Below are 72,089 nucleotides of genomic sequence, written 5' to 3'. Positions count from 1 at the left end.
TTGCATATTCATAGCTGCGGGATTAAAAAAAACCGCGAGAAATACCGTATACGTGTGCAATGTTTAAAAAATTGGTTGAAATTAATTTATTCAACAAATTTATAGATATCAAAGCCCGACATCGATTCGCTCTAGAGCGAATATAAAAATTATATATAGGCGCAATAGTGTGCGAAGTGCTAGAGTACCTATCTGTCGGCATACGACCCGGAAGGGTTGACTGCGCGCTGTTCAGCGGGCAGCCGACAGCGGAAATATCAGCGCTATCTCTTCCAATGCGCAATATTCTCGACGGTATATCGAGTGTAATTGACGTCGCCGTTTGCGATACGTCAGCACGCGAATATAGCTATTATAGGCGTAAAGTGCATGTATAATGCACCGGGAAGTTCTGATGCACGTCGCCTGATGCTCTAACATCGTGATTCGAGTCTTAATGGATCCCAAGCCATTCTCGTAGTGCTATCTGCGCGTAACAGTATCTGCATTGTTAGATCCGCTCAGCCGCGAGTGACTCGATTACCCGGATTGTCGCGAGCCAGGGCGAGACGAGAGGGGCCGGGAAGGGTTCGGGATCCTTGAATTAATCAAGGATGTGCAACCCCTCCCGGCGTAGTTTGCCGCCTTTTGGGGCAGAAACACGATCTCCTTGCAGACAGAAATCCGCATGACGATACTTTCTCGAGTGCGTGGGGAATTGATACAACTGTCGCGACCTCGTAAGAGCTCTCTTCGCGCCTCGGTGATTCGAGATGTTGCATGACAATGGAGATGGAGAACATGTCGGAATAAGCTAAACAGCGACTCATAAAATTTAAGTTTAATGTAGGTAATAACTAAGACATGAACGAATATTACAGGAAGTACCGAAAAGGTTGATTATTACGGAGGTAGATAGGTATCTTATTTAAAAAGCTGTTGTTTCTTTCCTCTTTTGGATGTAAAGAAACTTGTGGCTACAAAGACACATCTAAAATAAATCGATGTGATTGACGCGCCATAAGTTTAACGTGATGCAAATTGTACGTTAACTAATGTACAATTTGTATCACGTTTAACTATAATCCAATACCATGAACGTACTACTCCATTACGTACACTGGGTTTTGTAAGTTGTCAATAACTAACAGACTGACATCGACGGTCTGTCCCATACGTGCAAATAATTAGTTGCACAAAATCCGCGAGCATGATTGACTAATTAATTGGTGAAATCACATGGCCGATTACAGGACTCGCGAAACGTGATTCGACGATGCTCATTTCGATGGCTGTTTGGTAAAATTAAATTTGTCAAACAGAACGGTAAAACGTGTCGAGTTATACAAGAAAGATATTTTTGACTGAGCAGTAGAAAGGTAAAGAGAATAATGGAATCGATTTTCTTTTTGTTACGCTTGATAAAATAAGTTCGAACGAAGCAACGTCGCTAGTACATTGCATTTATTTTACAAATCATTTTTAATTCAAGAATTCAATAAAATATGGCAATAATGTTTTAAAGTGGTCATGTAAATATGAAAATGTGTTATTTTTTATTATAGTCAATAATAATAAATAAAATAATAAGAAATAAAAAGTATATAATCAGTTCAACTGTAATGTAATTTCGAGAAACCAAAATTCAGTTAATAATCAAATTTTTAAATTTTATGTAAAAGTGTCAGGCTGAATTTTTAGAAAGATTTTGCTGGGATATAAAATATAAGTGTAATGTAATAAATACAGTAAAAGTTATTAATATAAAATGTTTATATTAATAATATAATCGTTCTTAATATTATACTTCTTATTAAAATCCACCACGATCTAGTGGTAGATTTTAAATCACAATAATAAACAGGGCATTTCTGATTATTTTAAATACAATTTACGAACAAAAAATTATTATTTTACATTTTTTAGGAATTATCATACTTATGTTTTTAATTAATAACATATTTATTAATTCAGATATTGTACGTTGCAGATAAAGCTGTTATATACGCGGTCATGTATTATATCGTTATATTTAATAATACGATTAATGTTATAGTACACATTGTAAACGTGATGATGATTCTGTAATAATTATATTATATATGACAGAGGGAAGTATGCCGCAATGTATTACATACTAGTCTAGATAACTGATCTCCATGATAAATAATTGCGGGAATCCTATAAACTCGTAACTGGTTGCAATTACCGGTAAATGCTGGCATTATTGAGTTCGATCCCTATTCAATATGCATTGGAGATTCATGCTATTGAACGGATTTTAACATTGTTAGTTATTTATGTTTGTTATTTCCATTGATCATTCATGTAACAAGTAACGCGAGATAATGTCATTCCTATTATTTTATTTTTTATTATTCTCATACAGCTTCTATATCACCACTTAATACGCACAATTACATAATGAAATAATAATAAGAGAATACAGATCGATATGTGAAAACAACTAATTAAATATGAGCCTTATTCGGTCAGAGCTTTATGCTGATATTTCTTGTGTAGTTTAAATTATTTTACATATTTTTTTAAACTTATCAAACTGAATGCCAAATAAATTTTCAGTTTTGAAATAGTTGAACAAGAATCGTAATATCATGATATTAAATTGATAATCGATTTAATAATATTGATGCTAACATCTATTACTTTCTCTTCAAATACTGGGAGTAAAGAATTTGTTATGAAAAATAACACCTCAGTCAGAGATCTCAAACTAGTTAATTTCTCGATTTTCTAGAGCGGGATGTGTGTGTGTTTTAAATACTTAAATAATAAAAATTTATAAAATTTAGTAGCATTAGAAAGTTGATAAATTTAATTAGATTATTTAATCCAATCTTAATTACGTTGCTAATTTATTTCAAAACGATCTACTTTGTTCCATCATGTTTTCTAAGAACAGTTTGTTTAATTTATGTAATTGTGTAAGTATTATATTTAAAATCCATATTAGTTATAACGTTATTAATAATGTCTTATTTGCAATTACTACGAATTAAATTAACAGACTAAATTTATTTTACCCTAGATTTACTTTTAAAAGCTCAGCAATCTGTTGTACTTTTTATGTAACTTCTTTTATATAGCCCGGTCTCAATCATTACTAACTTTTTAATTCTCTGACGTAAAAGAAACTTTATTTGCAATAATTTTGAAAAAGTGAGAACATTTATGAAATTTCTTGATAGCATAAAAATTTTCTGGAAGACATTTTAAAGTTAATATAATATGAACAATTATTTTATACATACAGTTTATCACGCTAATATTTTTACGAGTTGTGTTATATCTGATCAATATTTATATAGTACAATTTATACAATTGTCGATGGAGCTAGATTTATTAGAAAAATACGACACAATATTTATCAGGGTTGGAAAGTAGCATTAATTGTAACATTTTATTAGCTGTTATCGTTACCTTTGTCAATAATGATCGTTTTTCGTCTGTAATAATAAGGATAACGTCATTACATTTTTACAATAACGGTAATGAAAATTTAGTAGTTATTTCTGTTATCTATTATTTTTATATCTATTCAATGGATTAATTATGCAATGTGCAAAAAATGTAAAAAGATACTTAAATTTAATATTACACATCCACGATATATATGGAGGTACTTTGAAAATTTGTCAGTAAGTATTCATTTGAAAAATATTGATAAGCATATAACAGGTGCAATAATGAAATAATATATAAATTGAAAATAAGTTTTCATTATCATATTCGTTATTACAATAGTTTATCATTTAACAAATATAATTATTGATAAATATGCGCTTTTAAATGGAAAAAACTTTATTCTACGCCAATTATTTAGTGAGATATTGGAATTTAAAGTAATCTCTGACTGTGCTGAAATCTTAAAATATTTTTTATGATTTCAGCACGATATTGCTAGCATTTGCGTAACCCGATGTGCACCGCAAAGAGGTTGCTTGCTCGAATTTTAAATATCAATTATAATTTTAAATGTGTTTGTATATGTGGGTGGAGTGTACATATAGAGAATTTCTTTTAATAAAAAGTGTTGCTACGCACCTTTTGCTGTATCATTTTGCGCAATTTTGATTTCATATTGATGTATTAGATTGAGAAATTTTATTCCAATTTTGACGTAATTTTTCTTTCTCTGCTATAGTATGCACCATACAAATGTTCTACTGGATTTGTGTTCATCTTCATTGAATGATGTGGAAATAACGATCAATATGAAAAAAATTGATGTTCATGTACATAGAACATCTTTTGACAAATCGTCGAACGATGTCGACAACTATGGTAGATTTTGATGAGACGTTACATCAAATTTAGAATAAAATTTCTCAATTTGATGTAAAAAAATGCATCAATATGATATCAATGCGCGAGGTGATACAGCAAAGACGTGGCAACACTTTTTATTAAAAGAAACCTTTACATATATACACGTACACATGTAGTACATTCCACGCACATAACCACATGATGTGCAAAATTCGAGCGAGCAAGTTCTCCGTGGTGCATATCGGGTTACGAAAATACCGGCAGTATTGTGCTGAAATCACAAAAAAATAGAAGTTACTTGAAATTGCGATATCTCGCTGAGTAATAGGTGTAGAACATATTTTTTATTCGAAAGAGCAGAGACTGTACTTTGAGATAGTATCAACAATTATACTTGTTAATGTTTTTTATTAGGCGGTGGAAGATTGCAAATTTCATGATTTAGAATATTTCAAATTATGAAAGATGTATTTAATATTTTGCACTTTTTTTTTAAATTTATTTTTCATCAATGTGTTTAATTTCTTGCAAATTAAAATATTGCTTATTATTTTAATTTAACTCAAAAAAATATGTATATGATGATGACATCGTTAGCAATATCGCGATGTATTATTTTTTGCGGACGCAAAAAATCTTCCCGTCATGCGGCGATTCAATAAGTCGTCTCTTGCCATCCGTTATCGTAAATGCAATTTTCCGATGTGGAGGATTTTCCACGGGAAAGTTATGAGCGTCGCAATTGGATATCCTGTCCTCTTAGGGTATTTTTTCTGCGAGAGCTAAGAGGATACGACGGGTCGGTACTGCGATCGAGCTGGATAATCGGAAAGGCAACGATTCTATTTCACATGACCAACACATGACGCACAGTCCAATGTGTACGTACATCCTGATCGAAACGTACATAGAGTGTATCCTCTCAGAGCCAATTTCGTTACGATAATCTGCGAGTGGCCGACTTAATAAGAAAAAAAAAAAAAAAAAAATGAGGTGGGTGTGCAGTGAGAACAGTGAAAGCATTAAGTAGTGAAAACATTTCTTAATTTGAAAATATGAAAAATTATAATTAAAATTCAATTAAAATACTGTGTGCGATGATGACATTATCTATATAATTATACAGTGTCTTCTTTTAATTTAATAAAATTTTTTGTATGTAATTACTTAATTTGGGTTATCTCTTATTATTTTAATGTCATCGTTTCTTGTTTATTTTGGTGCTAGATTTTGCTATTTTAGACTAATTTATTGTCGGAGAGCACTGCGTGTTACTTTTACGGTAGAATTATTTTGTTTGTTTTGACATCTTTACTCTATTCTTAACTTAATTAAATTTGATAAGCCAGCAAAAATGTCTAACATTGTTTGCAGACATGTTGTAAGAAGGTAGTCATATATATATATATATATATATATATATATATATAATGAGTAACTTGACTTTAAAAAATTAAACAATATATTTCAAGACGGTGTGTTATATTTATAAAATTAAATTCTTCATATTTAATAATATATACAAACGAAATGTTAGAAAACGTTTGTTCCTTTGTGTAGCAACCTTTGTAATTTGCACAGCAATTAATTTAATCTTTGTTCAATTATAAGCGAACTGCCGCGATAAGCTTCATATCGCTTTTTATTAACTTCCATGCAGTTGCATTTAATCTCTCTATCCCGTCGGCGACCGAGGAAGGAATGTTCAGCGGATCGATTGGCGGAATTAATGCGTTTTCGAGAGCCCGTCAGCGCGTATTTACATTTTATTAAAACTACCAGCCGTCGATGGCCAGATATAAATCTCAATCCAAAGCGGTATTGCGAATTCTGCGGTCTGCGCTTCTCGGGCTTGGGTGAGCGCGATGATGCAGATGCAGATGCACCGGCGGTGGCGGCTGATCCACAGCTATCTGCAGGCGCCGGTCATAAAGACGAAACTGCATTCCGCTATCTCGCCGCAGCCACCACCGTTCTTCCTTGCGAGATCACCTTTTCTTCCGGCGGATGCTTCCGACACGGCGTATCCGCGCGCGAACCGAGTTGTTTACATCTATGTATACGAGTACAAGTGTTGACCTTAACTACGGCACATCGTCTGGGAAATTGATGATCTTGACTCACCTCGTTGCTTTGTTCGGAAGATTAGGAATGTTTAATCTTAACAGCTTTGATATTGTTGCTCACTCGGCGGTTCTATCGATCACCATGCCATAGACATCCACTATCATTCCACAATTTCATTAGTAATACGAATGAAAACAGTAATATGCATTACATCAATACACAGAGTAACTAGAGACGATCAAATTTAACGGGATATTGATATTAATTACTCAATACTGAACACCGTATATTTTACTATTTGTTAAAATATAAAACGATGCTTGATGCGAATAATTGAGGTGTTCTATTATAAAGCGATCTCACCAGAGGAGCCAGATTTACGTTTACACAATTCTATTATATTAATACAATACAATTTTTAAAAAAATTGAACTTTTATAGAACGTTATTGTATATAATAATATAATACAGCTTTTTAAAAGTTTGTTTTCTTTGGAAACGTTTCAAATTCTTTCTTCAAACATATGAGAATTTTTTTTTTTTTTTTTTTTTTTTTTTTTTTTAATATTTACATCTACTACAGTCAATGCAGATTTTTGATAAAATTTATTGAAAGAAATATTATTTCACAGAAAATATGAATGTTTGCAAGATTTCGAATTTTGGAAGCAATTACATGAAGCTTCTTGTAGAGCCAGGGGGCTAGATTTTGTATCGTGCTACAACTCTTTTCACACCACCTCTGTGTTGCATTACGATAAGTGTAGTGTTGACGATCCGTCTTTTCACCGTCGAATTGTGTGTCAGATTGAAAGTATCCTTCAGTGTGAATTGCATTTTCTTGACTTTCGAGTGGACTTGCGTCAAGATTCTTCTTCAGATCGCGAAGAGATTCTTTTAAGTTCGGAAGTTCGTCGCAGTAATTCGCGAAATAAAATCACAGCAAATGAAAATAAATTCAAATAAATTGAAAATTGCAATTTCTTTTAATTTATTTGAGTTCCCACTAGAATTTCGGAGTATTTTTGGATTCAAATGGACTCAAATGGATTGAAATACGGAATGAGATCTTTATCATATTAAGTTCGAATATAGTTATATCCATATTGAATTATTTTGGAATTCAAATGGATTCGAAAAATTTGAAACGCGAATTCGAAAATGTCGAAATGAATTTACTTCTATCAGTTTCAATTTATTTTTGTTTGCTGGGATGCTATGTTACATGTAAGAATACAGCGTAATGGTACGTTATGTCGACATTAAAAATACAGAACATTTTATAAAAATACTGTATTTAATAACGAAAATATCAGACGTTAAGGAAAATTTTCGTGCATTTACACGGCGCACCGTAGCGATCCGTTAAATGGGAGAAATCGATTCGAACACGTTCGTGCAAGCATCTACCGCCTAGCGTCTAATATTTCCGTTAAAATATAATAATGTTATAAGATATTCTGTGTTTTTAATATCAAAATGTGTATTATTTTATATCGTGTGCCCTCACGTGCAGCATATCCTTCTCGCGAGTAACTGTGATGCCACGCGTTCTCCCGACTTAAACGCGCGCGTATTTTCTGTATGCTCTCCTCGTGTATAACTTTGTTCCTCAATTTAAAAGTCATAGAAATAATATTTGTTTTTTTTTGTCGAGCAGAGCAAAAATTTATCTTTTCGCAATATCCTTCTTTAAATGAATATTTTTTAATTAAGTTTTTACATTAGAGTATTATAAATTAACTTGCATTTGACTCTATTTACTTATCGTTTTGCTGACTAAACTTTGTTTAGCCAGTTGTACTAAAAATATACATATATGTACATATAATTTTGAATATTTTATATAATTTCTTTTTAGTGAGATAAAATAATTTTGTATGCGTGTGGCATCGGTATGATAAGTTTTATAATTCTGAAAATATTACTATTTGTGTAGACTACAATTTTTCTACTATTTTGCATTTACAGAAATCATTTAACATTTTAAATAAATATTAATTTTAAAAAAGAAAGAAAAAAAAACAAAGAAATTAAGATGTAACTTTTTCGTTCATTAGCCTATTACCTTTTTATATTATTTGTCAATACGAACGAAGAATTTGATTTAATCTTATATCTTTTTGTATGACATTATTTTGTATGACCCTACACTAATATCTAATAATAATATCAATACTTAAAAATATATATTACTAATGAGTTACTTTTAATAATTTGCATTAAAAATAAATAACAGTAAGTGTACTTACCTTATACAAAGTTAAACAGGCGAAACAGCAATCGTACTCATCAGGGAATTTATTGACTTCAAAGATAACCCCAATCAAATTTAAATGCTCGGAGAGCAGGCTAGTTCAACGACATATCTAAACCAAACTTTCTGTCTACAAAGTAAAGCCGGAAGTTGGCAGTTTAAGCAGAGATAGTTTTGCGAGCTCTGTATTTCATACCCTCTTCCATAGCCAATATCTTACCATGAATGAGATAATGAAATAGAGATCGAGCCCCGCAAAACAATTATCTCACTCTGTAAACTACCAACTTCCAAATTCATTTCGTAGAGGGGAGAGTGATCCAATCGAAATTTAGATATATGTCATTTGACTAACTACTTTGTCTGCTTGAATTTGTATAACGTTTTAATTTAATCCAGTTTTAATCCATTACGTTCTGAAATGGACGTTTTTGAGAAGTCTAACAGAGTAACAGATATTTTTAAAACTTTTTTAAAATATCCGGGACATCTGAATGTTTTTAATATGTCCGGAACGTTTAAAATACGTTTTTTACGTATGTTTTTAAAAACATTAAAAAAAAACGTTTTAAAAACATTTTTAAAAAAATGTTTTAAAAACACTACCTGTTTGTTAATAAAAAGTTGTGTCACTAATTCTTTTTAATACAAATTTTCTCTTTATTGAAATAAAATCGTACAATTCTTGCATAATCAGCAATGTAAATATTATATTATTTTTTTAATAATATGTCCCAGTATAAGATATCTCAATTGCTCCTACAAGTGATGTTAAGCCATGTGTCTATGACACTATAAATCAATACGAGATCTCGATTAGAGAGAGAATGGATCAATTGCGTTACTGAATTGGCGGAATTGTACTAATGCGATAAACCAATTCTCTCTCTGTACGAGATCTCGGACTGATTTCCAGCATCGTGGGTACAAAGCTTTAGAGGAGGAAATTTACTTCTTACTTTGTTACGAAGCACATTAAATTAAGCACAGCAAAATGGTGGCACGAAACTTCGGTTAAAACATCCTAGACAATTAGCTGACTGAATGAGTTACTTTAATTTTAACCCGAATTTACACTATGTACAGTTCTTTATTATTATCTTATAACAGTTTATTACAGTAAATTATCATGGGTGAGCGGAAAGTTCTTTGCGAAATTAAGCGAAGCTCGGTTTGACGATCGTTACATCGACTGCAAAAAGATTGCTTCATCGGCACTGTTTTATACACTATCGCTCTTCTAGAATCCTCGAAATTTTTATATTAATAAACTAGTAATTAGAAGTTTCTAGAAGAGTAATAATTGTTTATTAAATCATTTTTTTCCTTTAAACGACTATGAAAAAATGTCCGTGAAATTGTAAGTGTTTATTGTGTGAAATATTCAAATGTGCGATCGGTAAAATTATGACCGAAATATTGCAATCTCGGTTGGGACGCATGAGTCAAGCTAATTTTAAATTGCGTAAACACATTAAATAACGAGAAGGCTATATACGGTCTAAAGCAGATCTTTGTGCTAAATAATTTTCTAGGTAAATTTACAAATAATTTACAAGATTCTCAAAACTGCGCATGCTTTGTCGGAATAAAAACACAATTATACTTATTTTAGAAAAAATCAAGAAAAGTAATATTACGAAAATTAAAAGTGCTCATGAATTTTAATAATTTTTTATGCTTATAAGCATCTCTGCTATCTCCCCTTTTCTCGAAAAAGTGTAAAGAAATTATTGCTAGAAATATTATCTTGATCAAGGTTTTAACTTGGATTCTCCAGTTATCCGGGAAGGGTGTCTTATCAGTTTCACCACCGAGGCACTTATGATTATGACTTATAACCTTTAAATTACGTATAACAAGTTCTTATTAACACAATAAGTACTGTATTTCTCAGATATCATTATCTTGTATGTATATTCATACATGCATTTTAAATAAAATAAGAATTACACACTTCTGTAATAAAAAAAGTTTGTCATGATCTTAATATTTTTTTACGATACTGAATATGGAACGCGAGAAGTTACTATGTTAAAAGCTTGTATTCTCATAGTAAAGCGGAAAACGCGAAAAGAATATAAATCGCCGCATTAGAATTCTTTTTGACTTTATCGTCGATACCTTTTCTCACTCGTATAAGAAACTATCCGTTCTCGATCAGTCGCCACAAGCTCGCTCGCTTTATTTAAAAGCAGCTAACACGAAAGGAACGGGAAACCGCAGTTTTAGGGAGAGGATATTTGCACAGGACATTAGCCTTAAATCCTTAATCGACAGCTCCATTAAGGCTTGGAAGTTTAAGGCACGGAATGTGCATGTCGGTGCATTAATCCCGCAGAAACGCATTTTTCAATGTTCGGCCATTAATTTATTTAGCCGTAAAGTGCTGGCGCATGACTATGCTAATGCTCATTAATATGCATTAACAGTTGATCCCGCCTTCCTCTTTCAATAATTCCTGGTTAGGACTCTGTATTTGACCTGACATTAATTTGATTACTTTATGCACGTAAGTGATACTGGACGGCATACAATCACATTAAGAAAAATGTTTTGATTATCCCAACTAGATGTATTGGTAAAATGTATTTCGGTAAGACCAAACAGAATTTCTGATAATTATGATCGAACTCGATATTTTATAGTTAGAATGTTTGATAGATTTAACTATAAGAATTTGATTTTGAATTTTCCGATTAGATCTACAAAACTTATAGTTATATTCACTAGACATTTTTTTCGCTAAAAAATTATGCTGATTTAATTAAACATAAAGTTAGTGTAGTATTATTAAAAGTTCTGTTATCTATATTTAATAAGAATTAATTATTATCTATAATTTCTAGGAGAATTTTGATTTGTTCATTGAATCTAGTAGATTTGCAATTTATACAACTAGAATTTTTTCCACTACATTTGTTACGTTACAAATTACAATACTTATAATCTTATCGGTATGTAGCGTTGCACTTAGACAGTTTAAAATTTATCTAGATAAAGATAATTATCTAGATGATAATTTTATATATAAAACGGCAAACACTGAATATGTATAAAAACATCACAAACTTAATGCATAAAGATGCATTTCAGGTTGCAAAGTACTCGTTGCTTATTGAACAACGTAGCTTTATAGCTAAAAGTTAATACTGTAGCAAATTGCCCAAATTAAAACTATTATTATTTCAATTTTATCTTTCCCTATTTCGCGTAATTGTAAATCTTATAAAAGGGAATATAGAAAAAAATGTAATGTTAATTCGTGCGCACATTTTCTAGAGTCGAGGATACATCTCGATGGCAAAGTAAATTTTAAGCTTTTCACGCCGATGTGATATTCACCATTAAATTTCTTGACATTATGTAAATTTTTTCTGCCTTCCGAGTGTCGCGTCTTTTATAAACGTTATAATTAAATCAGTGTCCACTCTCACGCGCGCGCGCCCCTGCACGAAATAAGTTTTCACGCCTTCTGCAGCGGCTGTTAACGCTTTTACTCTCCCTATGAAATACGGGGGATACGCCGGTAGATGACGGCTAATAGCCGTATATTGTTTTCCGGAAGCATGCAATTTTTCAGCACGCCTCGTGAACTGTTCTTGATGTTCCGAGTTAAATTGAAAAATTAATTTATAATTTGAACGTTTGAATACAGATTGTTTAATAGCAGGCGCATTTCCATTTTTCAAGACTTTTTACTAGTTTTGCTACTGCAATTGGTATAATTACAGAAATAGGTAGCCGATCAATTTTAAGTGATTGATTATTATTGGCAATTAAACTTTCGATGTGCATCACGGAACATTAAACACATTATCCAAGACCGCCGTCTACATATAACAGCCATTAAAATGTGACTATTGATGAAACATTAGCAAGAGACGCTTCGTTGAATTCGTGGTGCTCCGGTGAACAAAATAATTGGTTTGATCGCGTTTCGAATGGCGAAGCCATTAACGTGTTATTTATGCCCTTCCGCGAGGCACATCGGAAAATACACCGTCTTCGAAAGGTAATGGCCTTGTCAGGTCAAACCTTGCACGAGGAGTGTGGAGGAACGCAATTTTCCAATAGGCCGTTCAAAACGACGAACGCGTTTCAGAGGTATCTTTAGTGCGCCATATGTCAGTCCGTTAGACGGCGCGAGGCGTCATGAAATCGTGATCTTCCAATGAGCGTAAATTCGTCTCCGAGCAATGAAGATATCCGGTACGAGCGACAAATGCACTTTCAATGAAGTTTTACGTTCTCTCGACGAAACGAATTTACTATCCTTTCCGTCGCAGATAGAGTCATGCTGAGAAAGCGGAGAGAAGAATTCGGCGGAGAAGTCGTCGTTATTCTACTCTATTCTCTCATGCAGTTTCATACATTACACAAATTAAAATAAAATGCATGTACGGAGTGAAAGGCAGAAACAGACTAATTTTTTTCAGGTGGATTGAAATGTGAATTTTTCAAATTTACATTTTTACAAATTTTGAGTACTCTTATTTCCTTTAATGAAGAGGATGTAAAAGAACCCAATTTCAGAAAAATGTACTTACAATTAGATTACAATTGAAACATCTAGATTGTAAAAAGGAGGTTTGTAACGTAAAACTTTTTATCCTGCCGACATGGTTGAAAAGTTCGTGGCAACTTATAATGAGATCTCTCCGCACATGTATCAAATAGCACTTAAATGTATTTAAGACTTTTAATGCCCCTTAAGGGCCACGGAGAGAAATTTATCTCGTAGTCCCTGGAAAAAAAAGAAGAAAGTAAACTTTAACTCTCGAACATTTTAGCATTCGAAGTTACTAATGCAATTTAGAACATGATGATTTTGGATTTAAGGCTATTGAATGGAATCGTACAATCAACTGCGTTTCTCTTATAAATTTTGCTATTCACGTCAATACATAAAATTATAACGAATAACGTCGTCATGAGTTTCACGTCTAAATATTGAAATATTCGCGGAAGAGAGTAGTCTCTCGTTTCTACGTGCAGGTACGAAAGAAAGCAAAATTTATTTTACGACCGTGCGACCAGACAGAGATTCATTTGCTGGTACAAATGAGAGTAGAAGATTCATATATACACATTTTAGACATGAAATAAGAAAGACAAGTTTCTTTAATTAGTCTCTTTGTTTCTCTCTCTCTCTCTCTCTCTCTCTCTTTCTCTATGGATAATTTGTCTATTATTGACGTCCGCGCAGATTAAGATTTAATTTTCTTCTTATCAGTAAAGAATAGTCGCATACCACTTTGTTTTAGGATAATATTTTTTTAAATAAAAGCTAAAAATAAAACTTTATTAACAAATTAGAAAATGGTTTCTCTTAAAAGGTATAACAGTTTTCACAATACTGCTTCGTATTTTATGATAATTAATGTTTTCGTATCTAACATAATCTAAAAAAAGTTTGAGAAATCGGATTTCAAAACTGGTACAGTAGGCAATAATAGCAAAAATCAAAGACGTCTAGAGACAAAGTTAACTATAAAATAAATTATTAAACTAAGTAATAAAATATTTTTTTTTGTATGAAACAACAAAGTTTATAAAATTAAAAAAACTAGAATTGAATTCTTTTATTTTATATGTTCTTTTTGGCATCTTATTAGTCTATAATTGGATCTGTTAAATCCAGAAGTCTTGAAACCGTAAATTTTGAAACCAGAAGTCTTGAAACTGGAAGTCTTGAAATTGGAAGTCTTGAAATTGGAAGTCTTGAAACTGGAAATTTCGAAATCGGAAGTTTTAAAATCAGAAATCTTGGTACCGGAAGTCCTATAATCAGAAATCTTGAATCCTGAACAAAATACCTATGGCTGCTACCGGCGTGGTTTGCATTGCACCCAGGGCCCCTCTTAAGATCAGAGCTCTGACATGCTCCAGCGTCATCACGGCCGTTTTCTTTCGCGTCCTAGGCCACCATACAACCTCTGCATAAGTAAGCCTGGGTCGAAGTATTGCTATGTAGATCCAATAGACCATCTTGGGCTTCAACCCCCACGTTTGGCCAAAGATTCTTCTACACATCTAGAACTAATAGCATAGGCTCTTATAGCGATTATCGAGGTATTTCCTTTAAGACGGCTTCTTATCCAGCCTAGCTTACTCCTAGATATTTCACTGACTCAGCTGGAACTAATCTTGTCCCCTCAAAAGTGAACCTTTCTATAGTGTCCACTTTGCGTGTGAAGACAACGAGCTCTGTTTTCAGTGGATTTATTGACAAACCGATCCTTCTGCACTATCGCTTGTTTCTAGTGCACTCTCCAGAATTGGCCCAAGAAAAGGTCTTTGTACCAGCAGATCCACGTTGTCAGTGTAGCCATATAGGACGAAGCTCCTCTCGCTCAGCTGTTTAAGTAGCCCATCTATCCATTAATGCTCTCTACGAAAGCCCGGAAAGCTGATCTCTAGCAGATGCACCAGACGTTTTCCAGACACCATTGTCCCGTCAAGGAGACTGATCGAGTCTATGACGGCGTTTGGGTTTCTAGCTAGAATTCTGCATAGGCTTACAGTTTTGGGCATGCCGTTTACTGACTCGCAGAATTTCCCTCAGCTTCTTTTTTTTGCCCTCACTACAAAATTCTTATAGTCTTTCTGAGCTCTTCTACGAAGTTCTCAGTCCGACTGGCGGCCAGTGTTTCTGGCTCTATTCCAGGCTCTTCAAGCCGCACTTGCTCCTGCAGTTTGGGGTTCCACCAGGAGTTACTTCTAGAGTTTCTAATCGCCCTCTCCGGGCAGTTCCTCTTGTAGCTTTCGATCAGAGTCTTTTGCAGATAATCCAAATAGAACTCCAGTTCTTCTTCAATCCCGTGCCTTCTTGGGAAACTCTTGAGACTGCATTCCAGGTTGTTCCGATATGAGTTCTAGTCGGTTCTCTTGGTCCCCAAACTTTACCACCTCTCCTCTAGCCCATGCTAGCTTGAAGATGATATGTCTATGGTCAGATAATGAGGGTTTGTTTGAGATCCTCCACTTGACCACATGCTTCAATATCCACCTAGAACAGATATTAAGATCGAGAACTTCTTTCTTTACCGCCGTGCAAAAGGTGAGCTTGTTACCTCTATTGAGAATCTCTAGGTTTGTTGATGCCAGAAATTCTACAGTTTCTTACTTTTATCATTGGTATCCGTGCTTCGCCAGACTGTATGGTGCGAATTAGCATCACACCTCACTATCAGGGGAAGTCGAATTTCCTGGCAGTGCTCTACCGGTTTGATCATCGGTTTTGGCGGGCCATCATCATGAGGAAAGTATGCAGAGCACATCGCCAGCTTTCTCTTGCCTTTAGAAGCGGTGACATTTAGCTCAACCGCCACTACACCGAAACATAAATGCATTATTAGTCGAGCGTCCATGCTCTTCACCGCCATGCAGGCTCTGGGTTTTTCGGGTGTCGGAGACTTAAACAATTTCCCGCATGCTGCCAAGCTACTGATACGTCCGAGCCAAGGCTCTTGTATCAGTGAAGTGGTTGTGTGCACCCCAGATTATTTTCTCGACAGAATCGCCGAGGCCCCTTTGTTGTGGTGCAAGTTGATTTAGGTAAAAACCACTTCGAGTCAACTTACTTTTACGATGCGACCTTAAAAGGTCCTTTCTTACTCCTCTTCTTCTTATCCTGGCCCCCTACTCACCAGATGACCTGATCAAGTCTGAACTAAGGTTTCAAATCCAACATTCTTAATTTAAGAATGCTGGATTCTGGAATCTTGTGAGAGCATAAGTGAATTTCTGATCGGTATTTTCTGATACACTGTATAATCATATATGATTATATATGGCTTTATGTGGCCAAAATGCATATATGAGTACAATGAGGTGCATTAATGAGGTCCTTTTTTTATGTAGCTAGTGCAAAAATTACAGCAATCTTAGCCAATCAGACGAATCTACTAAGACAATCCACTAAGGCAACACATGATTGGTTAAATTGCTGGAGTTTTTACATTAGAAAAGAATCTCATTAATGCACCTAAACGTACATAGGATTACTTCTAATATGAACATACAAGAGGTTTTTTTCCGGGTATAATATATATGTATAACATTTCTATGATTTTATAATAGTTTTAATATTAAAACTATTATAAAACAAAGTAAAAGATTCTTAAAAATATCATTATAAAACTATTATAAAACTAAAATTATATTAACGTACATGAACCTAGATAAATGTGAACAAATTTAGAGGTGAATAAATTTAGATTGCTCAGGCCAACTATGAGTAACAAACATTTATTGAGACTCATGTGTAAAGAATTGGTACAAATCATTTCTTCACAATCATATGTATGCGTTTGACAACGGAGAGAGTAGATCACTCATTTTCTTTTTTTAATTCATTATTTGCACATTTTATAATTTTGTTTTCTTTCAACTATTATCTCAAATTTTAGCATAAATTGTTTAATTTAACGTAATGTAAAATGTAACGAAATATTACACTGTGAGAGCGAAACATGCGCAATTTAACAATTTTACCTGTGTTAGTTCGATTGAATGATATAAGCTAATTGAACGAATACTTATTTTTCATAAAAAAAGCCATGTAAATTATTTGTCAAAAATCATGCAGCCGAATTTGAGAATTTCTAGTAACGCATTTATTTATTCGTTTCGTACCTCGTGAACTCGTAAGTTTTATTTTGATTCTTTACAGCAGTGACAAACAGTTTGTTTTTTTTTACATTTTGATATGTCAACTATTGACTAATTTATAATAAATATTATTAATAATCTGTTACTGGTGAAATATATTTTTCTATATATTATTATAAACTATAGTTATACATGTTGTAATTTTTCTACTTTTGCAATCTTTACTATCCCGTCTAATCTATTGAACTCTGCTTTTTTTAAGATAATAGACAAAACTGTCTTAATTATTATTATAATATCCTTGTACATTAATTTGGTTTATTTTTAATAAATGTATTTTGCATAACTACTTTACAGAGTAAAGAACAGTGAAATATGATACTACAGTACTTAACATCTGCAATAATATAAGGCTCTTTTTTTTTGTTCAAAATATATACTATTTAATATACAAGTTAATACATATACTTTCTTACCGTAGCTGCACCTTCTCGTGACGCTACAAATATTCCACCAACTTGTACTTGGAATACTTTAGTACTTCTTTGCAATAAGAATAATATTATTTTCTGTATTTTTATTGGAGCCATGTACCATTGAATACTGTACCTGCACCATAATGCAAATTAATAATTAAAGAAAGACGAAAAATTAAGAATAATTTTCATTGCATTCATATTTTAATTAAATAACAGTGTTTATTATTGTAATATTCTGTAAGACGAATATGCACAATATTATTGTATGAATATTTGTCGTACACGGCATCATATATATCATTACTATAATCTGTCATTTCTTGCGCACAATAATTGCATATTATCATGTACAAAAGTGGTACGAGAAGAAATCCTACGTTCAAGGTCAGTTTTACAGTATCATATTCGAATGATACTATTTGACAAATCTGAAATACAAAGGCATTCTCAGTAAAAATGAAATCGATAGTATACAACAAATTAATAATTAATCATAATTGTTTATGAAAATTTAGTATTGCTATTATTATGCGTAAATATATTTAAAAACGTAAGACCGTACTTACTAGAAAAAGATTAAGACTTTCGCAAGTTATTCCAACTACTATCATAATGCAGAACGTTACATGAAATGTAGATGTAAACGTGTTGCAAAATCTTTAATAGAAAAAGAATATTATATGTGCATACATTTATGTGCGTTATAACAATTAACGTTATTACAAATACATATATTACTATTATATAAATACCAACTGCATAGCTTTGCGCTGCATATCCACGGCACGAATTATTTTCTTACAAATCAAATTCTCGTTTTGCAGGTTTTTATTTTCTTGATTTTCAAATGTCATTACTCGTGTTATTCGATAACTACAAGCAATTTATTCTTTATTCTAATTAAGGCTGCGTTCCGAAATTAATTGCAAATACTGAAATTTGCATATAATTTGTGTTGCATATCTTATAATAATTGTTACAAAAAACTTTCAGAAAGATTTCAATCTCTCACATTTCATAAGCAGCATTTCTGAAAAAATTCTGCAATTTCTTATATAAAATGTTTCAATGGAACTATTTTTAAAATCTACCATATGTAAATTTTTCAATTGGGCTTTATAAAATTAGGGAATTTTCTACTTGTTAGATCATATAGCCAGGCAGAAAATTTGTTTTGTTGCTTTGGCCGACTAGACGAGAAAAAATTTTTAAGTCCATTCGTGCTACGTATGTGAAATTTATATGATAGGAGTTATTCTTATACATTTATGTACCATATGTATATGTATATATTTTTATATGTATATAATTCTTATATACAGTGTTATAAAAGTTCCGGGACGAAAAATATCTCGAAAACTTATTTTTTATTAAGTACTTTCAGAGTTAATGGGCTTGAAAGTTATAATAAACCGTAGCTTTTAAACATCATAACACGGAAAGTACTTAACAACAAGAAACTTATTTATAGTGTTTTGGAAAGCTCTTGACACCAGCTATGAGATTCTGGAATCAAAAATAGGCTGTCCCATTTAAAGAAGTTAATGTGATTTTGATCTGACCTAGGCGATGGCATCCAAGATCAAACTGATAACATCAGTAAATAGATCCTTTTAAATCTTACAATTTTTATCTGAAACACTTTTTCCTAAAATACTTAATTTTTGAGATATTCCGCCGTCCCAAAACTTTTACAACACCCTGTATATGCGTTCTTTTCATTAAATATTTTAGAAATTATATTTATATTTTTTATATTAATTGATTTCAAATAATAAATTAAACATAAAATAAACCCAATTGTATTTTATATATAATTTTTATTGTAATTTTTATTACTTATAATCTTTTGAATATAATATTATACATTAAAATATTATTATATTCCAAAAATAATGATCAAAAATATTTTTGCAAAGTTTCAAATGCAAGAATCGCAGATATTTTGCTATCTCACAAGGGGAGGACGCGGTGACTCACCCTAGGATTTCGATCCTAATTTTTTAAATTATTCTAGATAAAAAAAAGTTACGTTTTCCATGGATTGAATAGGCTTTAGTTTTGGAGTAATAAATTTGTGAAAATTGGCCATACCGCGGCGCGTCGTATAAGCCTTTTCGGTAACTCTCCTTCCAATTAGTGCAGTTGGCTCTGTGAGTTAGGTGCTTGCTTCAAAATCATAAGATCCGCTCCCAGAGGTGGGCAATAATTTTTTTTTTTTTTAATGAGTGTTTTTAGTTATGTTTATTTTGATGATATTGATATAGTATGCAAATTTTTGTTGTAGAAAATTTAATTTAATATCACATTCTATATATTAATTTAAATTTAATTTTAAGGGAATTTTAATTCAATTAATATTTGAAATAATAAGTAAGTAATAATAATAATAAGTTATTTGTAATGGATAACATATAAAGGTAACGTAACTATATTATTAATATTATTTATTATTTCAAATATTACTTGAATTAAAATTCTCTAATTAAAAAAATTGGGGTCGAAATCCCAGGGTGAGTCACCGCGTCCTCCCCTTGTCAGTGACATCTCTGAAACATGGCAAAGATATTTTAAAACCTTTCTGAAATGTTTTATTTTTTCAATAGAAAAATTTCTGAGACACCTATGAAAAATTTCGGATAAATTTCAGTACTTTAAATAAATAATAAAATTTAACGCAGTTTATATAGCCTCCCTAATTTTTTGATTTCCCAGATTTTCATTATTTGGCTTTGTATGCATTCTCTTACCTGGCTATTTGAAACATTCCGCAAATATACTTTACATAAATTATTAACATTGCTCCTGTCGCTATTATTGCAGTACATCCTATGATAAAGGCCGCGGAGAAGTGGAATAATTTCACATAGAAGTATTTTTCTTGATCGATGAAATATATAATCGGCAATGGACGTAATTGAGACACATTTGTAGAGAACAGAATATTAGAAATAAGCGGCCAAAAATAGCATAAACTTAAAGTGAATGCGATTAATATGAATAACACTGCATATTTAAAAATTATTTTATTTAAAAAGTGAATAACATTACTAGCTTAATTACTTGGAAAGTAAATTTAATTAGCTTAGAAATACGAGATATATGTCAAAAGTAGATTTATTGGACATAAAAGAATAAAATAAAATAAGAAAACTTTTATTAATGACAGAATATTTAACTTTTATTACCGATACGAACCTACTTTTTATTTTTTTTACATAGACGTCATTTTTCCTATGCATTTTTTCTATCAGGACACAAACTTTTTTATGCCTTCTGCATAAAAATTCACTGCTGACTAATTCAATTACTGTTCAGTTCCTTATTTTCCTTAAATTATTGAAAATTTAGTCACGTTTTAAAAATCACTTGGTGCGAGTAGGCTATAAAAGGGTTGCTTAAGAACGTGAAATTGCTGAAACCTTTAGATGTCTTTTAATTCGCAGCATTTCAACGACATGCAGTTTACACTTCTTTGCTCTCTGTCTGCTTCTCTTCTATTTTTCTTCGTTCAATCTTTTCTCATTGATTTATAATTATTGCGAGAATAAATCCGCGAGTTACGAAGTCTAGCGGCGGATTTTTATGTAGAAAATATAAAACGAAGTTTGTTTTTGGTATCAAAAGTACTTAGAAAATAATTGTGATTTTAATACAATTTCAAGAAATTAAGTAAGCGTGTACAAATGTTGTATTAGTAATAAACAATTTTTTTTCTTACGTTATTTCTTTTTGGTACTTAACCGACCCTAACTTTTGACATATGTTTCGTGTAATATAAGTTGCATGCAATAAAAGCCATTGCCTTACATAAGAACGCAATCGCATAACGTTTTGCAAAGCTAGCATGTTTTTTTATAATATCAATTTCGTTCTTGTCAATTAGCTCATTATACATATGTTGCAATTGTTCCAACAAACATTTTATCTATATTTAACAAAATTTTGTCATTTTTTTAATTACACTCAAGAAAAAACATATCATATTTATATATATTAAAATCTACATTTTGAAAAAGGCTTGTCAGTTTATAACCATAATATATGTACAATATCATTCACTTACGATTTCGATTTTAAAATTAAATGAAAGGTATTTAATTGCCAAAACAGCGAAAAATAACGTAGAGGAAAGGATCTCGATGAGTAAATTCAGAGTATATTTAAAAGTAAATAATACTGTAAACTGCAAAAAATATTTTTTACAATAAATTTCATAATATTCCTATTTTTTTGTCGGGTGAAAAAATTGTTAATCATGAATCACCGACTGCATTTTTTAAAGCATAATATAAGAAATCCATATAAAAATTAACGTATTTAGAAATTAATAATCTTTATTTTTATTATAATGTATATGAATTTAATTGTAAAATAAATTGTAAACAAAAAGATTTCAATGATAATATTATAAATAAACTCTAATCTTTCTATCAATGTATATTTATCAATGTGCATTTATTTGCAGTTAGAAAGACACATACTTATTAAAATTTAATATTGTATTTATTACATAATGATATAATTAAAAATATAAATGTACCTGAAACAGAATAAAAGTCGTTAAAATTCCAAAAAATAAAAAGAAATGAAGTCGAACAAGTATAGATTGCTGATAAGGCCATAGACCAATTGTGAGCAATAGTAACCGATTAAGGCTAATATGCAAACAGTCTATAGAGATCATTTCTTCATGAACGTTAAAATGAAACTGATACAGAAAAGATAAATTTGCTTATTTTTTTTTGTCAGATGAATATTCAATAAATTTGTTTTTTTATTTGAATTTTTTTTTTAACAAATTGACCAATTTAACTTAAATGCAATGTAGACTGAATGAAAAAAAGTTGTAAGAGAGAAAAACATTTATACCTTTATTTCGCAAGAGTTGTGTAAACGATCGATTCTGTATATGGAAATAATATAGCAGATGTTAATTTCTCATAATGCAATACTTTGTTAAGGGACTTGTATGACAATGGAGTGGTGCGCAGGTGCGAGAATACAACAGGTTGTAATGTTCCTCAGTCTGGTGCGTGCTGTCTCAAGTGACGTTTCATTCCTTAGAAAAGTTGCTAACTTGAAAATTCAATGTAATAGTTATCATACACATTGTTGGTAAATATTACGCAATTACTTGTTGAAAACATCTTTGATTTATATATACTTACATTTTCTAAATATTTTTTTTTAATTTCACATATAAATAATAAAAAAGTTATAATATTTATGTATATAAACTTTCTGTTTTTTCAAAGGACAAATTAGTTATAAAAATTTTTTTAATTGGTATATGTTTTATATATAATAACATACAAAATTATGATAATAAAAGTATACATACCGTTTGTTTTCTGTTCCTGCACTAGACTTCACTGAAACGTTCCTTCATGCGTTTACTAACTTTCAAATATATATCTATTTCATTTTAAGTGCACATTAGTTCAAGGAGTTCAGGAACAGACAACAAACGGTTATATTGCGTGCAGTGCTGCTTTTTATTTCAAGTATTTTGTACTTATCAATTTTATTTAAATTACACATTATTACATGGAACATTATAGATAAAAATTTTTTTTACAAATTTTATAATTCTATTAAATATCTGAAAGGTGAATTTTATTGTAAATCGAGTTAATTGCTTTAAATAAGTTTATTAATAATTCGCTGTACTTATATACGAGCATTATTGTTAGAATTTTTGGACACCTGTGTAAGCTATTAATTAATTAATTATTTATTAATATTTTTTTTAAATTAACGTTTTTTTCAATTGAAATGATTAATTCAGTATTTTTTTTTTGTTCAGATTAACATAAATTGTGTTAAACGAATTTAACGATTTTGTTTATTATTTCACTCTATTAATTGACTTGATATTAAACTGCTTTAAAAATTAAATAAAGTTGATCGAAAATATGTGACACATCACATAATGTATAACGTTTGATATAGTAATAAAGCTACCCGTACAGCACGTAATATTGCAATATAACAACAATATTGTTGCACTGTTGCTGTAATATTACAATATTGCTATAATATTACTGCGATGTTGTAATATTGTTACACTATTGTTGCAATATTACGTGCTGTACGGAAAATTAAAAAATAATTTTTTGCACGATATTTAATAATGTAATTATACAAAATTTTATTACATTTACAAAAAGAAGACTTTTTTGTAAAATCAATTAAATAAAATTTATAGGGATGGCGAATATATATTGTACATTATATTATCATTTTATAATTATGTAGCTTTTACAATTTTGAATGCCTTAGTATTCATTTAATTTATTGTAACATCTCGTAAAAATGTTATTATCAAAATATTAAAAAAAATCTGTTATTTTAACACATTTAATTTACGCAAGCTTAAATCAGATTTTATTTATTTAATTATGAAAATGACTTCATAGTCTTGTGTTTTTTTGTGGATAATATACTTTAGTGTCATTGCGGTACAAAACATATGAAAGTGAAATAAGACATTGATGTTTTTAATAACTGCAATAAATATGTTTTCTCTTGCATTATCAATAGAAGAATGATGCGAGTTTAAGATAGTGTATGATTATTACCGTGGTAAAACACTTTCAGGACGCCACAAATATATCAGCGATTGATAAATTAAATGATTTGCTATTTGTTACTTCTTCGTAATAGAAAGAGTATCAGTTTCTGTGTATGCACAGGGGCTACGTACTATCGAGCATTGTACTTATTAAATTATGACAATGAAGAAAATTCCATTTATTAATAAAAATGCAAACTGTGTAATACACATTTGCTAACATTTCAATTATAATACGAACAAAGTAATACTTTAAATGTGTACATCCAAATTTTTGAAAGTTATATTTTTATTATTGCATATGTATAAACACACGTTAAATTAGGATTGAGGTAGCGGTAAATATAACTATTTTAGTAAATTAGCCAATAAAAATTTGGCATAAATGAAGATTTTCTTTCCCTTTCCATCGAAATAATGGGCTATAAATAGCAGACTATCATTTGACATTATATTTTTAAATAATTATTAATTGTTAATAATAAAATATTAAATAGAATATTAAATAATAAAAAAGCACTTGAGTGTTCATATCCTTGTGTGATAATGCGTTCAAGATCACAAAAAAATCAGGAAGTATGTGTAATTAAATTTTAAATTATCTCTTGAGAAAATTTTGAAATATTTGAAAATAAAAATGATTTATAATAAATGTCGGTTTTTGCATATTTTTATATTACTGTTAATTAGTAGACTACTAAACAAATGATTCCATAAGTAATTACTAAAATTCATCATCTAATAATGAAGATAATACGAGTAACCATAATACCTACACGGCCTAAATATTACCTTCTCCTCTATACAGATAAGTAATCCAGATTTTTCTACTTAAATTCAAAGTTTATTTTACAAAAAAAGTAGCATACATTTTTTAATTAAAGAACAATATTTGCCACTTTATCTATAATTTTAAGCAATCTTTAGGGCAACTTATAAATTTGATATCGGAAAAATTGAATATGATGAAGTCATCAAGCCATTTTGTTCGATTTTCTTGTAAAATATATCATTGTTAATGTTTCTTGTACGCATATTTTAATTCTGAAAAAAGTTTCTGTTATTCTGCCAATTAAAGCCAATTTGAAGATTTTCAATTGCTGTAAATGTCACAATTCTTGTTACTTTAGCATCCCTTTAAAGGCTTCAGCACTGCTGTTCTTTTTGGTTTCAGAAATTTGTAACTTTTCTTTATTATGGGGAAATCCTGTATCTCTCTTTCGTGGAGGAGGGGTAAGTTATACTGGATTCTTAACGGCCAAAACTCCATGATGAACTATCTTCATAGTCGAGGGGGGAGGGGTCGTCCCGAGATCACTAGGCATTTCAATCAACGGGCGCCCCTCGAGAGAAATTTGCAACTGGATTAATAAATAAATAAGGTATGTACATTTTGAATCTTGTTTATTAAAGTTAATAAAGTAAGTGTAACTTACATCTATATGAACAGATTGATATTTATATATAGATATATAGATTTATAATTATATATAGATATCATTATATATACATATAGGGTGTTTGATAAATATTACTTATGTTCTCGTGGGTTAATAGAGCAGGTAAAACTGAAAAGAAAAGTCTTTTACCATTTTTCAAAAATCACAATAGTTACTGAGATAAAAATTAATGAAATCGGCAAATGAACATGTACTTTCTCTACCTACCGCACATGGGGACTGCCTGTCGGTCGCCAAACCATTGGCAGCCGCGGTAGATAGCGCGGTGAGGCGGGTAAAACCATTGCTGCTTCTCTTTTCTCACCATGCCGCTTGTTACATCAGCCTATAATTTTGCGACGGGCAGGCGGTCCTCGCGTGCGGTAGGTAGGGAAAGTACATGTTCATTTGCCGACTTTATTTATTTTTATCTGGGTAACCAGTGTGAATTTTGAAAAATGGTAAAGGTCACTTCTTCTCAGTTTTACTTGCTGTATCAACCCACGAGTGCATAAGTGAATATTTTCTGATACACTGTATAATAATATATGATCATGTATGCCTTTTTATGGCCAAAATGCATATATGAGTACAATGAGGTGCATTAATGAGGTCCTTTATTGATGTAGTTAGTGCAAAAATCACAGTAATTTTTGCCAATTAGTCGAATCAACTAAGCCAATGGCAACACATGATTGGTTAAATTGCTTTTACATAAAAAAAATGACCTTTATTAATGCGCCTAAACGTACATAGGATTACTTCTAATATGAACATACAAGAGTTTTTTTCTTGGGTATAATATATATGTATGACATTTCCATGCTTTTATAATAGGTAGTTTTAATATATTAAAACTATTATAAAACAAAGTAAAAGATTCTTAAACATATAAAACTATTATAAAATTAAAATTATATCGACGTACGTAAACCTAGATAAATGTCATCAAAATACTAATCAACAAAATTAATTAGAGGTGAATAAATTTAGACTACTCAGGCCAACTATGAATAACAAACATTTATTGAGACCAATGTGTAAAAAATTGTGTAAAGAATTGGTACAAACCATTTCTTCACAATCATGTGTATGCGTTTGACAACAGAGAGAGTAGATCAAAATAAAACATTTATTTTTATTTTTTACAGCAGTGACAGACAGTTCGTTTTATTTTTACAAATTTGATATATCAACTATTGACTCATTTATAATAAATATTATTAATATTGTGTTACTGGTGAAATATATTTTTTATATGTTAATATAAACTATAGTTATATATGTCATAATTTTTCTACTTTTGCAATCTTTACAATCCCGTCTAATCTATTGAACTCTGCTTCTTTTAAGATAATAGACAAAACTGTCTTAATTATTATCATAATATTCTTATACATTAATTTTGTTTATTGTTAATAAATGTATTTTGCATCACTACTTTACAGAATAAAGAACAGTGAAATATGATACTACAGTACTTAACATCTGCAATAATATAAGGTTCTTTTTTTTTGTTCAAAATATATCATACTATTTAATATATAAGTTAATACATATACTTTCTTACCGTAGCTGCACCTTCTCGTGACGCTACAAATATTCCACCAACTTGTATATGGAATACTTTAGTACTTCTTTGCAATAAGAATAATATTATTTTCTGTATTTTTATTGGAGCCATGTACCATTGAATACTGTACCTGCACCATAATGCGAATTAATAATTAAAGAAAGACGAAAAATTGAGAATAATTTTCATTGCATTCATATTTGAATTAAATAACAGTGTTTATTATTGTAATATTCTGTAAGACGAATATGTACAATATTATTGTATGAATATTTCTCGTACACGGCATCATATATATCATTACTATAATCTGTCATTTCTTGCGCACAATAATTGCATATTATCATGTAGATAAGTGATAGGAGAAGAAATCCTACGTTCAAGGTCAGTTTTAGAGTATCATATTCGAATGATATTATTTGACAAATCTAAAATACAAAAGCATTCTCAGTAAAAATGGAATCGATAGTATACAACAAATTAATAATTAATCATAATTGTCTATGAAAATTTGGTATTGCTACTATTATGCGTAAATATATTTAAAAACGTAAGACAGTACCAGAAAAAGATTAAGACTTTCGCAAGTTATTCCAACTACTATCATAATGCAGAACGTTACATGAAATGTAGATGTAAACGTGTCGCAAAATCTTTAATAGAAAAAGAATATTATATGTGCATACATTTATGTGCGTTATAACAATTAACGTTATTACAAATACATATATTACTATTATATAAATACCAACTGCATAGCTTTGCGCTGCATATTCACGGCACGAATTATTTTCTTACAAATCAAATTCTCGTTTTGCAGGTTTTCATTTTCTTGATTTTTGAATGTCATTACTCGTGTTATTCGATAACTACAAGCAATTTATTCTTTATTATAATTAAGGCTGCGTTCCGAAAGTAATTGCAAATACTGATATTTGCATATAGTTTGTGTTGCATATCTCATAATAATTGTTGCAAAAAACTTTCAGAAAGATTTCAATCTCTCACATTTCATAAGCAGCATTTCTGAAAAAATTCTGCAATTTGTTATATAAAACGTTTTAATGGAACTGTTTTTAAAATCTACCATATGTAAATTTTTCAATTGGGCTTTATAAAATTAGGGAAATTTTCTACTTGTTAGATCATATAGCCAAGCAGAAAATTTGTTTTGTTGCTCTGGCTGACTAGACGAGAAAAAATTTTTAAGTCCATTCGTGCTACATATGTGAAATTTATATGATAGGAGTTATTCTTATACATTTATGTACCATATATATATGTATATATATTTATATGTATATATTCTTATATACAGTGTTATAAAAGTTCCGGGACGAAAAATATCTCGAAAACTTATTTTTTATTAAGTACTTTCAGAGTTAATGGGCTTGTAAGTTACAATAAACTGTAGCTTTCAAACATCATAACACGGAAAGTTTTAGGAGTATAAATAAGTTTCCGCCATTTCACAAAAAATGGCACCACTAGTGTTATGGTTGAAATTGTCTGTTGTAAAACGTTATATCGTAAGGTTGGACATCTGGCAACAACATAACCTTAAAATTTAGCGATTTTGTATCAGCATCATATATCTTCTTTCATGCGAAAATGTCGAGTTTTGAGCCGAATAAGCGTCATTTGCGGGAGCTTTTGATTTACTTCTTTAATTTGAAGAAATTTGCAGCCGAGGCGCATCGATTGCTTGTAGAAGCACATGGTGAGGCTGCCTTAAGTGAGAGAAGTTGCCGTGAGTGGTTTCACAAGTTTAAGAACGGTGAATTTGACGTCGAAGACAAAGAACGTAGCGGAAGGCCGAAAGTGTACGAAGACGCGGAATTGGAAACATTATTAGATGAAGATTCGTGCCAAATGCAAGAAGCACTTGCACTTACATTAGGAGTGACTCAACCAGCAATTTCACATTGCTTAAAATTATTGGGAATGATTCAAAAACAAGGAAATTGGGTTCCGTATGAACTGAAGCCGAGAAACGTTGAACGCCGATTTTTCACATGTGAAATGCTGCTTGCCAGGCATAAACGAAAGGGTTTTTTGCATCGTATAGTCACTGGTGAAAAATGGATCTACTACGATAACCCAAAGAAGAAGAAATCATGGGGACCACCTGGCCATGCTTCAACATCGACAGCCAAGCAGAACATTCATGGAAAAAAGCTCATGTTGTGTATTTGGTGGGATCAGCTTGGTGTCGTGTATTATGAGTTGCTCAAACCGAATGAAATCCTTACTGGGGCTCTCTACCGAACACAATTGATGAGATTGAGCCGAGTACTCAAGGAAAAACGTGCCCACTACTACTTCAGACACGACAAAGTTATTCTTCTGCATGGTAATGCTTGACCACATGTTGCGGCGCCGGTCAAAACCTACCTGGAAACACTCAATTAGGAAGTTTTACCCTAACCGCCGTATTCACCATTGCTCCTTCTGATTACTACCTGTTTCGATGGCGCATGGCCTGTCTGAGCAACATTTCACATCATATGAAGATACAAAAAATTGGGTCGATTTGTGGATAGCTTCAAAAGATGAAGCATTTTTCCGATGCGGTATGCTGCCAGAAAGATGGGAAAAAGTAGTGGCTAGCGATGGACAATACATCGAATAAAACATTAGGTACCGTTCTTTCACAATAAATGCCCAATTTTTGATAAAAAATGGCGGAAACTTATTTATACTCCTAATACTTAACAACAAGAAACTTATTTATAATGTTTTGGAAAGCTCTTGACACCAGCTATGAGATTCTGGAATCAAAAATAGGCTGTCCCATTTAAAGAAGTTAATGTGATTTTGATCTGACCTTGGCGATGGCGATGGCGATCCAAGATCAAACTGATAACATCAGTAAATAGATCCTTTTAAATCTTACAATTTTTATCTGAAACACTTTTTCCTAAAATACTTAATTTTTGAGATATTCCGCCGTCCCAAAACTTTTACAACACCCTGTATATGCATTCTTTTCATTAAATATTTTAGAAATTATATTTATATTTTTTATATTAATTGATTTCAAATAATAAATTAAACATAAAATAAACCCAATTGTATTTTATATATAATTTTTATTGTAATTTTTATTACTTATAATCTTTTGAATATAATATTATACATTAAAATATTATTATATTCCAAAAATAATGATCAAAAATATTTTTACAAAGTTTCAAATGCAAGAATCGCAGATATTTTGCTATCTCACAAGGGGAGGACGCGGTGACTCACCCTGGGATTTCGATCCTAATTTTTTTAATTATTCTAGAGATGAAAAAAAGTTACGTTTTCCATGGTTTGATTGAATAGGCTTTAGTTTTGGAGTAATAAATTTGTGAAAATTGGCCATACCGCGGCGCGTTGTATAAGCCTTTTCGGTAACTCTCCTTCCAATTAGCGCAGTTGGCTCTGTGAGTTAGGTGCTTGCTTCAAAATCATAAGATCCGCTCCCAGAGGTGGGCAATAATTTTTTTTTTTTTAATGAGTGTTTTTAGTTATGTTTATTTTGATGATATTGATATAGTATGCAAATTTCTGTTGTAGAAAATTTAATTTAATATCACATTCTATATATTAATTTAAATTTAATTTTAAGGGAATTTTAATTCAATTAATATTTGAAATAATAAGTAAGTAATAATAATAATAAGTTATTTGATAATTATAATAAGTTAATGGATAACATATAAAGGTAACGTAACTATATTATTAATATTATTTATTATTTCAAATATTACTTGAATTAAAATTCTCTAATTAAAAAAATTGGGGTCGAAATCCCAGGGTGAGTCACCGCGTCCTCCCCTTGTCAGTGACATCTCTGAAACATGGCAAAGATATTTTGAAACCTTTCTGAAATGTTTTATTTTTTCAAAGAAATATTTCTGAGACACCTATGAAAAATTTCGGATAAATTTCAGTACTTTAAATAAATAATAAAATTTAACGCAGTTTATATAGCCTTCCTAATTTTTTGATTTCCCAGATTTTCATTATTTGGCTTTGTATGCATTCTCTTACCTGGCTATTTGAAACATTCCGCAAACATACTTTTCATAAATTATTAACATTGCTCCTGTCGCTATTATTGCAGTACATCCTATGATAAAGGCCGCGGAGAAGTGAAATAATTTCACATAGAAGTATTTATCTTGATCGATGAAATATATAATCGGCAATGGACGTAATTGAGTCACATTTGTAGAGAACAGAATATTGGAAATAAGCGGCCAAAAATAGCATAAACTTAAAGTGGATGCGTTTAATATGAATAACACTGCATATTTAAAAATTATTTTATTTAAAAAGTGAATAACATTACTAGTTTAATTACTTGGAAAGTATATTTAATTAGCTTAGAAATACGAAATATATGTCAAAAGTAGATTTATTGGACATAAAAGAATAAAATAAAATAAGAAAACTTTTATTAATGACAGAATATTTAACTTTTATTACCGATACGAACCTACTTTTTATTTTTTTTACTTAGACGTCATTTTTCCTATGCATTTTTTCTATCAAGACACAAGCTTTTTTATGCCGTCTGTATAAAAATTCACTGCTGACTAATTCAATTACTGTTCAATTTCTTATTTTCCTTAAATTATTAAAAATTTAGTCACGTTTTAAAAATCACTTGGTGCGAGTAGTCTATAAAAGGGTTGCTTAAGAAGGTGAAATTGCTGAAACCTTTAGATGTCTTTAAATTCGCAGCATTTTTGAACGACATGCAGTTTACACTTCTTTGCTCTCTGTCTGCTTGTCTTCTATTTTTCTTCGTTCCATCTTTTCTCATTGATTTATAATTATTGCGAGAAAAAAATCCGCGAGTTACAGAGTCTAGCGGCGGATTTTTATGTAGAAAATATAAAACGAAGTTTGTTTTTGGTATCAAAAGTACTTAGAAAATAATTGTGACTTTTATACAATTTTAAGAAATTAAGTAGGTATGTACAAATGTTGCATTAGTAATAAACTATTTTTTTTCTTACTTTATTTTCTTTTACTTAACCGACCCTAACTTTTGACATATGTTTCGTGTAATATAAGTTGCATGCAACAAAAGCCATTGCCTTACATAAGAACACAATCGCATAACGTTTTGCAAAGCTTGCATGCTTTTTTATAATATCAATTTCATTCTTGTCAATTAGCTCATTATACATATGCTGCAGTTGTTCCAACAAACATTTTATCTATATTTAACAAAATTTTGTCATTCTTTTGATTACACTCAAGAAAAAACACATTTATATCATATTTATATATATTAAAATCTACATTTTGAAAAAGGCTTCTCAGTTTATAACCATATTACATAATATATGTACAATATCATTCACTTACGGTTTCGATTTTAAAATTAAATGAAAGGTATTTAATTGCCCAAACAGCGAAAAACAACGTAGAGGAAAGGACCTCGATGAGTAAATTCAGAGTATATTTAAAAGTAAATAATACTGTAAACTGCAAAAAATATTTTTTACAATAAATTTCATAATATTCTTATTTTTTTGTCGGATGAAAAAATTGTTGGTCATGAATCACCGACTGCATTTTTTAATGCATAATGATATAAGAAATCCATATAAAAATTAATGTATTCAGAAATTAATAATCTTTATTTTTATTACAATGTATATGATTTTAATTTTAAAATAAGTTGTAAACAAAAAGATTTCAACGATAATATTATAAATAAACTCTAATCTTTCTATCAATGTATATTTATCAATGTGCATTTATTTGCAGTTAGAAAGACACATACTTATTAAAATTTAATATTGTATTTAATATTGTATTTATTACATAATGATATAATTAAAAATATAAATGTACCTGAAATAGAATAAAAGTCGTTAAAATTCCAAAAAATAAAAAAAAATGAAGTCGAACAAGTATAGATTGCTGATAAGGCCATAGACCAATTGTGAGCAATAGTAACCGATTAAGGCTGATATTCAAACAGTCTATACAGATCATTTCTTCATGAACGTTAAAATGAAACTGATACAGAAAAGATAAATTTGCTTATTTTTTTTTTGTCAGATGAATATTCAATAAATTTGTTTTTTTATTTGAATTTTTTTTTTAACAAATTGACCAATTTAACTTAAATGCAATGTAGACTGAATGAAAAAAAGTTGTAAGAGAGAAAAACATTTATACCTTTATTTCGCAAGAGTTGTGTAAACGATCGATTCTGTATATGGAAATAATATAACAGATGTTAATTTCTCATAATGCAATACTTTGTTAAGGGACTTGTATGACAATGGAGTGGTGCGCAGGTGCGAGAATACAACAGGTTGTAATGTTCCTCAGTCTGGTGCGTGCTGTCTCAAGTGACGTTTCATTCCTTAGAAAAGTTGCTAACTTGAAAATTCAATGTAATAGTTATCATACACATTGTTGGTAAATATTACGCAATTACTTGTTGAAAACGTCTTTGATTTATATATACTTACATTTTCTAAATATTTTTTTTAAATTTCACATATTAATAATAAAAAAGTTATAATATTTGTATGTAAATTGTGTATGTAAATTTTCTGTTTTTTTAAAGGACAAATTAGTTATACAAATTTTTTTAATTGGTATATGTCTTATATATAATAACATACAAAATTAATAAAAGTATACATACCGTTTGTTTTCTGTTCCTGCACTAGACTTCACTGAAATGTTTCTTCATGCGTTTACTAACTTTTAAATATATATCTATATAATTTTAAGTGCACATTAATTCAAGGAGTTCAGACAACAAACGGTTATATTGCGTGCAGTTCTGCTTTTTATTTCAAGTATTTTGTACTTATCAATTTTATTTAAATTACACATTATAACATGGAACATTATAGATAAAAATTTTTTTTACAAATTTTATAATTCTATGAAATATCTGAAAGGTGGATTTTAAATCGAGTTAATTGCTTTAAATAAGTTTATTAATAATCCGCTGTACTTATATACGAGTATTATTATCAGAATTTTTGGACATTTGTGTAAGCTATTAATTTGTTAATTACTTATTAATATATTTTTTAAATTAACGTTTTTTACAATTGAAATGATTAATTTGGTATTTTTTTTTTTTTGTTCAGATTAACATAAATTGTGTTAAACGAATTTAACGATTTTGTTTATTATTTCATTACTCTGTTAATTGACTTAATATTAAACTGCTTTAAAAATTAAATAAAGTTGATCGAAAATATGTGACACATCACATAATGTATAACGTTTGATATAGTAATAAAGCTACCGTACTGCACGTAATATTGCAATATAACAACAATATTGTTGCAATGTTGCTGTAATATTACAATATTGCTGTAATATTACTGTGATGTTGTAATATTGTCGCACTATTGTTGCAATATTACGTGCTGTACGGAAAATTAAAAAATAATTTTTTGCATGATATTTAATAATGTAATTATACAAAATTTTATTACATTTACAAAAAGAAGACTTTTTTGTAAAATCAATTAAATAAAATTTATAGCGACGGCGAATATATATTGTACATTATATTATCATATTATAATTATGTAGCTTTTACAATTTTGAATGCCTTAGTATTCATTTAATTTATTGTAACATCTCGTAAAAATGTTATTATCAAAATATAAAAAAAATCCGTTATTTTAACACATTTAATTTACGCAAGCTTAAATCAGATTTTATTCATTTAATTATGAAACTTCATGGTCTTGTGTTTTTTTGTGGATAATATACTTTAGTGTCATTGCGGTACAAAACATATAAAAGTGAAATAAGACATTGATGTTTTTAATAACTGCAATAAATATGTTTTCTCTTGCATTATCATTAGAAGAATGATGTGAGTTTAACATAGTGTATAATTATTACCGTGGTAAAACACTTTCAGGACGCCACAAATATATCAGCGATTGATAAAAAGATTTGCTATTTGCTACTTCTTTGTAATAGAAAGAGTATCAGTTTCTGTGTATGCACAGAGGCTACGTACTATCGAGCATTGTACTTATTAAATCATGACAATGAAGAAAATTCCATTTATTAATAAAAATGCAAACTGTGTAATACACATTTGCTAACATTTCAATTATAATACTAACAAAGTAATACTTTAAATGTGTACATCCAAATTTTTGAAAGTTATATTTTTATTATTGCATATATATAAACACACGTTAAATTAGGATTGAGGTAGCGGTAAATATAACTATTTTAGTAAATTAGCCAATGAAAATTTGGCATAAATGAAGATTTTCTTTCCCTTTCCATCGAAATAATGGGCTATAAATAGCAGACTATCATTTTACATTATATTTTTAAATAATTATTAATTATTAATAATAAAATATTAAATAGAATATTAAATAATAAAAAAACACTTGAGTGTTTATATCCTTGTGTGATAATGCGTTCAAGATCACAAAAAATCAGGAAGTATATGTAATTAAATTTTAAATTATCTCTTGAGAAAATTTTGAAATATTTGAAAATAAAAATGATTTATAATAATTGTCGGTTTTTGCATATTTGTATATTACTGTTAATTAGTAGACTACTAAACAAATAATTCCATAAGTAATTACTAAAATTCATCATCTAATAGTGAAGATAATACGAGTAACCATAATACCTACACGGCCTAAATATCACCTTCTCCTCTATACAGATAAATAATCCAAATTTTTCTACTTAAATTCAAAGTTTATTTTACAAAAAAAGTAGCATACATTTTTTAATTAATCAACAATATTTGCCACTTTTTCTATAATTTTAAGCAATCTTTAGGGCAGCTTATAAATTTAATATCGGAAAAATTGAACATGATGAAGTCATCAAGCCATTTTGTTTGATTTTCTTGTAAAATATATCATTGTTAATGTTTCTTGTACGCATATTTTAATTCTGAAAAAAGTTTCTGTGATTCTGCCAATTAAAGCCAATTTGAAGATTTTCAATTGCTGTAAATGTCATAATTCTTGTTACTTTAGCATCCCTTTAAAGGCTTCAGCACTGCTGTTCTTTTTGGTTTCAGAAATTTGTAACTTTTTTTTATTATGGGAAAATCCTGTATCTCCCTTTCGTGGAGGAGGGGCAAGTTATACTGGATTCTTAACGGCCAAAACTTTATGGTGAACTATCTTCCTGGACAAGGGGGGAGGGGGAGTCCCGAGATCACTAGGCATTTCAATCAACAGGCGCTTTCCGAAAGAAATTTGCGACTGTATTAATTAATAAATAAGGTTACTACATTTTGTATCTTGTTTATTATAATTAATAAAGTAAGTGTAACTTACATCTATATAAACAGATTTATAATTATATATAGATATATAAATTTATAATTATATATAGATATAATTATTTATACATATAGGATGTTTGATAAATATTACTTATGTTCTCGTGGGTTAATAGAGCAGGTAAAATTGTAAAGAAAAGTTTTTTACTATTTTTCAAAAATCACAATAATTACTGAGATAAAAATTAATGAAATCGTCAAATGAACATGTACTTTCTCTACCTACCGCACACGGGGATTGCCTGTCGGTTGCCAAACCATTGGCAGCCGTGGTCGATAGCGCGGTGAGGCGGGTAAAACAGCCATTGCTGCTTCTCTTTTCTCACCACGCTGCTTGTTACATCACCCTATAGTTTTGCGACGGACAGGCGGTCCCCACGTGCGGTAGGTAGGGAAAATACATTTGCCGACTTCATTTATTTTTATCTCGGTAACCAATGTGAATTTTGAAAAATGGTAAAGGTCATTTCTTCTCAGTTTTACTTGCTCTATCAACCCACGAGAGCATAAGTGAATATTTTCTGATACACTGTATAATCATATATGATCATATATGGCTTTATATGGCCAAAATGCATATACGAGTACAATGAGATGCATTAATGAGGTCCTTTATCGATGTAGTTAGTACAAAAATCACAGCAATTTTTGCCAATTAAACGAATCAACTAAGCCAATGGCAACACATGATTGGTTAAATTGCTTTTACATGGCCAAAATGCATATACGAGTACAATGAGATGCATTAATGAGGTCCTTTATCGATGTAGTTAGTACAAAAATCACAGCAATTTTTGCCAATTAAACGAATCAACTAAGCCAATGGCAACACATGATTGGTTAAATTGCTTTTACACCAAAAAAATGGCCTTTATTAATGCACCTAAACGTACATAGGATTACTTTTAATATGAACATAAAATAATTTTTTTCTTGGGTATAATGTATATGTATGACATTTCCATACTTTTATAATAGTTTTAATATATTAAAACTATTATAAAACAAAGTAAAAGATTCTTAAAAATATAAAACTATTATAAAATTAAAATTATATTAACGTACGTTAACCTAGATAAATGTCATCAAAATACTAATAAACAAAATTAATTAGGGGTGAATAAATTTAGACTGCTCAGGCCAACTATGAATAACAAACATTTATTGAGACCAATGTGTAAAGAATTGGTACAAACCATTTCTTCACAATCATGTGTATGCGTTTGACAACGGAGAGAGTAGATCAAAATAAAACATATTTATTTTCATTTTTTACAGCAGTGACAGACAGTTCGTTTTTTTTTACATTTTGATATATCAACTATTGACTCATTTATAATAAATATTATTAATAATCTGTTACTGGTGAAATATATTTTTTATATGTTATTATAAACTATAGTTATACATGTCGCAATTTTTCTACTTTTACAATCTTTACAATCCCGTCTAATCTATTGAACTCTGCTTCTTTTAAGATAATAGACAAAACTGCCTTAATTATTATTATAACATCCTTATACACTAATTTGGTCTATTTTTAATAAATGTATTTTGCATCACTTTACAGAGTAAAGAATAGTGAAATATGATACTACGGTACTCAACATCTGCAATAATATAAACTTTTTTTTTTTGTTCTAAATATATTATACTATTTAATATACAAGTTAATACATATACTTTCTTACCGTAGCTGCACCTTCTAATGACGCTACAAATATTCCACCAACTTGTATATGGAATACTTTAGTACTTCTTTGCAATAAGAATATTATTATTTTTTGTATTTTTATCGGAGCCATGTACCATTGAATACTATACCTGCACCATAATACGAATTAATAATTAAAGAAAGACAAAAAATTGACAATAATTTTTACCGCATTTATATTTTAATTCAATAACAGTGTTTATTATTGTAATATTCTGTAAGAAATATGCACAATATTATCGTAGAAATATTTTTCGTACGCGGCAACATATATATCATTACTATAATCTGTAATTTCTTGCGCACAATAATTGCATATTATCATGTACATAAGTGGTACGAGAAGAAATCCTCCGTTCAAGATCAGTTTTACAGTATCATATTTGAACGATATTATTTGACAAATCTAAAATACAAAGGCATTCTCAGTAAAAATGAAATTGATAGTATACAACAAATTAATAATTAATCATAATTGTCTATGAAAATTTGGTATTGCTACTATTATGCGTAAATATATTTAAAAACGTAAGACAGTACTTACCAGAAAAAGATTAAGACTTTCGCAAGTTATTCCAACTACTATCATAATGCAGAACGTAACATGAAATGTAGATGTAAATGTGTCGCAAAATCTTTAATAGAAAAAGAATATTATATGTGCATATATTTATATGGGTTATAACAATTAACGTTATTACAAATACGTATATAATTACTATTATGTAAATACCAACTGCATCGCTTTGCGGTGCATATCCACGGCACGAATTATTTTTTTACAAATCAAATTCTCGTTTTGCAGGTTTTTATTTTCTTGATTTTCAAATGTCATTACTCGTGTTATTCGATAACTACAAGCAATTTATTCTTTATTCTAATTAAGACTGCATTCCGAAATTAATTGCGAATACTGAAATTCGCATATAGTTTGTGTTGCATATCCCATAACAATTGTTGCAAAAAACTTTCAGAAAGGTTTCAATTTTCCACGTTTTATATGCAGCATTTCTAAAAAAAATTCTGCAATATGTTATATAAAATGTTTCAATAAAACTGTTTTTAAAATCTACTATATGTAAATTTTTGAATTAGGTTTTTTAAAATTACGGAAATTTTCTATTTAGATAATATAGCCAAGCAGAAAATTTGCTTTGTTGCTCTCGTCGACTGGACGAGTAAAAATTTTTCAAGTCCATTTGCGCTACATGTGTGAAATCTATGTAGTAGGAGTTATTCTTATACATATATGTATTATATGTATATATTTTTATATGCTGGGTGTTATAAAAGTTCCGGGACTGCAAAATATCTCGAAAACTAAGCATTTTAGGAAAAAGTATTTCAGATAAAAGTTGCAGGATTTAAAAAGATTTATTTACTGATCTTAACAGTTTGACCTTGGATGACGTCGCCAAGGTCAGATCAAAATCACATTAACTTTTTTAAATGGAACACTTTATTGATTTCAGTATCTAATAGTTGGTGTCAAGAGCTTTCCAAAATATTATAAATAAGTTTATTTTTGTTAAGTACTTTCCACAAGTTATGAGGCTTGAAACAACAATGTACTTTCAAGCCTGTTAACTCAGAAAGTACTTAATGAAAATAAACTTCTTTATATTGTTTTGAAAAGTTCTTGAAATCGACTACAAGAAAATGCAATAAAAGATATAGAATATTAAAGTATCAGTAGTTAATTAATTAAGGGATATCGGCAATTTTCTAACATTCTAATCCTTTTATTGCATTTTTTTGTAGTCGATTTCAAGAAAACACTATAAAGAAGTTATGTTTTATTAAGTACTTTTGGAGTTAATGGGCTTGAAAGTTACAGTAGACTGTAGCTTACAAACTTTATAACACGGAAAGTACTTAACAACAAAAATTTTATTTATAGTGTTTTGAAAAGGTTTTGACACCAGCTATGAAAGATTGGAATCAAGAATAGGCTGTTCTATTTCAAAAAGTTAATGTGATTTTGATCTGACTTTGACGATGGCATTTAACGTCAAACTGATAACATCAGTAAATAGATCCTTTTAAACCTTACAATTTTTATCTTAAACACTTTTTTCTAAAATGCTTAATTTTTGAGATATTTTGCTGTCTCAAAACTTTTACAACACCCTATATATGCATTCTTTTCATTAAATATTTTAGAAATTATATTTACATTTTTTATATTGATTGATTTCAAATAATAAATTAAACATAAAATAAACCCAATTGTATTTTATATATAATTTTTATTGTAATTTTTATTACTTATAATCTTTTGAATATAATATTATACATTAAAATATTATTATATTCAAAGAATTACGATCAACAATTTTTCTGCAAAGTTTCAAATGCAAGAATCGCAGACATTTTGCTATCTCAGTGACATCTCTGAAACATGGCAAAGATATTTCGAAATCTTTCTGAAATGTTTTATTTTTTTAATAAAAATATTTCTGAGACACCTATGAAAAATTTTGGATAAATTTTAGTACTTTAAATGAATAATGGAATTTAACGCACTTTATATAGCTTCTCTATTTGATTTTTTAATTTCCCAGATTTTTATTATTTAGCTTTGTATGCATTCTCTTACCTGGCTATTTGAAACATTCCGCAAACATACTTTTCATAAATTATTAACATTGCTCCTGTTGCTATTATTGCAGTAGATCCTATGATAACGGCCGCGAACAAGTGGAACAATATCAAATAGGAGTATTTTTCTTGATCGATGAAATATTCAAACATAATCGGGATTGGACGTAATTGAGTCACATTCGTAGAGAACAGAATATTGGAAATAAGCGGCCAAAAATAGCATAAACTTAAAGTGGATGCGCTTAATATGAATAACACTGCATATTTAAAAATTATTTTATTTAAAAAGTGAATAACATTACTAGCTTAATTACTTGGAAAGTAAATTTAATTAGCTTAGAAATACGAGATATATGTCAAAAGTAGATTTATTGGACATAAAAGAATAAAATAAAATAAGAAAACTTTTATTAATGACAGAATATTTAACTTTTATTACCGGTACGTACCTACTTTTTATTTTTTTTACATAGACGTCATTTTTTTATGCACTTTTTATATCAGGACACAAACTCTTTTATGCCTTCTGCGTAAAAATTCACTGCTGACTAATCACAATTACTATTCAATTTCTTATTTTTCTTAAATTATTGAAAATTTAGTCACGTTTTAAAAATCACTTGGTGCGAGTAGGCTATAAAAGGGTTGCTTAAGAAGGTAAAATTGCTGAAACCTTTAGCTGTGTTTCAATTTGCAGCACTTTAACGACATGCAGTTTACACTTCTTTGCTCTCTGTCTGCTTCTCCTCTATTTTTCTTCGTTCAATTTTTTCTCATTGATTTATAGTTATTGCGAAAATAAATCCGCGAGTTCTGAAGTCTAGCGGCAGATTTTTGTATATGTAGAAAATATAAAACAAATTTTGTTTTCGGTATGAAAAGTATTTAGAAAATAATTGTGATTTTAATACAATTTAAAGAAATCGAGTAGGTTTGTACAATTGTTGTATTAGTAATAAACAATTTTTTCTCTTACGTTATTTTTTTTGGCACTCAACTCACCCTAACTTTTGACATATGTTTCGTGTAATATAAGTTGCAACAAAAGCCATAGCCTTACATATTAACGCAATCGCATAACGTTTTGCAAAACTAGCATGCTTTTTTATAATATCAATTTCGTTCTTGTCAATTAGCTCATCATACATATGCTGCAGTTGTTTCAACAAACATTTTATCTATATTTAACAAAATTTTGTCATTCTTTTAATTACACTCAAGAAAAAACATATCATATTTATATATATTAAAATCTACATTTTGAAAAAGGCTTGTCAGTTTATAACCATGTTACATAATATATGTACAATATCATTCACTTACGATTTCGATTTTAAAATTAAATGAAAAGTATTTAATTGCCAAAACAGCGAAAAACAACGCAGAGGAAAGGACCTCAATGAGTAAATTCAGAGTATATTTAAAAGTAAATAATACTGTAAACTGCAAAAAATATTTTTTACAATAAATTTCATAATATTGCTATTTTTTGTCGGGTGAAAAAATTGTTAGCCATGAATCACCGACTGCATTTTTTAATGCATAATGATATAAGAAATCCATATAAAAATTAATGTATTTAGAAATTAATAATCTTTATATTTATTATAATGTATATGATTTTAATTGTAAAATAAATTGTAAACAAAAAGATTTCAATGATAATATTATAAATAAACTCTAATCTTTCTATCAATATATATTTTTTTCATTGTGCATTTATTTGCAGTTAGAAGGACACATACATATTAAAGTTTAATATTGTATTTGTTACATAATGATATAATTAAAAATATAAATGTACCTGAAATAGAATAGCAGTCGTTAAAATTCCAAAAAATAAAAAGAATTGAAGTCGAACAAGTGTAGATTGCTGATAAGGCCATAGACCAATTGTGAGCAATAGTAACCGATTAAGGCTGATATTCAGACAGTCTATACAGATCATTTCTTCATGAATGTTAAAATGAAACTGATAGAGAAAAGATAAATTTGCTTATTTCTTTTGTTTATCAGATGAATATTCAATAAATTTATTTTTTATTTGAATTTTTTTTTTAAACAAATTGTCCAATTTAACTTAAATGCAATGTAGACTGAATAAAATGGGTGGTAAGAGAGAAAAAAAATGTACACCTTTATTTCGTAAATGGTGTGCAAAGGATCGATTCTGTATATGGAAATAATATAACAGATGTTTATTTCCCATAAAACAATACTTTGTAGAGGGACTTGTATGGACTGCGCAGGTGCGAGAGTACAACAGGTTGTAATGTTCCTCAGTCTGGTGCGTGCTGTCTCAAGTGACGTTTCATTCCTTAGAAAAGTTGCTGGCTTGAAAATTCAATGTAATAGTTATCAAATACGCATTGCTGGTAAATTTTATGCAATTTCTTGTTTAAAACGTCTTTGATTAATATATACTTACATTTTCTAAATATTCTATTTCTTAATTTCACATATAAATAATAAAAAAGATTTATATATATATATATATATATATATATATATATATACTACCAATGTGTAAAGAATTGGTACAAATCATTTCTTCACAATCATGTGTATGCGTTTGACAACGGAGAGAGTAGATCACTCATTTTCTTTTTTTAATTCATTATTTACACATTTTATAACTCCGTTTTCTTTAAACTTTTATCTCAAATTTTAGCATAAATTGTTTAATTTAACGTAATGTAAAATGTAACGAAATATTACATTGTGAGATCGAAACATGCGCAATTTAACAATTTTACCTGTGTTAGTTCGATTAAATGATATAAGCTAATTGAACGAATACTTATTTCTTATTAAAAAAACCATGTAAATTATTTGTCGAAGATCGTGCAGGCAAATTTGAGAATTTCTAGTAACGCATTTATTTACTCACTTCGTGTCTCGTGAACTTGTAAGTTTTATTTTGATTCTTTACGGCAGTGACAAACAGTTCGTTTTTTTTTACATTTCGATATATCAACTATTGACTCATTTATAATAAATATTATTAATAATATGTTACTGGTGAAATATATTTTTCTATATATTATAAACTATTGTTTTACATGTCATAATTTTTTACTTTTAAAATCTTTACAATCCCATCTAATCTATCTCTGTTTCTTTCAAGATAATTTGTTCTATTTTTATTAAATATATTTTGCATTACTACTTTACAGAGTAAAGAACAGTGAAATATGATATTATGGTACTCAACATCTGCAATAATATAAACTCTTTTTTTGTTCAAAATATATCATACTATTTAATATAGAAGTTAATACATATACTTTCTTACCGTAGCTGCACCTTGTAACGACGCTACAAATATTCCACCAACTTCTATATGGAATACTTTAGTACTTCTTTGCAATAAGAATAATATTATTTTTTGTATTTTTATCGGAGCCGTGTACCATTGAATACTGTACCTGCGCCATAATGCGAATTAATAATTAAAGAAAGACGAAAAATTGAGAATAATTTTTTACATTCATATTTTAATTAAATAACAGTGTTTATTATTGTAATATTCTGTAAGACGAATATGCACAATATTATCGTATGAATATTTCTCGTACACGGCATCATATATATCATTACTATAATCTGTCATTTCTTGCGCACAATAATTGCTTATTATCATGTATGAAAATAGTGGGATAAAAAATCCTCCGTTCAAGGTCAGTTTTACAGTATCATATTCGAATGATATTATTTGACAAATCTAAAATACAAATGCATTCTCAGTAAAAATGAAATTGATAGTATACAACAAATTAATAATTAATCATAATTGTCGATGAAAATTAGTATTGCTACTATTAGGCGTAAGTATATTTAAAAACGTAAGACAGTACTTACCTGAAATAAATTAAGACTTGCGCAAATTATTCCAATTATTATCATAACACAGAACGTTATATGAAATGTAGATGTAAACTTGTCGCCAAATCTGTAATAGAACAAGAATATTATATGTACATACATTTATGTGCGTTATAACAATTAACGTTATTACAAATACATATACAATTACTATTGTATAAATACCAACTGCATAGCTTTGCGCTGCATATCCACGGCATGAATTATTTTCTTACAAATTAAATTCTCGTTTTGCAGTTTTTTATTTTCTTGATTTTTGAATGTCATTACTCGTGTTATTCGATAACTACAAGCAATTTATTCTTTATTCTAATTAAGGTTGCGTCCCGAAATTAATTGCAAATACTGAAATTTGCATATAGTTCGTGTTCCACTTCTTATAATAATTGTTGCAAAAAACTTTCAGAAAGATTTCAATCTTTCACATTTTATATGCAGCATTTCTGAAAAAATTCTGCAATTTGTTATATAAAATGTTTTAATGAAATTGTTTTTAAAATCTATCACATGTAAATTTTTTAATTGCGCTTTATGAAATTGGAGAAATTTTTTGCTTAGGCAATATAGCCAAGCAGAAAATTTGTTTTGTTACTCTCGCCGATTGGACGAGAAAAAATTTTTTAAGTCTATTCGTGCTACATATGTGAAATTTATATAATAGGACTTATTTTTATACATCTATGTATCATATGTATATATATATTTTTATATGTATATATATTTATATACATGGTTTTATAAAAGTTCTGGGATGGCAAAATATCTCGAAAACTAAGCATTTTGGGTTAAAGTGTTTCAGATAAAAATTGTCTAGTTTAAAAAGATCTATTTACTGATATTATCAGTGTGATCTTGGATGGCGATGCTAAGGTCAGATTGAAATCATATTAACTTTTTTTAAATAGAACACCCTATTTTTGATTCTAGAATCTAATAGTTGGTATTAAGAGCTTACCAAAACACTATAAATAAGCTTATTGTCGCTAAGTACTTTGCGAGTTGCGAGGCTTGAAAGTTACAGTGTACTGTAACCTTCAAGCCCATCAACTAGGAAAGTACTTAATTAAAAAACATTATATTCTTTTGAAATGTTCTCGAAATTGACTATAAGAAAATACAATAAAAGATATAAAATGTTAAAGTATCAGTAGTTAACTAATTAAGACGTATCGGCAATTTCCTACCATTCTATACATTTTATTGAATTTTCCTGTACTTAATTGACAAGAACTTTTTAAAACATTATAAAGAAGTTATTTTTTATTAAGTATTTTCGGAGTTAATGGGCTTGAAAGTTACAGTAGACTGTAGCTTACAAACCTCATAATACGGAAAGTACTTAACAATAAGAATCTTATTTATAGTGTTTTGGAAAGCTCTTGACACGAGTTATGAGATTCTATAATCGAAAATAGGCTGTTTTATTTAAAAAAGTTAATGTAATCTGATCTTGGCGATGACATCCAAGGTCAAACTGATAACCTCAGTAAATAGATCCTTTTGAACTTTACAATTTTTATCTGAAACACTCTTTTGTAAAATGCTTAATTTTCGAGATATTCCGCCGTCCCGAAACTTTTACAACACCCTGTATATGCATTCTTTTTATTCAATATTTTAGAAATTACATTTACATTTTTTATATTAATCGATTTCAAATAATAAATTAAACATAAAATAAACTCAATTACATTTTATTTGTAATTTTTATTGTAATTTTTATTATAATAAAATTATAAATTTTTGTATATAATATCATACATTAAAATATTATTATATTCGAAGAATTACGATCAATAATACTCCTGCAAAGTTTCAAATGCAATGATCGCACACTTTGCTATCTCATAAGGGGAGGACGCGGTGACTCACCCTGGGATTTCGATCCCAATTTTTTAAATTGTTATACAGATGAAAAAAAATTTACGTCTTCCGGCATTGATTGAATAGGCCTTAGTTTTGGAGTAATAAATTTGTGAAAATTGGTCATATCTAGAAGGCTCATACGGCGGCGCGCCGTATAAGCCTTGCCGGTAACTCTCCTTCCAGTCGGTGCAGTTGGCTTTGTGAGTTAGATGCTTGCTTCACAATCATAAGATCGGGGTTTGCTCCCGCATAAATAAGTAATGATAATAAAAAGTTATTTATAATGGATAACATATAAAGACAACTCATTTATATTATTATTATGATTTATTATTTTAAATATTACTTGAATTAAAATTCCCCCAAAATTAAATTTAAATTAATGTTTAGAATGTAATATTAAATTAAATTTTTTATTTCAAAAATTTTGCATATTATATCAATATCATCAAAATAAATAAACATAAATAAAAACACTCATTAAAAAAAAATTATTGCTTATCTCCGGGAGCAAACCCGGATCTTATGATTGTGAAGCAAGCACCTAAGTCACGGAGCCAACTGCATTGGTTGGAAGGAAAGTTACGGGGACGGCTTATACGGTATGCCGCGATATGGCCAATTTTTACAAATTTATTACTCCGAAACTAAAGCTTATTCAATTAAACGCCGGTAGATGTAAACTTTTTTCTCATTATTAAAATAATTTAAAAAATTGGAGTCGAAATTCCAGGGTGAGTCACCACGTTCTGCCCTTGTCAGTGACATCTCTAAAACATGGCAAAGATATATCGAAACCTTTCTGAAATGTTTTATTTTTTCAATAGAAGTATTTGACAGATGAAAAAATTTTGGACAAATTTCAATACTTTGACTGAATAATGGAATTTAACGCACTTTGTATAGCCTCTCTAATTTTTTGGTTTTTCAGGTTTTCATTATTTGGCTTTGTATGTATTCTCTTACCTGGCTATTTGAAACATTCCGCAAACATACTTTACATAAATTATTAACATTGCTCCTGTCGCTATTATCGCAGTCCATCCTATGATAAAGGCTGCGAACGAGTGGAACAATATCAAATAGAAATATTTTTCTTGATCGATGAAATATTTAAACATAATCGGCATTGGACGTAATTGAGTCACATTCGTAGAGAACAGAATATTGAAAATAAGCGGCCAAAAATAGCATAAACTTAAAGTGGATGCGCTTAATATGAATAACACTGCATATTTAAAAATTATTTTATTTAAAAAGTGAATAACATTACTAACTTAATTACTTGTAAAGTAAATTTTATTAGCTTAGAATTACGAGGTATATGTCAAAAGTAAAGATTTATTGGGTATAAAAGAATAAAATAAAATAAGAACAGAAAACTTTTATTACTGACAGAATATTTAACTTTTATTACTGGTATGTACCTACTTTTTATTTTTTTACATAAACGTTATTTTTTCTGTGCATATTTTCCATCGAGACACAAGCTCTTTTATGCCTTTTGCATAAAAATTTGCTGCTGACTAATTTAATTGCTGTTCAATTTCTTATTTTCCTTAAATTATTGAAAATTTAGTCACGTTTTAAAAATCACTTGGTGCGAGTAGGCTATAAAAGAGTTGCTTAAGAAGGTAAAATTGCTGAAAACTTTAGCTGTGTTTCAATTTGCAGCACTTTAACGACATGCAGTTTACACTTCTTTGCTCTCTGTCTGCTTCTCCTCTATTTTTCTTCGTTCAATTTTTTCTCATTGATTTATAGTTATTGCGAGAATAAATCCGCGAGTTACGAAGTCTAGCGGCAGATTTTTGTGTATGTAGAAAATATAAAACAAATTTTGTTTTCTGTATGAAAAGTATTTAGAAAATAATTGTGATTTTAATACAATTTAAAGAAATCGAGTAGGTTTGTACAATTGTTGTATTAGTAATAAACAATTTTTTCTCTTACGTTATTTCTTTTTGGCACTCAACCCACCCTAACTTTTGACATATGTTTCGTGTAATATAAGTTGCAACAAAAGCCATTGCCTTACATATTAACGCAATCGCATAACGTTTTGCAAAATTAGCATGCTTTTTTATAATATCAATTTCGTTCTTGTCAATTAGCTCATTATACATATGCTGCAGTTGTTCCAACAAACATTTTATCTATATTTACAAAATTTTTTCGTTATTCTTTTAATTACACTCGAGAAAAAATATGTTCATATCATATTTATATATATTTAAATCTGCATTTTGAAAAGGTTTGTCTGTTTATAAGCATATTACATAATATATGTATAATATCATTCACTTACGATTTCGATTTTAAAATTAAATGAAAAGTATTTAATCGCCAAAACAGCGAAAAACAACGCAGAAGAAAGGACCTCAATGAGTAAATTCAGAGTATATTTGAAAGTAAATAATACGGTAAACTGCAAAAAATATTATTTACAATGAATTTCATAATATTGCTATTTTTTTTGAAAATGTTGTTAGTCGTGAATTACCGGCTGCATGTTTTAATGCATAATAAGAAATAAGATATAGGAAATAAGAAATAAGATATAAGAAATCCATATAGAGTTAACGTAATTAGTAATTAATAATCTTTATATTTATTATAACGTATACGATTTTAATTGTAAAATAAATTGTAAACAAAAAGATTTCAATGCTAATATTATAAATAAACTCTAATCTTTCTATCAATATATATTTTTTTCATTGTGCATTTATTTGCAGTTAGAAGGACACATACATATTAAAGTTTAATATTGTATTTGTTACATAATGATATAATTAAAAATATAAATGTACCTGAAATAGAATAGCAGTCGTTAAAATTCCAAAAAATAAAAAGAATTGAAGTCGAACAAGTGTAGATTGCTGATAAGGCCATAGACCAATTGTGAGCAATAGTAACCGATTAAGGCTGATATTCAGACAGTCTATACAGATCATTTCTTCATGAACGTTAAAATGAAACTGATAGAGAAAAGATAAATTTGCTTATTTCTTTTGTTTAACAGATGAATATTCAATAAATTTATTTTTTTATTTGAATTTTTTTTTTAAACAAATTGTCCAATTTAACTTAAATGCAATGTAGACTGAATAAAATGGGTGGTAAGAGAGAAAAAAAATGTATACCTTTATTTCGCAAATGGTGCAAACGATCGATTCTGTATATAGAAATAATATAACAGATGTTTATTTCCCATAAAACAATACTTTGTAGAGGGACTTGTATGGACTGCGCAGGTGCGAGAGTACAACAGGTTGTAATGTTCCTCAGTCTGGTGCGTGCTGTCTCAAGTGACGTTTCATTCCTTAGAAAAGTTGCTGGCTTGAAAATTCAATGTAATAGTTATCAAATACGCATTGCTGGTAAATTTTATGCAATTTCTTGTTTAAAACATCTTTGATTAATATATACTTACATTTTCTAAATATTCTATTTCTTAATTTCACATATAAATAATAAAAAAGTTTTATATATATATATATATATATATATATATATATATATATATATACTACCAATGTGTAAAGAATTGGTACAAATCATTTCTTCACAATCATGTGTATGCGTTTGACAACGGAGAGAGTAGATCACTCATTTTCTTTTTTTAATTCATTATTTACACATTTTATAACTTCGTTTTCTTTAAACTTTTATCTCAAATTTTAGCATAAATTGTTTAATTTAACGTAATGTAAAATATAACGAAATATTACACTTTGAGATCGAAACATGCGCAATTTAACAATTTTACCTGTGTTAGTTCGATTAAATGATATAAGCTAATTGAACGAATACTTATTTCTCATTAAAAAAACCATGTAAATTATTTGTCAAAGATCGTGCAGGCGAATTTGAGAATTTCTAGTACGCATTTATTTACTCACTTCGTGGCTCGTGAACTTGTAAATTTTATTTTGATTCTTTACGGCAGTGACAAACAGTTAGTTTTTTTTTTCATTTCGATATATCAATTATTGACTCATTTATAATAAATATTATTAATAATCTGTTACTGGTGAAATATATTTTTCTATATATTATTATAAACTATAGTTTTACATGTCATAATTTTTAACTTTTAAAATCTTTACAATCCCATCTAATCTATTGAACTCTGTTTTTTTCAAGGTAATTCAGTATATTTTTAATAAATATATTTTACATTACTACTTTACAGAGTAAAGAACAGTGAAATAAGATACTACGGTACTCAATATCTGCAATAATATAAGCTCTTTTTTTGGTTCAAAATATATTATACTATTTAATATACAAGTTAATACATATACTTTCTTACCGTAGCTGCACCTTCTCGTGACGCTACAAATATTCCACCAACTTGTATATGGAATACTTTAGTACTTCTTTGCAATAAGAATAATATTATTTTCTGTATTTTCATTGGAGCCATGTACCATTGAATACTGTACCTGCGCCATAATGCGAATTAATATTTAAAGAAAGACGAAAAATTGAGAATAATTTTTACTTCATTCATATTTTAATTAAATAACAGTGTTTATTATTGTAATATTCTGTAAGACGAATATGCACAATATTATCGTATGAATATTTTTCGTACACGGCAAAATATATATCATTACTATAATCTGTCATTTCTTGCGCACAATAATTGCATATTATCATGTATGTAACTAGTGCGATAAAAAATCCTACGTTCAAGGTCAGTTTTACAGTATCATATTCGAATGATATTATTTGACAAATCTAAAATACAAAGGCATTCTCAGTAAAAATGAAATTGATAGTATACAACAAATTAATAATTAATCATAATTGTCTATGAAAATTAGTATTGCTACTATTAGGCGTAAGTATATTTAAAAACGTAAGACAGTACTTACCTGAAATAAATTAAGACTTGCGCAAGTTATTCCAACTACTATCATAACACAGAACGTTATATGAAATGTAGATGTAAACTTGTCGCCAAATCTATAATAGAACAAGAATATTATATGTGCATACATTTATGTGCGTTATAACAATTAACGTTATTACAAATACATATACAATTACTATTGTATAAATACCAACTGCATAGCTTTACGCTGCATATCCACGGCACGAATTATTTTTTTACAAATCAAATTCTCGTTTTGCAGTTTTTTATTTTCTTGATTTTTGAATGTCATTACTCGTGTTATTCGATAACTACAAGCAATTTATTGTTTATTCTAATTAATTTTGCGTCCCGAAATTAATTGCAAATACTGAAATTCGCATATAGTTTGTGTTGTATATCTTATAATAATTGTTGCAAAAAAACTTTCAGAAAGATTTCAATCTTTCACATTTCCTTGGCGATGACATCCAAGATCAAACTGATAACCTCAGTAAATAGATCCTTTTAAATCTCACAATTTTTATCTGAAACACTTTTTCGTAAAATGCTTAATTTTTTAGATATTCCGCCGTCTCGAAACTTTAACAACACCCTGTATATGCATTCTTTTTATTAAATATTTTAAAAATTACATTTACATTTTTTATATTAATCGATTTCAAATAATAAATTAAACATAAAATAAACTTAATTACATTTTATTTGTAATTTTTATGAATAATAAAATTTTAACTTTTTGAATATAATATTATACCTTAAAATATTATTATATTCGAAGAATTACGATCAACAATATTTCTTCAAAGTTTCAAATGCAATGATCGCAGACATTTTGCTATCTCACAAGGGGAAGACGCGGTGACTCACCCTAGGATTTTGATCCCAATTTTTTAAATTATTATACAGATGAAAAAAAGTTTACGTTTTCCGGCGTTTGATTGAATAGGCGTCAGTTTCGGAGTAATAAATTTTTGAAAATTGGCCATACCGAGAAAGCTCATACGGCGGCGCGCCGTATAAGACTTGCCGGTAACTCTCCTTACAGTCGATGCAGTTGGCTTTGTGCGTTAGATGCTTGCTTCACAATCATAAGATCCGGGTTTGCTCCCGGAGATAAGCAATAATTTTTTTTTAATAATGTTTTTATTTATGTTTATTTATTTTGATGATATTGATATAGTATGCAAATTTTTGAAATAAAAAATTTAATTTAATATCACATTCTAAACATTAATTTAAATTTAATTTTGGGGGAACTTTAATTCAAATAATATTTAAAATAATAAATCATAATAATAATATAAATACGTTGTCTTTATATGTTATCTATGACAAATAACTTTTTATTATTATTACTTATTTATCCGGGTGAAGCAAGCACCTAAGTCACGGAGCCAACTGCATTGGTTGGAAGGAAAGTTACGGGGACGGTTTATACGGTATGCCGCGATATGGCCAATTTTTACAAATTTATTACTCCGAAACTAAAGCTTATTCAATTAAACGCCGATAGATGTAAACTTTTTTCTCATTATTAAAATAATTAAAAAAATTTTAGTCGAAACTCCAGGATGAGTCACCGCCTTCTGTCCTTGTCAGTGATATCTCTGACACATGGCAAAGATATTTCGAAACCTTTCTGAAATGTTTTATTGTTTCAATAGAAGTATTTTTAAGACAGATGAAAAATTTTGGACAAATTTCAATACTTTGACTGAATAATGGAATTTAACGCACTTTGTATAGTTTCTCTAATTTTTTGTTTTTTCAGGTTTTCATTATTTTGCTTTGTATGTATTCTCTTACCTGGCTATTTGAAACATTCCGCAAACATACTTTACATAAATTATTAACATTGCTCCTGTTGCTAATATTGCCGTACATCCTATGATAAAGGCTGCGAACGAGTGGAACAATATCAAATAGAAGTATTTTTTTTGATCGATGAAATATTCAAACATAATCGGCATTGGACGTAATTGAGTCACATTCGTAGAGAACAGAATATTGGAAATAAGCGGCCAAAAATAGCATAAACTTAAAGTGAATATGATTAAGATGACTGTCACTGCATATTTAAAAATTATTTTATTTAAAAGGTGAATAACATTACTAACTTAATTACTTGTAAAGTAAATTTAATTAGCTTAGAAATACGAGGTATATGTCAAAAGTAAAGATTTATTGGGCATACAAAAATAAAATAAAATAAGAACAGAAAACTTTTATTACTGACAGAATATTTAACTTTTATTACTGGTACGTACCTACTTTTTATTTTTTTACATAAACGTTATTTTTTCTGTGATTTTTACTATCGAGACACAAGCTCTTTTATGCCTTTTGCATAAAAATTTGCTGCTGACTAATTTAATTGCTGTTCAATTTCTTATTTTCCTTAAATCATTAAAATTTAGCCACGTTTTAAAAATCACTTGGTGCGAGTAAAGGGTTGGGTTAAGAAGGTAAAATTGCTGAAACTTTTAAATGTTTTTCAATTTGCGGCATTTTAATGACATACAGTTTACACTTCTTTTCCCTCTGTCTGTTTCTTCTCTATTTTTCTTTGTTCAATTTTTTCTCATTGATTTATAATTATTGCGAGAATAAATCTGCGAGTAACGAAGTCTAGCGGCGGATTTTTATGCAGAAAATATTAAACAAAGTTTGTTTTTGGTATCAAAAGTACTTAGGAAATAATTGGGATTTTAATACAATTTAAAGAAATCAAGTAGGTGTGTACAATTGTTGTATTAGTAATAAACAATTTTTTCTCTTACGTTATTTCTTTTTGGCACTCAACCTAACTTTTGACATATGTTTCGTGTAATATAGGTTGCAACAAAAGCCATTGCCTTACATATTAACGCAATCGCATAACGTTTTGCAAATCTAGCATGCTTTTTTATAATATCAATTTCGTTCTTATCAATTAGCTCATTATACATATGCTGCAGTTGTTCCAACAAACATTTTATCTATATTTAACAAAATTTTCTCGTTATTTTTTTAATTACACTCGAGAAAATATATATTTATATCATATTTATATATATTTAAATCTGCATTTTGTAAAGGTTTGTCTGTTTATAAGCATATTACATAATATATGTATAATATCATACACTTACGATTTCGATTTTAAAATTAAATGAAAAGTATTTAATCGCCAAAACAGCGAAAAACAACGCAGAGGAAAGGACCTCAATGAGTAAATTCAGAGTATATTTAAAAGTAAGTAATACTGTAAACTGCAAAAGATATTGTTTACAATGAATTTCATAATATTGCTATTTTTTTTCTGAAAATGTTGTTAGTCGTGAATTACCGATTGCATGTTTTAATGCATAATAAGAAATAAGATATAGGAAATAAGAAATAAGATATAAGAAATCCATATGAAGTTAACGTAAATAGTAATTAATAATCTTTATATTTATTATAACGTATATGATTTTAATTGTAAAATAAATTGTAAACAAAAAGATTTCAATGCTAATATTATAAATAAACTCTAATCTTTCTATCAATATATATTTATCATTGTGCATTTATTTGCAGTTAGAATGACACATACATATTAAAATTTAATATAGTATTTGTTACATAATGATATAATTAAAAATATAAATGTACCTGAACTAGAATAAAAGTCGTTAAAATTCCAAAAAATAAAAAGAAATGAAGTCGAACAAGTATAGTTTGCTGATAAGGCCATAGACCAATTGTGAGCAATAGTAACCGATTAAGGCTGATATGCAGACAGTCTATACAGATCATTTCTTCATGAACGTTAAAATAAAACTGATAGAAAAAAGATAAATTTGCTTATTTCTTTTGTTTGTCAGATGAATATTCAATAAATTTATTTTTTTCTTTGAATTTTTTTTGAACAAATTGTCCAATTTAATTTAAATGCAATGTAGACTGAATGAAAAAGGGTGGTAAAAGAGAAAAAAATTTATACCTTTATTTCGCAAGAGATGTGTAAACGATCAATTCTCTATATGGAAATAATATAACAGATGTTTATTTCCCACAAAACAATACTTTGTGGAGGGACTTGTATGGACTGCGCAGGTGCGAGAGTACAACAGGTTGTGATGCTACTCAGTCTGGTGTGAGCTGTCTCAAGTAACGTTTCATTCCTTAGAAAAGTTGCTAGCTTGAAAATTTAATGTAATAGTAATCAAATACGCATTGCTGGTAAATATTACGCAATTATTTGTTGAAAACGTCTTTGATTTATACATACTTACATTTCCGAAATATTCTATTTTTTAATTTCACATATAAATAATAAAAGTTGTGTGTGTGTGTGCGCGCGCGCGTGTGAACGTGCGTGTGCTTGCGTGCGTGCGTGTGTGCGTGCGTATGTGTGTGTGTGTGTGTGTGTGTGTGTGTGTGTGTGTGTGTGTGTGTGTGTGTGTAAACTTTCTGTTTTTTCAAAAGACAAATTAGTTATAAAAATTTTTTAAAATATTATATGTACATTATATATAATACCATACAATATTATGATAATAAAAATATACATACCGTTTGTTTTCTGTTCCTGCACCAGATTGCACTGGAACGTTTCTTCTTCCTTTCACTAACTTTCAAATATATATCTATTTCATTTTAAGTGCACACTAATTCAAGGATTTCAGGAACATAAACAAACGGTTACATTGCGTGCAGTGCTGCTATTTACTTCAAGTATTTTGTACTTATCAATTTTATTTAAATTTTATACACATTATTACATGGAACATTATAGATAAAATTTTTTTTTTACAAATTTCATAATTCTATTAAATATCTGAAAGGTGGGTTTTGGTAATTCGAATTAATCGCTTTAAATAAATTTATTAATAATTCGCTGTACCTATATATGAGCATTATTAGAATTTCCGGACACTTTGTATAAGCTATTAATTTATTAATTATTTATTAATATTTTTTAAAATTAACGTGTTTTATAATTTTATTGAAATGATCAATTCAGTATTTTTTTTTTGTTTAGATTAACGTAAATTGTATTTAACGAATTTAACGAGTTTATTTATTATTTTACTACTCTATTAATTGACTTAATATTAAACTGCTTTAAAAATTAAATAAAGTAGATCGAAAATATGTAACGTTTGATATATTAATAAAACTACCCGTACAGCACCTAATATTGCAATATAACAACAATATTGCTGCAATGTTGCTGTAATATTACTGCGCTGTTGTAATATTGTCGCAATATCGTTACAATATTACGTGCTGTGCGAGTAATTAAAGAATAATTTTTTGCATGATATTTAATAGTGTAATTATGCAAAATTTTATTACAGTTACAAAAAGAAAACGTTTTTGTAAATTAATTAAATAAAATTACAGCGACGGCGAATATATATTGTACATTATATTACCATTTTATAATTATGTAGTTTTTACAATTTTGAATGCCTTAGTATTCATTTAATTTATTGTAACATCTCGTAAAAATAATGTTTTTGTCAAAACAAAAAAAATCTGTTATTTTAACACATTTAATTTATGCAAGCTTAAATCATATTTTATTTATTTAATTATGAAAGTTACTTCTTAGTCTTCTGTTTTTTTGTGGATAATATACTTTAGTGTCATTGCGGTACAAAACATGTGAAAGTGAAATAAGACATTGATGTTTTTAATAACTGCAATGAATATGTTTTCTCTTGCATTATCAATAGAAGAATGATGTGAGTTTAAGATAGTGTATGATTATTACTGTGATAAAGCACTTTCAGGATGCCACAAGTATAGTCGTGAGCTAAAAGGTTGCAACACATTTTCTTCGATTGTTTTTGGAATGTAAACTTGCTCATCGAATGGCGAACGTCATTGGTTCTAACTTGTGGATCCAACTTATTAAGCATCGAACCATCTAACCATCGAAGAAAATGTGTTGCAACTTTTTATCTCACGACTGTACATTGGCGATAAATAAATTAAAAGATTTGCTACTTTTTTGTAATAGAAAGAGTATAGTTTTTATGTATGCACAGGGGCTACGAACTATCGAGCATTGTACCTATTAAATTATGACAATGAAGAAAATTCCATTTATTAATAAAAATGCCAACTGTGTAATACACATTTGCTAACATTTTAATTATTATAATTCTAATTGCACGGAGATTGTTTACAAACAAAGTAATACTTTAAATGTGTACATCCAAATTTTTGAAAGTTATATTTTTATTATTGCATATGTATAAACACACGTTAAATTAGGATTGAGGTAGCGGTAAATATAACTATTTTAGTAAATTAGCCAATGAAAATTTGGCATAAATGAACGTTTTCTTTCCCTTTTCATCGAAATAATGAGCTATAAATAGCAAACTATTATATGACATTATATTTTTATATAATTATTAATTGTTAATAAAAAATATTAAATAATAAAAAAACACTCGAGTGTTCATATCCTTGTGTGATAATACGTTCAAGATTACAAAAAATGAGGAAGTATATGTAATTAAATTTTAAAATATTTCTTGAGAAAATTTTGAAATATTTGAAAATAAAAATGATTTATAATAAATGTCGGTTTTTGCATATTTGTATATTAATGTTAATTAGCAGAGTACTAAACAAATGATTCTATTAGTAATTACTAAAATTTATCATTTAATAATGAAGATAATACGAGTAACCATAATAACTACACCTAAATATTACCTTCTCCTCTATACAAATAAGTAATTCAAATTTTTCCAGTTAAATTCAAAGTTTATTTTACAAAGAAAGAAATATATTTTTTAATTAAAGAACTATATATTCTACCCTTTCTATAATTTTAGGCCATCTTTAGCGCAGCTTATAAATTTCATATCGGAAAAATTGAACGTGATAAAGCCATCAAGCCATTTTGTTCGATTTTCTTGTAAAATATATCATTGTTAATGTTTCTTGTACGCATATTTCAATTTTGAAAAAAGTTTCTGTGATTCTGCCAATAAAAGCCAATTTGAAGATTTTTAATTGCTATAAATATCATAATTCTTGTTACTTTAGCATCCCTTTAAAGGCTTCAGCGCTGCGTGTTTTCTTTGGTTTCAGAAATTTATAACTTTTTTTTATTATGGGGAAATTTTGATATCTCCTTCTTGGGGAGGAGAGGCAAGTCATACTGGACTCTTAATGGCTAAAACTTTATGGTGAACTATCCTCAAGGACGAGGGGAGTGGGGGCGTCCCGAGATCACTAGGCATTTCAATCAACGGGCGCCCCTCGAGAGAAATTTGCAATTGGATTAATTAATAAATAAGGTAAGTACATTTTGAATCCTGTTTATTAAAGTTAATAAAGTAATGTACTTTCCCTACCCACCTACGCTGGGACTGTCTGTCGGTCGCCAAACCATTGGCAGCCGCAGCAGATAGCGCGATAAGGCGGGTAAAATAGCCATTGCTGCTTTTCTCTTCTCACCACGCCGCCTGTTACGTCAGCCTATAGTTTGGCGGTTTCCACGTGCGGTGGGTAGGGAAAGTACATGTTTATTTGCTGACTTTATTAATTTTTATCTCGGTAACTATTGCGAATATTGAAAAATGGTACAGGATTTTTTGCTCAGTTTTACTTGCTCTATCAACCCACGAGACCACGGGTGAACTTTATCTGACATATAATATGCATATATACAGGGTATCAGAAAATAACTTTCCATGCTTTTGTGGGTTGATAGAGCAAGTCACACTGAGAAGAAAAGTTCTTTACCATTTTTTATTATTTGCAATAGTTACCGCGATAAAAATTAATAAAGTTAGTGGAAGTTGCGGGTGGCGGCGCGGTAAAGAGAGAGAAGCAGTATTGTCTACCGACCAGCGCGCTGGCGCTCAACTGCCACACACGCGAAGCCGCGCACGTACATGTCTCCAACTTTATTAATTTTTATTTTGGTAACTATTGCGAATAATAAAAAATGGTAAAGAACTTTTCTTCTTAGTATGACTTGTTCTATCAACCCACGAGAGCATGAAAGGTTATTTTCTGACACCCTGTATATACATATATTTTTTTATAATTTCCATTGTTATAATTTTAATAATTTTTTATCTTCATAAATTATACAAATTGTCATCTAGAAATACGCAAAATGCGATACTCAATCGATTATAGATAAAAAGTATTATTCTACATTAGGCAGTGGGTTTAATAATGCCAAAGATTGGGAGGGTTACCGATTAATAAGAAAAAAAATCACCAGCTAATGAAGAAAACCCAATTGAAAATAAACAATGGGAAGATATCATTCTCAACGTACATAGATACACATAAACACACACACACACACACACACACAAATAAATAAATGTTATTATTATTTAATATTATTTTAATGTTATTATTATAAACGTTAATGTTATTTTTACAAACACATAAAATACGTGTGGGTTTATTGGTATGGGAGAGGTATTTGCAGTAATGACAATCCGGTTTTTTTTTTTACACTATCACTCAAATAATAATTGTGTTCGATTACAAATCGTGTTTTTTATATAGAGTGTTTATTTTAATAACTTCTCTGAAGTACCGTTAATTAATAATAATCAAGTAATTAAATTGTGTTGACTATGTGTGATCGTAAGTCCTGAAGAAGATCCGGTCGCTGATCTGACAATCGTAATAGAGTCGGTCGTTGAGTTGACCGTCGGTCACCGGGTTAACCATCGAAGAATGAAATGTTTATGTGGCACTTGAAAGTGCCATACGAAGAGTTCGCCCTTCTAGTGCCCTAGTGTTGATAGTAAGAAGACCGCGAAGGGCGGTTTTTCTTCTCTCTTCCTTTTTTCTTTCTTCTTTATTTGTTACCGGAGATTTACCGGTTTGTGTAGCAGCAGACACCTCGAGTAGTCTGCGTTGCGCTACTACGCTTGATCGAGCAGTTGGACAGGCTGCTCTAAGTGGTTGCACCTCGTGCAACCTTAGGGATTCTGAATGAAGATATGTATCACTATATTTTACTGATAGCAGCTGCGGCTTTTCCTAAAAATGGTTACGTCACAGAGAGAATTGACAAGCTTTTCAAAGGTGGTTACTGCTTTCAGCATAATCGGTTTGATTATAGCTGGAGCATGAGTTGTTAAAACGTTCATTGCGGCGCCTATTTATAGCCTATGTGGATGCATTTGATTCCGGAGAAAGACCTCCACGGTGTGGTCATTTAGCGGCGGCACTTGTATACACCTGTTTGCGTGGGGCCTTCATAGAGATATTACATACAGAATAGAGGAGCCATAGATAGATCTGTAAATGGAAATATCCCCCCGTTAGAAAGAGAATAGAAGATAGGACCTATATTCTTCTTGTCTTTGTCGTACTAGCGCCATTAAGAGAGAGATAGACTAAAGCTCCCGTTTTTTGTCTCTTTCTACTAACGGGTTTATCTCTTTCTACCAACGGGTCACTTTTGAAGCTGGTTTTCTCTTTATGTAATATCTCTATGGGGCTCTTACTCTCACGGCGAGTCGGCGGCGGTAATGCGCGGCGGCGTGCGCGCTTGCTATGGCGGTTGGAGCACTGACCGCTAGAGGACGTAGAGGAGACGAGGGTAATATGGCAGCCATTTTATTGAATAACTTTGTTTGTAATTAATATTTTCTATTGAAACTTGACCGATTACATTTGTCAAAGTGTTGATTAACAAATTCTAGACTCAAAGTAATGAAACATTTATGTGGCACTTGAAAGTGCCACATAAATGTTTCATTACTTTGAGTCTAGAGCATTCACCATCAGGAAAAATTCCGAGTGGTGATTACGGTTTATCCCCAATAGGTCTTCCGTTGGCCTTGTGTGATAATCCACTCAAGTTTAAGAATAATGAGGAAGTATATGTAATTAAAGGTTAAAAGTGTATCTTAAAAAAGTTTAGAAGTGCTCAAAAGTAAAAATGCCTTATAACAATTGTCATTTATTACGTACTGGTATATTAGCATCACTAAAAAATGGCGGGCTACTAAATGAATAACTTTATAAGCAATTGTTAGAATACGTCACCTAATAACGAAGATAATAGGAGTAGCCATATTGTCGACAGTAACCATAATACCCTTTTTTCCTCTATAATAAAAATATTTACAGAATGTAATAAAATAATTATTAAAATTAATGGTGAATATAAATATTATTATAACCTAAAAAATTATTTACCTAACAACATAAAATTTTATATTGATATATCCTTTTTGGTGCCTTACCAGCACCTTGTTAGAAAATGTAAGGCAAAACAAGGGACGGCCTTATTCGGCCCTCATGAGAAAAACCTGATCAGGCAATTTTAATTCTTGACGTTCTATTTACGGTCAGGATTAAACCGGCGTGTCCCGATGAGGGCCTGATTAGACATTAAGACATCCTGATAAGGGCCCAATCAAGGCCCTTCAACAATTTTTGCTCGGGATATAGCTTTTATTTATTATTAAACCTTAATTACACCGGCTTGCTCATCTTCCCTTGTTAAAACAAAGTACAATATTTAGTTTCCGACAAGTAAGAGAATGCCGCTTTAGTAAGATTTAGCAAGCATTAAGGACTTTTTATCAAAATAGAAATAAATTTAGAAATAAAAAAAATATTATTTTGTGAATATTTACATGAGTAAGTTTTCATGGTTCTATTTTAAGGTAATAATAATTTCTTAAATGTTTTCACTTTCAGATGACATTTAGGTACATATGCATATCTGTAATATACAGGGTGCGAGAAAAGTTCCGGGACGGCGAAATATCTCGAAAACTAAGCATTTTAGGAAAAAGTGTTTCAGACAAAAGTTGTAGGGTTTCAAAAGATCTATTTACTGATCTTATCAGTTTGTCCTTGGATGGCGTTGCCAAGGTCAGATCGAAATCACATCAACTTTTTTAAATGGAACTGTCTACTTTTTATTACATATTCTTGTAGCTTATCTCGAGACCTTTCCAAAACACTATAAACAAATGTATTTTCGTTAAGTATTTTTCGAGTTGTGAAGCTTGAAAGTTACAGTACATTACAGTTTTCAAGCCTCACAACTCGGAAAATACTCAACGAAAATGAACCTTCTTGTAGTGTTTTGGAAAGGTCTCGAAATCGATTACAAGAAAATGCAATAAAAAATATGCAGGGTGTTCAAAAAGTTCGCGACATTCAACCGGTCCGGGACTTTTTAAACACCCTGCATATTTTTTATTGCATTTTCTTGTAATCGATTTTGAGACCTTTCCAAAACAATACAAGAAAGTTTATTTTCGTTGAGTATTTTCCGAGTTGTGAGGCTTGAAAGCTGTAATGTACTGTAACCTTCAAGCTTCACAACTCGAAAAATACTTAACGAAAATAAATTTGTTTATAGTGTTTTGGAAAGGTCTTGAGATAAGCTACAAGAATATGCAATAAAAAGTAGGCAGTTCCATTTAAAAAAGTTAATGTGATTTTGATCTGACCTTGGCGACGCTATCCAAGGTTAAACTGATAAGATCAGTAAATAGATCTTTTGAAACCCTACAACTTTTATCTGAAACATTTTTTTCTAAAATGCTTAGTTTTCGAGATATTTCGCCGTCCCGGAACTTTTCTCGCACCCTGTATACATGGCTAGATTCACTGCAATACTGATATTTTTTGGGTGTATATACTGTATACATACACGTAATATAGAAAGTCCATTCCCGCGATTCCTTCGGCGAACAGCGTTACTACGTCGAGTATTCTCCTCCTTCGGGAATGCTTATTTTACGGCAAGGTGTCATAAAGACACGATCCACCAATGAGCATAAAACTCTAGACTTCAGCGCCGTAACCCGTCCGACAATAAATACAAATGGAGCGGAAAAAGCTGCGCCCCATCGTTCGCTTTTTTTCCGGTCAGCCATGAGATTTTCTACAGTCGTAATTCGCGAGCTTCGTCACCGCCCGCATATCACTGAAATTTTTCTTGGTTTTTCCGGACTTCGTCGCAGTTACTTTATTCCGATTATCGTATCCTCTCGAGGAATCGTGAGGACATTTGAGAAAAAGGTGTTTCCATTGGAGCGGTTGCTCTTGTGGCAATGCGCACGATCTTTTAGTTCTTTTCAACTTGTTATATAATTCTTATTAATTTATATTAATGTGACAATATTAAATATTGTTTACAAATATTTATAATAAATAAATACTCCTACATAACACTAATAAATAGAAACAGTTATAAAATTATTTTAAGAATTCAATGAATTTGCAACTAAATTAAATTATTATAGACAATAAAATAAAGACAAAACCCGATTATGTTTACTGCAATAGGAGAATTAGTTATTTTTTTTCTAAACTGTTTTTTCTCTAGTAAACGATAATTAAAAGATGTTCTACAAAAAAGAAAATAAGTCTATTCTTTCAGAATCTAATCTTATAGCGCTAAATTATTTATTAATGGTATCATGGACAATTTCTGGCAAGAATTAAACAAAATGTAAATATGAATAAATATGAACTGGAAATGTAAATAAGTATGAAGTATAAAACTGCCGCAGAAATTAAACAAGTCCAGATGATCCACCCTACACGCAAAAATGTTTATAAAACGTTCAAAGCAAATCTTAAAACGTCTTATATACAAAAGATGTCTTAAAAATATCTTAAAGACTAAGAGCCATTTAATTACAGTACGATGTCTTTTAGATGTCACAATGTTGTCTGTAAAAGTTTTTTTTTTAAATGAGTCCTAAAAAATTAATCAAAGCTTAATATTTATTTTTAAATTTGTTTATATGTTCCAAGAAAAAATTTTTACACATTTATACAAAGAAAAATATAAAATGATATTTTTAAAAGCAAATATTTGCAAAATTTCAAAAATGGAAAATGAAAAATTTATTGCTTTATATTTTAAATAATATTTTTTTAAATATTTTTATTGTTATCATTATTAATGTTATAAACAAAAGATAAATGTAATGTATTATACTATAAATAAGTAGCAAATAAAAAATTCATTAAGAAATAAATAAGTCCAGATAGGTATTAACTTTTTGTTTAAATAAGTTCTTAAAGTATTAAAGCTTACAATTTTGTTTTTATACTTTTTAAATGTCTGAAAATAATTACCATATTTAAATAATAACGGTTTGAAGATAAACATTTTCTATTTTCAAAAAATTTAATTTTTTGTATAATACTTGTTTAGGTTTTGCAGGAAGCTCTTCAATTATAATTTAATACGACAGAATGCAATTTTATTTTTCTATAAAGGTAATAAAACATATATTTATTGTATATATTAATTTCACGGCGGACGTTTTACATCAGATTATTTGAGGACCGATAATTTATTTTGTAGGTAAAGATAGTGTACTCGCAATTGTTTTCTTGTACTTTAATGCTTAAATTTCTTTAACGAGTTACATTTAACCCGAATTTACCATGCGGCATCCGTTGTCTGAAAATTAATACGTTTATGAATATCAATTATATTTATCTACATCGTTTATTGATTAACGTGTGTTATTTTATCACAAAGAAATAAAAAAATTATAGGAAATTTTTTATTTATGTGTTTTAAATTCTTATCACATATCAGTTAAAAAAAAACCTCTGACACGCAAGAGAAATGCAAACCAGGATAATGTTTCGGGCTCGATGCAGATCTTCTCGTGTTTCTGTAGTAAGCTTCGTGTAAGTTTAACCTGACCTATACCCATCTGACCTCTTCCAGATTTTCTCTTCGAACCCTGCCCTTGTCGCAGGAACAGTAAGATTAAATTTCGACGACGGTAAGGATAAATTCTGCGGAGTACCCGTAATGACAGCGGTGTAATCCAATTATATCCAATCTACATACTGAAGACTAGTAGTTTGAGAGGCGAATTCAAAAAACCTTAATCTAATACTTTGATTTGTGTGTGCTACAATCTTAAGAAGGTGTTTTTAAGAAAAAAATGACGAATAAAAAGCAGCCGTCGTCCATTTGGGATGGTTAAAAAGAAAAAGAAACCGTTCGCTATAAAACTGACTTTGCGTACATTCTGTGAAGTACTGATTCACCATATAAAGGCATATTTTATTTATACATTACAGATTAATAAATAATAATAATAAATTAAGGATTAATAAATTATAGCATGTATATTTTAACTGTATATTACAAATGTATAAATGATAATAATTGTCTAAATAATAATCTCCTGTTACAAACAAATTTCTGAGTTTTATACATAGATATTATATAAATGCATTTAGTCACACTATTTTATTCATATGAGAAGCAATAAAATAATAATGGCGATTCTGGCTAAATTAAAACACATTTAAAACAATTACTGAGCCTCCGGAGAAAGTCTTAAGTTATATATTGAATCGATAAAGAGTGCGTTTGCAGTTTTCCGGCTAAGAAATGTATTACAAAGGATAAAAGTCTCGTAAAAGGGTCGGACGAGACTCGTTTTCTGTGGAAACGTTCTCGCGCAGGCACTGTTTAATCCTAGATAATGTAAGATACTTCCCGCGGTAGAATTCTTTCTTGCACGGCGAACGCGATGAAATTGGCCCATTCTGACCCTTATGCCAGGAATTTTACTCTGATGCTCTTAAAGATGCATTGAGTATTTCTGGCCTGTTGCAAAATATACACATAACAATGTTTAACATACCATATTTAGCGATTTTACACCTAAAATTACGAAACGATTCCATTAAGTTAATTTTGAATAAAAAAGTATATAATCTAAGGATAGTGTATTAATTAATTCCGCAAACGAGTATATTTAGTACAAAGACTTTTTAAACTATTTTATATAATTTACATAAAACAGTAGGTACTTGTATTTTCTTAGTCAACAGAATTGCATATTAAATTATATTCTGGTTATTCTTATTTTTTGTAGAAGAATTTTGTCTCGATAATAACGGCGAGCTATTATATGCCTCAAGATAAATTTATTCTTCTTATAACTTGCCTCGACCGTCTCAGTACACTTCATTAAAAGGAAATTAAATGCTCACCTCTGGAGCAGCGAGAGACGAAGAAAGATCTACGACACATAATTCATTCTTCTCGAAAGCTCTCTTATTCTTTGCCACAATGTCGGTGGGATATCGACGTGGCGGCCAAGTATTCGAGGACAATTTCGCTGCGGCGAAATTTAATGAACTGAAACACAGGAGTTTCTTTGACCGTGCAAAGAAACGTCATCATTAACGGACGCGATGCGATGAGTTAGAACTCTACTGATTACGAATGTAGATTATAACTTTCATGCTTTACATTTGATTTCTGTTTTGTGCATTAGTTGAGCGCTTTATTGTTATAAATATAGTTTATTACTACTATCCGTAAAATAATGACATGCTTTTGCCAAATAATCACGTATTGTATTATATGTTTTGCTTGGGCATTTCATGTTTTTTGATTCTTAATTTTTATACTAGTGTCGAAATGCAGTTTTTTCATTTATCTCCGACAAGCGAAAATTTAACTCTGAACTGTGACGAATGTAGCACTAATTACTCCATTTTCTGTTAATTATTCCGAGTTGTGTAATCCAGATTACTCCCAGAGATATCACTAATTTCAACTTCGGTAACCATTGTGCGCACCGTAGTTGCAACTTTAATATAAAAGTCTAGCTACGTACAATCCGATTTAATGATTAAATAAAAATATGTCATAATGCATTGGTACTAAAAATATTCGTAAATATTGTATCATGTAAAGTTAGTCCATTCGCTGAAAACCTCTGTCGTAGTTTTATTTCATTTGCGTTGTTAAAAGAAACAATTCTTTCGTAGTTTGTTCAAACGTAGTTTGTTAACAATTATTACTTTTAAATTTACATATAATGCAATAAAGTAAAATATTTAATTGATTTTAGAACTTATAAGATTTAATTCAAACACTAGTTTAACACAAATCGTAAATAGTTGCTCGTAAAATCCCCTATGATTTATAGAAAGGTATGTAGAGTATACTTCCGTATACCTTAGAGAGACGAGAATATTTTAGCCATAACACACAAATGTAAGGAACCCATTTAGATAATATTACGACTTAAAACTCATAATACATTGCACCGCTCTAGAGGATGAACGTTGCTATTTCTCTAGTGACGAATACGTATATTTATACGCATGTACCACAGCCGGTAGCAACTCTTCTGTATGGTAAAAATATTTAGTTAGCGTTGACAAACAGTTGGCGAAACGGATGCACAACATACGAAGATATGTTTCCAACGCTTTTGTACAGTCTTGACAGAAAGTATGAATTATATTTTTAGTGAATTTTAATAAAATATTTTTCTTTTAATATACAGAATGATTCCTGGTACAAAAAATTGAAGAAAATATTTCTTGGCTTATTTTAGAAAAATAAGATTCCATAAGCGTTTGTTTTAATCGGAAAATGATTTTTAATATCATACAAGTACGCATATCAAATTTAAAGTGTTTTCTAAATTTTCTAAATTTTTATTTCAATTTTGGCACCCAGTTTTATAAAAACGAAGCAGTTTAGGGCATATATTTATAGGTCCCTTTTTCTATCCTATAATAAATCAAAAAACATTTACAATTTATGAATTTCTAAATCAGATTAAGCAGCATTTAAAATAAAAATAAACAAATTTTATGCTGTTAATAAGATTATATACAGAAAATTTTATATTGAATTAATAATAAAGAAATGTAACAAATAATAAAACGTATTAAAAATTAAGAGCTTTTCTTATAAAAATTATAAAACGTTAAATATTTAAAAGCCTAGTAAACTTCAGTGTTAAATTATTTAATATGTATATTTAGATATAATAGACATTAAAATTTTCAAAATGTAACTATATACGCTTTTTTTAATAGTAACTAACTTTCAGTTGATACAGTTATGGGTTTTTTATATGATAAATATAAGTTTCAGAGTATTACATCTTATATACCATAAAAGTTGCTATAATGTAACTATATTATAATTTTGTCTTTTTCAAAAATAACGATGATGATATTTTTGTATAATTAACTATTTCTTTGTATAATATCCATGTAGTTCCAACGATTAAATTATATGTTATTAAAGCATTAGATATTTGTAATGTGAATAATATATTTTATTTGCACATTTATGTTACATTAAAAAGTAATATATATATATATATATATATATATATATATATATATATATAGATATAAGTAATTGTGATATAAATGTTACGAAATATTTGTTATATAAAGTATTCTCCTCAAGTTATGTATCAGATACAAAGTGTGTTGACTGAATATTTCGTCAGAATTTATATTTAGATACTTATATATTTTTGGGAGCGGCTGTATTTGGCTAAAACGAGTCGTCGAAAAATTGTTGTAGCCACACTGTGAAATGCCGCTTCCCGCCATGTATCGAAACTTTTCGTCGTTATGCACGCTCAATGTCACTGCGGCGATAAATTGTGCTTGGAGTGTGCGGCAAAGGTACAACGAGTGGTGTAACTCACGCGCCATTTCTCCGCGACGATTCGACCGGCGACATCCCACACAGTCGGATCTAGTTCATGAATAGTTTTATATTTGCTATGAATAAATTCATGAAGGGAGACTGCACGCGCGTTTGTGACTGGGAAGCACCGAGAAATCAAAATCCCATTGGTTTTGTTATCTCGATTGATATATAAGTGTATGTATATAGACATAAATCAAATTTTTCTTGAAAGATTTTAGTATAGTATAATGTGTATTGCGATTCACGCACAGAATGTAAGATATAAGCTTCTGTAGTATAAGTTTTTTATAATCAAAATTGATAATAATTGATAATAAATTAAATATGTATAATAAAAAATACAACAATTCTTTAGCAGAACAAAATTTTAATGCAATAAGTTGAAAGTTTAAAAAATTATTAAATACAGGCTTAAATGTTTAATTATATTTAAATAAACTGAAAAAATATATAGGCAGATATGTTTTATTTTAAAGCAAAATAAACTCAATTTTGATAATACAATTAATAATAGTAATATTTGTTAAAACATTTTTCATAGCAAAATGCATAACTGTTTCATTAAAACATAAATATTCTACAAACGATCGTAAATATTATATAAACTTATATTTATGAATTTTACTTTGCATACTTTATCTACGTACAGAGCTCGATCTAATTATAACGCAGGTAAATAAATTGATCAAAAGACAGCTGAGCATTATTCTAGTTTAAGAGCGTATACATAGATTGCTGTAAAAGTGGTTGCTATATTTTCATTATAATCTGGATATTATAAATGTTGAGAAGAATTTGTAAATAAATAGAAAAAGCGTTGATTTTAAAATTCTTGGTATATTTATATGAAATAATATTTTATGTGCAACACGGTGGAAAACTGCGATCGCCATCGATCTCTACGTGTGTGCAGTTTCTCGCATCATTTGTCTTCATTATTCGCGTCTACTCCGCCGTTTTATTTCGTCGTAAAGTCTCTCGGAAAAATCGTGGCAACATTCGTGAAAATTACTCCATTACATAGTAAACAAGACAATTCAGGTGTCCTTATCCTCCTTGCAACGAAATTTAATCTGCCTAGAAAGCTACGATAATACACATGCACAATATATCAAGAAAAGTTTTTAAAATGTATATTAAAATTAAATGATTATTAGTATTACATTTTTCCATATTTGTAATTGAATCAGCAATATAAATATTATTTGCATATAATTATATTTGAATTCAAATTGAAAGAGTTATAAACAATATTAATGTTTAAACTATAATATTTAAAAAATTACGCTACTATTAAACAACGGACCGTTTTGTTTCCAGTAATTTTTGTAAGTTTTATATAATGGAAAATGTATCATGCTTTCAATTATTATTTTTATATTTGCAAATAAAAGAGGCAGAGAAAGTTGTTTTAATGTAAAAACATCTCATATATAAGGTGTCTCTTACTAAAGACTGTCACCACTTCCTATATTTTGAAAATGATTCAAAATTATGTAAAACAGCAAAAACTGTTGATCATTCAGAGGGGTTATTCTTTTAAAGGTATTGTATATGTTGCTTCCTTCTCCCTTAAGGGGTGCCCTAGTTCTCCCCGTCACCATATTGTAGTACATTTTTTAATAGAGCACAAAGGGAAAATTTTGGCATAAAGTGGAGATTGATATGTTGATCCGTTCGAAAGTTATTTAGAGTCAAAATTCGGAAAAAATCAATTTTTAAAAAAAAATTGTTATTCCTATTCAAAAAATCTTAAAAATTTCTAAGAAAGTTAAACAACTAAAATTTTTCTAATCTTAAAATATAACAACAAATAAGAGCAAATAAGAGTTAAAATGTGGAAATAACATATAGAAATGCAGAAATACGTAAATGCTCAATACTGCGGTAAAAGTAATGCAAACGGTAAACTCTCTCTGTGGAACAATTCTTCAACCGTTCTATATTACAAGTTGGCAGCGAATGACAACGGGGGACCATTGCAGTACTCGGTGGGGACAGATAACACATGAAGTCACTATGAGTTTAGAGCGCTTTTTGTGAATGTCAAGGAAGTTATTGACAAGTAAAGTTTCAGTAGTCTGTAAGACTGATATTACAGTTTAAAGATAAATAGATTACTTTTTTCTTTTTACATTTTTATGTATTACTTAAAATTATATATAAATAAAATTGTAACATAAAATTTACATATTTTCATACGTAGTAACATATTACTGTAAAATTATAAATGTTAAAATAACATTTTAATTTCTTCTTTTTATCTTCGTGTGAACAGAATATTGAAAAAGACATCTATTACGTATATGTAATAAATAATAAAATATAATAAATTTTATATTTATAAGTACGACGTGGAAAATAGAATTCGTACAATTGGTACTTTGTGGATCCTGGGAAAAAATTATCAGATACTATTTTTTCACTTTACACAAAATTACTTGGATTTATACATGTAGCATTATTGTGCTTGTGCGACGAGATAAAACGTAAAGTACGAAAAAAATTGTAAAAATATAAATGCTGCCGGACTGACACGGGTGAAGTTTTTGTAACGACAGAGAAAATTGTTCCAAGTTCTTAATTATGGGGCAGGATAAATTTTATGTCTGGCTTTCTCAAATTGAGTCCAACATTAATTATGAGATAAGTTGAAATAAACGCTGAACTTGCATTCTACATTAAAGATTTAAGAGTTGGAACAGAGGCAAAAAAATCGATAAAAAGAAGAACTCCCAGATTGCAAAACACGATCGTATCTCAATTATTGTGAGCACGTAGATAACAACTTTAGAGAGCAAATAAAGCAACTGAAAGGCGAACCTTTCTTATTGATTTCCTCTCGATCGAAGTTGACTTACCTTAAGAACTCGCTAAAAGCCTTGCAATACGTCTCGTTCAAATTGGATAAAGAAAATTCATATAGGCAGTTTATTTTAAAAGTACTATATTTATAATCCATCTCGTGTGTATAATCTTAATAGTTATACTGTAGAGAGTTTATATACAAATGTGTACACTCTGTACATTCTGTTCTACACGTTAAACGTTAACACGTG

The 72,089-nt window shown here is 29.4% G+C and overlaps 6 protein-coding genes across 12 annotated transcripts in view; all 6 read right to left on the bottom strand.

Moving 5' to 3' along the window:
* Positions 1–13,463: 13,463 nt before the first annotated feature.
* LOC105208226 lies at positions 13,464–23,136 on the bottom strand. Of its 4 annotated transcripts, none has more exons than XR_005576027.1 (10): positions 22,233–23,136; positions 21,756–21,875; positions 21,500–21,617; positions 20,440–20,695; positions 18,446–18,562; positions 18,256–18,346; positions 17,972–18,117; positions 17,687–17,819; positions 14,414–17,607; positions 13,464–14,324 (listed from the first exon to the last, which is right to left on the bottom strand). XR_005576027.1 is itself a non-coding variant. In XM_039455909.1 (9 exons), the coding sequence occupies exons 1-9, from the start codon at positions 22,374–22,376 to the stop codon at positions 17,557–17,559; spliced, it is 1,176 nt and encodes a 391-aa protein (XP_039311843.1). In that variant the 5' UTR covers positions 22,377–23,136; the 3' UTR covers positions 13,464–17,556. The 4 variants fall into 4 exon arrangements, 1 of the variants encoding a protein (XP_039311843.1); XR_005576028.1 differs by having other exon boundaries at positions 13,464–15,606; positions 15,671–17,607; XR_005576029.1 differs by having other exon boundaries at positions 13,464–15,606; positions 15,724–17,607.
* Positions 23,137–26,713: 3,577 nt separating this feature from the next.
* LOC113003902 lies at positions 26,714–33,569 on the bottom strand. Of its 2 annotated transcripts, none has more exons than XR_005576026.1 (9): positions 33,141–33,569; positions 32,649–32,768; positions 32,380–32,497; positions 31,320–31,575; positions 28,031–28,147; positions 27,841–27,931; positions 27,533–27,706; positions 27,276–27,408; positions 26,714–27,193 (listed from the first exon to the last, which is right to left on the bottom strand). XR_005576026.1 is itself a non-coding variant. In XM_039455908.1 (9 exons), exons 1-9 carry the CDS (start codon positions 33,282–33,284, stop codon positions 27,143–27,145), a joined length of 1,176 nt encoding a protein of 391 aa, XP_039311842.1. In that variant the 5' UTR covers positions 33,285–33,569; the 3' UTR covers positions 26,714–27,142. The 2 variants fall into 2 exon arrangements, 1 of the variants encoding a protein (XP_039311842.1); XM_039455908.1 differs by having other exon boundaries at positions 27,561–27,706.
* A 4,182-nt stretch (positions 33,570–37,751) lies between these two features.
* Positions 37,752–43,615, bottom strand: LOC113003901. 2 transcript variants are annotated; one of them, XM_039455905.1, is made up of 9 exons: positions 43,061–43,615; positions 42,248–42,896; positions 41,985–42,102; positions 40,920–41,181; positions 39,058–39,174; positions 38,865–38,955; positions 38,581–38,726; positions 38,298–38,430; positions 37,752–38,216 (listed from the first exon to the last, which is right to left on the bottom strand). In XM_039455905.1, exons 3-9 carry the CDS (start codon positions 42,070–42,072, stop codon positions 38,166–38,168), a joined length of 888 nt encoding a protein of 295 aa, XP_039311839.1. In that variant the 5' UTR covers positions 42,073–42,102; positions 42,248–42,896; positions 43,061–43,615; the 3' UTR covers positions 37,752–38,165. The 2 variants fall into 2 exon arrangements, with proteins under 2 accessions (XP_039311839.1, XP_039311840.1); XM_039455906.1 differs by lacking the exon at positions 43,061–43,615 and having other exon boundaries at positions 42,248–42,913.
* A 205-nt stretch (positions 43,616–43,820) lies between these two features.
* LOC120359188 lies at positions 43,821–51,899 on the bottom strand. The gene is made up of 12 exons (XM_039455904.1): positions 51,755–51,899; positions 51,562–51,652; positions 49,822–51,126; positions 49,489–49,656; positions 48,984–49,103; positions 48,714–48,831; positions 47,642–47,903; positions 44,979–45,095; positions 44,786–44,876; positions 44,503–44,648; positions 44,220–44,352; positions 43,821–44,140 (listed from the first exon to the last, which is right to left on the bottom strand). The coding sequence occupies exons 4-12, from the start codon at positions 49,630–49,632 to the stop codon at positions 44,090–44,092; spliced, it is 1,182 nt and encodes a 393-aa protein (XP_039311838.1). The 5' UTR covers positions 49,633–49,656; positions 49,822–51,126; positions 51,562–51,652; positions 51,755–51,899; the 3' UTR covers positions 43,821–44,089.
* LOC120359189 lies at positions 51,651–54,535 on the bottom strand. The gene is made up of 3 exons (XM_039455907.1): positions 54,424–54,535; positions 53,370–53,631; positions 51,651–51,871 (listed from the first exon to the last, which is right to left on the bottom strand). The coding sequence occupies exons 1-3, from the start codon at positions 54,509–54,511 to the stop codon at positions 51,736–51,738; spliced, it is 486 nt and encodes a 161-aa protein (XP_039311841.1). The 5' UTR covers positions 54,512–54,535; the 3' UTR covers positions 51,651–51,735.
* A 17,425-nt stretch (positions 54,536–71,960) lies between these two features.
* The window catches only part of LOC105208229, a 173,139-nt gene continuing 173,010 nt past the window's right edge, over positions 71,961–72,089 (bottom strand). For both annotated transcript variants that reach the window (XM_026135335.2, XM_039456063.1), the window contains one exon: positions 71,961–72,089. This exon is cut by the window's right edge and continues 5,343 nt beyond it. The gene's annotated coding sequence lies outside the window, so the exon portion shown is untranslated.

This window comes from Solenopsis invicta, chromosome 12 (genome assembly GCF_016802725.1).
Source record: "Solenopsis invicta isolate M01_SB chromosome 12, UNIL_Sinv_3.0, whole genome shotgun sequence".
Taxonomy (NCBI): domain Eukaryota; kingdom Metazoa; phylum Arthropoda; class Insecta; order Hymenoptera; family Formicidae; genus Solenopsis; species Solenopsis invicta.
Note: the sequence above shows the minus strand (reverse complement) of the source record. Positions and strands in the feature narration are given on the sequence as shown.

Bases quoted from the DNA above. Each gene is read 5' to 3' on its own strand.
- LOC120359189 (XM_039455907.1), bottom strand. From the start codon at position 54,511: ATGTATAATGAGCTAATTGATAAGAACGAAATTGATATTATAAAAAAG. The intron at 53,632-54,423 runs GTAAGGCAATGG...TTAAATATGCAG, and splicing joins TTATGCGATTGCGTTAATAT to TGACAGTCATCTTAATCATA. The intron at 51,872-53,369 runs GTAAGAGAATAC...AATTGCTTGTAG, and splicing joins GGAATGTTTCAAATAGCCAG to TTATCGAATAACACGAGTAA.
- LOC120359188 (XM_039455904.1), bottom strand. From the start codon at position 49,632: ATGATCTGTATAGACTGTCTGAATATCAGCCTTAATCGGTTACTATTG. The intron at 47,904-48,713 runs GTAAGGCAATGG...TTAAATATGCAG, and splicing joins TTATGCGATTGCGTTAATAT to TGTTATTCATATTAAGCGCA. The intron at 44,141-44,219 runs GTAAGAAAGTAT...ATATTATTGCAG, and splicing joins CGTTACAAGGTGCAGCTACG to ATGTTGAGTACCATAATATC.
- LOC113003902 (XM_039455908.1), bottom strand. From the start codon at position 33,284: ATGATCTGTATAGACTGTTTGAATATCAGCCTTAATCGGTTACTATTG. The intron at 32,498-32,648 runs GTAAGTGAATGA...TGTTAAATATAG, and splicing joins TTAATTTTAAAATCGAAACC to ATAAAATGTTTGTTGGAACA. The intron at 27,932-28,030 runs GTTGGTATTTAT...TTTCTATTAAAG, and splicing joins ATGCAGCGCAAAGCTATGCA to ATTTTGCGACACGTTTACAT.
- LOC105208226 (XM_039455909.1), bottom strand. From the start codon at position 22,376: ATGATCTCTATAGACTGTTTGCATATTAGCCTTAATCGGTTACTATTG. The intron at 17,820-17,971 runs GTACGACAAATA...ATTATGGTGCAG, and splicing joins AATGATATATATGATGCCGT to GTACAGTATTCAATGGTACA. The intron at 17,608-17,686 runs GTAAGAAAGTAT...ATATTATTGCAG, and splicing joins CACGAGAAGGTGCAGCTACG to ATGTTAAGTACTGTAGTATC.
- LOC113003901 (XM_039455905.1), bottom strand. From the start codon at position 42,072: ATGTATGATGAGCTAATTGACAAGAACGAAATTGATATTATAAAAAAG. The intron at 41,182-41,984 runs GTAAGGCTATGG...TTAAATATGCAG, and splicing joins TTATGCGATTGCGTTAATAT to TGTTATTCATATTAAGCGCA. The intron at 38,217-38,297 runs GTAAGAAAGTAT...ATATTATTGCAG, and splicing joins CATTAGAAGGTGCAGCTACG to ATGTTGAGTACCGTAGTATC.